The sequence below is a fragment of the Protopterus annectens genome, chromosome 8.part1 (assembly GCF_019279795.1).
Source record: "Protopterus annectens isolate FY-2018-M chromosome 8.part1, PAN1.0, whole genome shotgun sequence".
In the NCBI taxonomy this organism is placed as follows: Eukaryota; Metazoa; Chordata; order Ceratodontiformes; family Protopteridae; genus Protopterus; species Protopterus annectens.
In genome coordinates, this window is record NC_056742.1 from 390,015,486 (window position 1) to 390,087,574 (window position 72,089).

Below are 72,089 nucleotides of genomic sequence, written 5' to 3' on the forward strand. Positions count from 1 at the left end.
ATCCTGTGGAACACCACTGGTTACAGCTCTGCTATTGGAGGTGGATTCCCCACTTTTGACTATATGAGTTATTTCAGTGAGACAGTTAGTGACTCCTCTAATGATATTACTGTTCATGTCTAGTTGGGTGAATTTGTCAATGATGCCTGAGTGGGGGATAGTGTCACATGGCTTGGCTACATCCAGGTGGTTGTATGCATAGAAGTCCCCTCATCCAGGTCCTTGATGAATGCCTCATACATGTCTACTAGGTTTAACAGGCATGGTCTCCCTTTCACAAATCCAAACTGTGTAGGGCCAGGTGCTTGTAGATTACATATATTTTTGCTGATAAGGTCCATGGTGATTTGCCCCATAATCTTACAGATATGGCAACTTGGGCTAATAGGTCTATAGTTCCTGTGGTCGGGGGATGCACCACCTCTGTGCAATGGAATAACAGTGTCCACTTTCCAGTCAGCTGGGATGCAGCCAGTGGTTACACTATGATTGCAAGGAGTTTCCTAAGGTGTTAGTAATCCATGTGGGATCCCATGTAGAATGCAGCCTGGGATTTTATCAGGTCTAACAGATGCTGTGTTTTCCTCCTTAGAGAGGCCATTTGCGATCTGCTCTTTGGATATAGAAGGTATGGGACAGGTTGTAGGGATGTCATGTGGTACATGTGGGGGAAGCAGGGGAGTGAAGTTGTCACAGAACCTGTTGGCTATCAGGTTAGCTATGTCTATAGGCTCATTATATGTGGTATCATTAACTATGAGTTCACCAACAATCTGGGCCTTTCCTTTAAGGTTGCACATATAAGTACACCATGCCTTGTGGTTGTCCTTTGTGGAGGAGGCTAATTTTGTCACATACTTTCTTTTGCTGGACATCACATCAACACTATTTGCTTGTTTAAGCTGAGGAGGGAGTGCTTCCATTTTAGGGAGGGGTGCTCCCTCCCTCCTACTATTACACAGCAATGTCTACCTCTTATTGTAAAGCCTGCTAATGGCAGTTGTCCACCAGGCAGGTGTGCTGTGCCATGAGGAGTTTGTTTTGCTCCTGTCAGATACAGCTAAGTCTATGCAGTTGTACAGGTGCTTGCATAAAGCATTGGTGTAGAGCTCAGCATAGTTGTTTGTTTAATTTGAGAGGGGAGGTGCAGTCAAGCTATTTATACCATCCCATAGCAGATTATGATTTGCTTTGTTGAAGTTTATTACTGTATTTGCTGCAGGGGGAGTGGTGAGGTGTGATACTTTTAATGAGACTGATTTGTGGTCAGATCTCACCAAGGAGGAACTCACAGTGGAGGTGCTACAGTGGTCACCCATATTGCTAAGCACCTGATGCAGTACATTGCCTCCCCTTGTGGGGATGTCATACCGCTGGTCCATGGCATTGTAGTTAAGGAACTTGACTAGCCTTTGACCAAGTGAGTTTGAGCATGAGTAATCAACTCAGTTGGTGGGTAGTTAAAGTCATCCCAAACCATATTGTTTTGAACTATCTTGATAGGCACAAGTAGATTCAAATAAGCACAATGGGTGTCCTGATTCATGAAGTTGCTCCTGTAGCTGGGAATGGCTTGATTAGGTGCCCTACCAGAAGTGAATAGCACCTGCAGCTTCTTTAGGGAATCACATTTTTTAACCAATCTGGATATCTATCTGTCCTTATTGAATATGTATACACCACCTGCATTACCTTGTACACTTTAAGTTTGAAGTTTATACACATGCAAGGAGGTGTAGCCTGGTATGGCTGTGGTACTGTCCACAGCCTTGTACCAGGTGTCTATGACTGTGAATATGTCTGCATCTTCCCATGTGGGGGCACCTTGCAATAAATGGAGTTTCGTGTTGGCATTCCTAGCGTGTAACAGCATAATTGTGATATCGTTTGTAGATGGTGTTTTCTCATTGGAAATTTTTCATTTGAGACACCACCTAAAAGATGCACTATGAGGGTGTCTGCAGCCTTGGCCAGTAGACAAAATCCCAGGGGTGACAGATGAAGACCATCTCTGGCAAAGCATTGAGGTCTGTTCAGCAAGTCATCCAATACTGACACGTAGTGGATCCCCTTACAATGACACCACGCGCTAAAGCAATTATTGAATTCAATCATTTTCTATTTGTAAGAAAAAACAAACCTCAAGGTCCCAACTGCCACTCAATGATACAAAAAAAATGAATGCAGCCAAATATCGAAGCAGCTATGGCAGAATGAACATATGAAATAAATTGATATCACTGAATTCTATGATGTTAGCTCTACTTTATTTTATTTTGATTCTATGTTATTGTATGCTTATTTTATATGCATCTCAGATGTATATTTTATTGTGAGTGCTTTAATTTAATGGTGGGGAAGTGCTTTGAGTATAGAATTGACAGTGATTTGTTCATTTGAAATTTGACTATTTGCATGACTATCAAAAGGGGGGGGGCTGAGTCTGCTTATTTATGGCCTGATGAAACAAGCAGAAGTTTGTGAAAGTGCTTACATGTTGTAACTTACTTGCAATAAAGGGATTTTATCTGGAAATAAGACGTGTGGATTTATAACTTGATCTGGCTTGAGACTGTGAACATTCTGTGAACATTCTGTGGATTTATAACTTGACTTAGCTTGAGACTGTGAACATTCTGATATAGCTGCTTTGATATTTGTCTGCATTCATTTTCTGTTTGTATTGAGCCATCATCCTAGGTGAAGGTCAAATGCAGCTGAAGACCAAGGGCATACCAACCTGAGACACAGACTCTGTAAGCTCAGTCATGTCTCTGCATACAGTCCAGAGAGGTATGTCTCAAGCTGTACACGCCAACAGGAACTATGACTTAGTCATAACAGTACCTAATGTTTAACTTGCATGCATGTGTGATATGGCACATTCTGGCACCTCACAGACAGCTGACTGTGACCTTTCCCTTATGTAGCCTTATGAGAGGAACATCAGTATGTCTCATGGTGTAATCAACTATGAGTAATATGTTTCATTTTGTGTTTTGCCTTAGGTGTTTGACTGGTGATACAGTGTTGCATGAGCTGTTATGTGCACTGTGTTCTGCAAAGGTATGATTATGTGTATTGAGCTTGCATTTGTTTTTCTGAGGTGTCTGGTGTTTGCATATGTCTTTGGTAAGGAGCTCCTCACATACAGGTATGTGTGATGTGGGTTTGGGTGGAGTAGGAGGTGAGCTGTGCATGTTGGCAAGCTGCTCATTGTCATATGTACTGACTGGTGTGTGAGACAGCATGGATTCAAGGTTTATAATACAGTCACATCTCTCACACATTGTGTTTGTGTGGAGTAGAAGGGTGGGGATGCTTTCCACATCTCATCAGTAGTCAGTTATAATGCCATTAGCAATAGAGTCTTGCTTGTGTGTACATCACAACAGGCCATCATTAGGCAGTGGCCTGACAGATATTTAAATGTACATGTTGTCACCTTTATGTTGTTCTCCTAAGGTAAAATAGCATCTGACAGCGTGGCATAACATGCTTGATTGAGTATGATGCTTTGTCAGGCATGTGGCCCTTGCATTAACCATAACCCTGTTATTAGGCAGGGTTGCAATAGCATACCGACAAATGTGACAGCATGCAACTCTAGCAAAGTTAGGGTCATGCTGCTACACCCTTGAGGTTGACAGCCTCAAATACACTGTCTGTAGGCACTACTTGTAGTGAAGATGTGAGTGTCCATGCATGCACAGAAAACGTGTTCAACTCTGCAGTCATTACTTTGGCCTTGCATTCCTACAATGCTTGTCAAGCAACCAGAGAGCCAACTGCATGTTGTGTGAAATGATGTGTGAACACAGAATTGTGTTCCAGTAACATAAATGTACAGTATGGCATACATAGGACATGTGGGAGGGAGAAACGCATTGGCCAAAGGTGGCCACTCCTCTGCTGTAGGCCTCAGATCCATGTCACACAGATATCCACCATTACACTGTTGAAGGGCAGGCTGCATGAATTGCTGTGAAATTGTCATCTAACATGAATCACTGCCACTGCAGAGCTTGTTCAAACAACCATGGACATCTATGTCACTTGACATTGAATATTATATTGCGACGCTGCAGCTATGCTCCTAATTACCATCAGGTCAGTACCCTAGTCAAATCCTACCAACCTTGGAACACAAGGTATAATACATGCAAAACTCAAATTATTGCTCTGGTTGCTAATCAAGGTATATACATGGAAAAGGATAAGTCAAGCCTACAGAGCTTTGCATGATGTGGGACAGGTGTGTGAATGAACAAAGCAGCTGTGGTCTGCTTCTCATCTTGAGCTTGGTACTAACGTTTTGCTTCAGGTGAGAGAAAAAGTATAGGAGCATGATATCCCAGGAGAGAGTGGCTGTGGTGAGACCAGTAGTAGTAGTAGCCAGGCACCAGCAATTCAGGAGGGTGTGTGTATATATTACTTTCTCTTCAGTGTTTGCCTGTGCTGTGTACAGACTAAGACATCTTGGATGACAATTTTCTTGGAATCCCTGATGGAATTAACTGCAATACCAAGTTGCAGACAGGACAACTAGCATGCAGGGACATGCACTGTCCCCAGAAGTCTCAGTAGTCTGATATTTAATGCCATGAAAAGAATTATCATGGAAATGATCAATAAAAATATAATACACCTACAGACACTGGTCCAAACCCAGTTTGTTTTTCTCAAGGGCAGATCATGCCTACCCTACCTGGTGAACCTCATTGAGTGGTAAACAATGCAATGGATAAGGGGAAAATGACTCATTCCACCTACCAAGGCCTGACAAGGCATTTGACACTATTAGGCTATCAGGCATTGTTGACAAACTCTAGAGGTTATTTACAAGATAGTATGTCAGCCAGTGGATAGCCAAGTGGCTGACAGACATCCAGGGTGATAGCATTGGGGGTCCACCACTGCAATGAACCCAGTCACCAGTGGACTTCCCTCACTAATCATTCCTGGGACTACCCCTTCTAGGCATTTCCTTCTCTGCAGTCATGGCCACTATCAGTGGCCTCTGACTGACTACATTTGCAGATGATTGCAAATTAGCAGCTGTCATTAAATCCCACAATGACTCAGGAGTTTTCCAGGATGGGCTGACACACACATTCAGTTGTTGCCAGAGCCATGGATAAATGTCAAGGAATGCACAATGCTAACCTTTGGGAAATCATCCACCCAGTTAATTATTGTATTGTCTGCACACCTCCAACAGCTGACCCAGTAGTCAGGGACTTATGGACACAGAGAGTGCTCTATCATTTGACTGTCACAAGTTGGTAATATGTGGGGATTCATTCATTATTGCACAGACTATAGAGAAAGGTATGGCATGTAAATCCAAGAAAGTCATTGTTCTACTGTATTTGGCATTCATTACAAATATCATTTAGTGCAATGCCACCTTTGGTATGTAACTGCACAGGCATATCTGACAACACAGAGGTTCCACAGTAAACCAATACACAGTGTACATAACATGTCCTATGCTGACTGCGTCAAGGCCATAACTGTGTATTCTGTCTACTACATGCTTTGCAGGGGAGAGGTATGGCTGCCATACAGGAAGGTGTCAGATACCACTGTGTACCTCCTGCATATCCTAGAAAGGACTAGCATGCAAATTACCTGTTCTAGACACCTACACCTTTACTGTGGTATAAACAGGACATGCTGGAGGGACAGGTATGTAACCCAGAGACTACACTCTATATGTAACAGGCTCGCCATCCATGTGAAGCACAGTTCCACTGTAATGCACATTATGTGCAAGTTACACAATAGGATGCAGAACAAGACAATCATAACTGGTTTAGAACAAATGTAACACTTGGAAACGGCACTAACAAAAGAAACTCAAGCTTATAAAAATAAATAACTTTATTACCAAATGGCTTTCTTCCCTCAAAATGGGGACAAATGTCTCTAATGGACACAGGGAAACTGTAGATGGTTCATCTCCCACTCCATGGCTTGTAGATGTGTCATCCCCCAAAACCCCTGTTAACACTTATCAAGGGTATCAGAGCTTGTCTGAGATTAGGGATGCATGACTAAGCTGAAAGAAGCCATAGTTCTTGTTAGCCTATTATACACATATGAACCTATGGAGCCTTGCACCTATACTGTTTTACCTTTCTGAAGACATTTTTCTTCTGTGTTGACATTCCATCCTATGCTCTGACATTGATGGGTTTATTGTAGCTGTATACCCATAGGTGTGTCCTACACAGTCCTGAAAGTGAAACATAAACAGTTCCATGAGACAACTTTCATTGTGTAAGTATATGGCAATTGTAACAGCATCCAGCATAATGTACACAAAATAATGTGGTTTACTCATTACAAATAGCAGCATACAATATCTATAAGTGATCAGTACAAGTAGCATGTCAAAGGCAACAATGGAAGAAACAAATACATATTAATTTAGATAGTCACCCTGTGCATCAGACACATAGCTTCATTTCCCTACATCTATGAGAAAGATGCCAGGGATGTGGCACAGGTATCATCACCTGCACGGAGTGTTGTGTGGGAGTGCAAGAGGCCTATGCTGACCCAATAGGTTGGCAAGAGTGTGTCTGATTTGGGAAGATAAGCAGGCAAGATGGACCATGGAAATGTGCCATGTGGGTTGGTTGTTGAGCTGAATGTGACAGTGGTGTGTGAGTGTTGGCATGGACACAGCCAAGCTCAGTGTTAGCCCTACGTGTCTGTATGTTGCACAACTTTGAGCCGTGCATGGTTGAGCTGACAGTTCATTGTCTCCATCCCCAAACACAAGAATTGGCTCTGCCAGAAGCTGCACTGGCACCTCCATGTCCATGGTCAGATGCTGGGCCACTACCTGAGGGTGACTGCTGTCTGCTGGGACCATGTCCTCCACGGGAATGCCCAGGACCATGAACTCATGGCCTGCCACATCTTGGTGTGGACAGCACACTCCCCTCTGGAGTGCTGGATGTACTGCAGCTATGGGAGCGTGATTGTGCATGGCCATGTGGACTCTCTGCAGATGTAGTTGCTGATCTACATCCATGAGTCTGATGCTCAACTCCAACCAGATGTTCCATCACAGACAATGTGCATTCCAAGACAAATAGTGTGTGATCTGTCTCAGACCAATTTCTTTCCACTTTATTAGTCAACTGATCCAGGGTATCAGCAATGCAGTGGAGGCAATCATGGATGTCAGTCTGTGCTGCATCCATAACCCTGAGCATTTATCTGGAGTTCTTTTTGGAACATCCCTGTGCCTCCTTGATGGCCCTAAACATACACCGAGTGACGTGATGAGACACTTGCAACAGGTGGTGGAGGAATAGCAGACCTCCTATGAGTACCCCTATCAATTTGCCTATGTGAAACCTTACTAACTCTTTGGCTATGGCCATTGTCAACACTCACTGCAGCTATAGTAGCCACACTTCCCTGTTCAGTGCCCTCAACCTCCAACTGTCCAATATCTGTGGCCTTTGGGGACTGGGTATGTGTAGGCATACTGTCTGTGTACAGTGATAATGAGGGAGGGACAAGGGATGTAAACCTATGTGACAGATTCAGTCCCTGCAACTGCCAGCTGTGCCTCACTTTGGCCACTATCATCATCAGAGTTTGAATAGACACTAACATCAGGTTGTGAAGGGGACAAAGACCATTCTCCCAGGTCACCTGTGATACAAAGGGAAAAACATCACATTAATACTTGCACTACTATGGTATGCAGTACTATGTTGCAATCTATGTTAAGCTGTATGCACTGCTGTCACTACTACAGACTTGTATAACCCACAATTTGATATAGTAGGATATGAAGACATTATTTTCTACACAAATCTGTAAGTATTTGAAAATAACGGTTCTTTAAACTAGACTCTCATTAACAAGACAAATTATGCACACTCTTGACATTCTGCAGAACTCTGCACCATTTACAGGTATAGCTGTCTGAAATGTCCTGACAATATTGTGAAATCAATCACTGTGGTCACGCCTACAATGCAGAGGTATGACCCTGAAGTGCACACAGTCAGAACATATCTGTACATTTGTCAGTCATGCAGAAAGTACATCAATCCAGTCAGCTGGCCTAGAATGACACTTTAGCTAATACCTTGAACTAAATCTACATCTCTGACAAAAATGTTTTGTGCTTACCAGCAGCAGGAACATGGTCTCTTCCTATTCCTGATGGTCCTGAAAAACATTTAAGGAAGAGGTAGTGTAAACAGAACCACATGTTGCAGTGTAAAATTGGTACTACATCCAAATATCTCCAATTTACAGTAACTGCTTTGTTAACAGGTATGTGGGTCACAGTCTCTGCATTAGCTTAAAACTGCAGCTAATCTCTTTCCCCCACCCATGAAACAGCTGACACCCACATAAAACTATGTACATCCTGACATGCTAAATGCTACAGTATTCTAATGCTGCTGCAACTAAGCATACCTGGATGCTCCTCTTGAGTGGATACAGTAGCACCCACATCCATAACATATTATATGATGGATGCCTGGGAGTTGTCCTGTGTTGCCAGGTTCACCGGGAATTCCTCTGTGGCTGATAGAGGTTGTTCAGAATGCTCAACTGTACAAATTTTCACAGAATGTCCAGATTTTGACCTCATATTTGTGGTGTGTGCCTTCTAAAATCTGGACCTTTCTAGCAAATAGCTGAGGAATGAAGTCATTAAATAATGAAAAATATTTGCGTTTAAGGCTCCACATCCTTCAGAAAATTCATGCTAATGCAAAACCTATTATTATATCAACTTTCTAAGTTTGTAAGAGCAATATTTAAAATCCGTCCCTATTTGTCCCCCAGTCATTTTAGGCTTTATCCAGATTTTTTGCTCTAAGACGTTGAGAGGTATGGAGTTCAACTTGTTCTACTGCAGGCCCACCACCAGTGACCTGAGGATTCCTAGCATGTCCGCTGCCCATCTGCATGCAGAATGGATCCTGTCCATGGCACGATGTCACACCTGCTCATAAGTGTGGTTCTGGTGCTCCACTGCATTTATGTTGTGCACCAGTTCATCCCACAAAGCTTGTTGCTCTTGCCTATTAGCCCTCCCTCTGGACAGCAGCAGTTGGTACTGTTGTCTTAACACTTCAATTATGAGGTCATTTTCAGCCTTACTGAAAGGTATGCAGCATTTGGTGATTGCATGATATCACCTGAAATAGAAAAACATGAGAACACATGTCAGAATTACATACGTGGGAGTACAGTATGTACAGATACAGCACTAAAGGAAGGCTATCAGTATTCCCTGCTTGATTACACATTTATTTATTTATTTTTTTTTAATTTAACATTTGTTGACCGGGAAAGTCTGACTAGGTTCCACAGATCCTGTTTTCAGCGGAGGCCTCGGGAGAAATGCTCCAGAAGCATGTCTTTAGAATGTGGGAGGAAACCGGAGTACCCAGAGGAAACCCACGTGAATGCAGGGAGAACATGCAAACTCCACACAGAAGGCACCCCAGCCGAGAATCGAACCGGAGAACCTCTTGCTGTGAGGCGACAGCATTAACCGCTGCACCACTGCGCCGCCCACATCTAATATCCAACAGTGTGCCAAACATACAAAGGGTGTGAAACCAACTAGGATGGTAGCAATAGTTACCTACTCATGTTTGTGCCATGATAGATTCTCACATATACTCACACACCCAAGACAGGAGTCAACTTGTAGTGTGGCCCATAGCAGGACCCCCTCCAATAAAATATGTATAAATACAATGCCAAACAAATAGTTGTGTAGTATTACAACTGCTAACAAAGGAAGTATACAGGAGACCTGTGTCCCTAGTTAACAGACAGCATGATACCCTTGCTGTAGTCTACATCCTCTGTAGGTGTTACACAGTTGCAGATCAATGGCATGTCCGCTGTACAGTTCTCAGAAAGGCTTAGAGATGTAATCCTCAATTCCTCCTAAGTATATTAAAAGACATGCATCATGTTGGAAACAAAATAGTTACATACTTGATAGAGTACAATACTCCTCTGTTGAAAGATAGAGATGTATAATTGCTGTGCCAACGAGTTCACCATGGAAAGTAACTCTCATACACAATGGTTCTCCTAGCTAGGAGTTTGCCTTTATAAGATGGTTCTCACTAGCAGGTGATTGACTCTGAACCAATCTGTGGTTCAGGAATGCTAATTGTAGCATACACAGCTGATTTGCGATATAATAAGACAATCCCATGCAACTATTCAACAATATATAAGGCCTCAATGTAGAATCCATTGCCTTTCTCATATGTTGGTTTGGAAATGACTGTGGTAAAGATACTATGTCAGCACAGAGACAATGTTTGTAGCAGCTACTTACTACATACAGATGTGTGTGCTACAGGCTGTAGCTGCTGCTACTCCTGCAGGCAATAAGCATAGTGAGAGAGGCTGCATAATGTGGAGGACACCAACACTTATGAGTAACAGTGTGACCTGTGGTAGACTTGGTCTCCAGCCAGAGCCTGATTGAGGGAGCTCATCCCACAGGAAATTGAGGTATGTGTTTAAAATAAGTATGTTACCCAAAAGTATCATTAACAGAGTAAAAAGCAACATGGTTGTTGTGTCCTAGAGCAAGGTAGAGGGTACATGTAGTAGTATGTCAACCATTTGGACAACTGTCAAGTCATGTGTTATGTCATGGTACTCATCTGGAACATGTGTACTGGCAACTCTTGTTTCTAGCATGACCTCTATATGTGTATATTGTGCAGTTGTGGTTGTCTGTAATATCAGTAACAAATCATTGTGTGCTGCAGTTTGATATTACTGGGCCTCATTGGAATTGAATACTTCAAAATCCTCTGTGAATGCATAATTTGACACTCTATGCAATTTCTAGTGTTGTAATAGGAATATGTTACCTGTGTTCCTATCTGTATGCCTTTGACTTCCATCATTGAAAATCAGACATTCCATCTGTACTGCTTTGGGTGGATAAATAGATGATGCGACAGTCATACATATCAGAATCCATGTTGGTGATGTACTGATACATATTTTTTAAATGTTAGAAACCACTGGATTTGAAGCCAGGACCATGTTGACCAGAACTTCATGTTTTCAAAGTATTTAACAGACTGAGCTACTGCATCACTACTACAGCAGGTGTAGTTTTAAATGTTGTAGATATAATTGCACACTTACTTGCTGTCACATGCCTTGTTTACATCTATTACTATGTGTCAGGTTTATAGGGACGTATTTCTCCTCCACAGTCCCAGTTAAACTCCCATTTTTCCATTAATCTTTTAGCAGGTATATTTTTAAATATTGCAGATATAATTGCAGAGTTACTTGCTGTTAGATACCTCACTTACATCTATTATTATGTGTCAGGCATTATAGTGATGTTTTTCTGTACCAGAGTCCCGATTGCACTCCCATTTTTCCATTACTCTTTTAGCAAATTTGCATGACATGGTGTGATGTGCAGCATTGCTTAAACATGTTTTATGATGGTAAAATGGCAAGTATTATGTTTCACTCAAAACACCTGCTTTATTTAACTGGCTGTGTAGCTTGGTGGGTTAATACACTGCTGTTCAGGAGCAATGGCCCTGGGTTTGAAACATGGTATGGGTGTAATTTTTCATTGTGATTACTATGTTTTCAACTACATACATCAATATAGTGCTATTCAGCATAGCTAAGTGAGACTGTGCGGCTTGCATCACCATGCAAAAAAATCTTTAAAGAAAAGAAAAATGGGGAGATAAACAGTGGTGAAATGGGGTGCAAGCAGGGTGAAAACATACTGAAAGGCAAGTAGGTATGTGCAGGAAGGGTGTAGGAAAGAACTGTAGCTATCCATTTCTTCAACAGCAACAACTGTGCATTTTAATAATTTTTTTTCAGCTTCATTTGGACTGTCACCCCCAGAAAGATAGGTGACAACAACCTATGTGTGCTGTCAAGCCAACTGAACCAAATTAAACACGTGCGAAATGGAGAGCCATGTATAGGATGATATGTTTTGTAGAAGAGGTGCCCATTTTTTTAAGGTGAGAGTGGAATGTTGGGGAAGGGACATAGGTATGTGTGGGAGAGGTAAGTTGGAAGGTGAGGAAGTTTTTGCAGCTAGACAAGACAAACAATACAGCAGACCAGGTTGGTGTGTGACACAAGAGGGGGTGAACACCTTGGTTGGGGAGGGTGTTGTGGAATCCCAGTCCCATGGACATCAGACACAGTAGCAGTGTGGCTCAAGTCCTCACCCATGGGAATCTCAGCACTGCTCCTTCACTGCTCCTGTGGAGGCAGTGGTTGATGCCCGTGCTCAGGGTGAGGGTGCCCCACCAGGATGAACAGCATGCTCTCCATCCGGTGTAGGTGTGCACCAAGAGTTTGGCACAGCAACCCATGCACCATGCCTGGCAGTTCATCAAGGGTGACATAATCACCCCTCCACTTCTACTCCCAGAGGTAGGACCACCCCCTACCCCATGGAACAGGTAGTGCAGAGGCAGCAGAGGGGGCATCACCAGACTGCGGCCCAGAGATGCTGTGCCCGGTGCATTGGCCAGGGGAGCCAAAGTATGTGGATTGCCAGGAACCAGCCTATCTTGTTGTGCTGCGGTAAATTAAATATAAGTATAAGGTAAAATGAACATAACCAAAACAATTTAAGTAATAACATAAGAAAAAGCAGTAATGAGTAATGGAAAGAAATTGAAAATAATATGATGAGGAACACAACAATACATAATGTAAATGAAAGTTTTTAACAGACAAAGCAATATTAAATTATACATAAGGCTAGCATAAGAGATAATTACAAATCATATGATAATATCAAATGATAAAAATAAATATAATTAATAAAAGAAGATAAGGGGTGAGGTGAGAGAAAAAAAAGAACATTAGTAACTTCACAGATAATACAACTACACAGACTACCCCAGGATTCAGCAAGATCTGCACAGTGTGCAGGAATAGTGCAAGAGCTGCTGGAGACAATATGGCCACCGAGAGATCCAGGGACAAGCTCCCGAGACTTGCAAGAGCCCTCCTGCACTATTCCTTGCATGGACACAGCTCCTATATGCTAATTACCCCATTTGCAGGTGAAAGCCATGCAAATGAGGTGAATTAGTGATCCAGGAAGCAGGCAGTTGTCTGTGCAGTATTAGTGTAACCTGCAGAAATGTACACGGTTAGTAACTGAGTACATTTCTGCAAACTACAAAATGGAGCCATGACAGCTCCAAATAAAGGGTGTATATAATGTGGAAGACATGCCAAAGGCCAAATATATGGCCATTGGAATGGAAAATAGTGTTAAAATAACAAAAAATCTTTTTTTTTTTGGCCGATTTCAGCCGTTTAAGCATAGGACAGTGGCGCGCAAATTGGATTGGCCAGAAAATAAGAAAAAACCTTGAAAAAAGCATTCTAGCCAAAATCACAATTTTGCCATTATACTCAATGGCAGGCAGAAGACAACATGGCCACTGAATACTGGTTGCTAAGGGGGAAGGCTCAGTGTTAGACTTGTAAATATGCATTAGCAGTCAGTTCTATGCTAATGAGGGGAATGATACTGAATCACAGATTTCCCCTCATTGCTAGCCAGCACCCAACCATTTAAGTGCAGGAATACCATGGTGCAAACCTAAGAGTAAGTTGACATCATGGGGGGTCAGGTATACTGTAAGCTTATTGGAGCTCTGTGGCTCAGGTTTGCCCTTAGCTTAGCAGAGCTAAGAAAGGGGGTATGTCTGAAACTGCCAAGCAGTATTTACATTGCCTAAATGGGTGTGCATGCCGCACACTGGGTTTTAAACAAAATAAAAAAAAACATGAATTAGCAGCTCTATTCACATCTGAGCACTGGGAATGTGCAGTGTGTCTCAGGGTTTAAACATGAAGGCAATAGAAAGAGAAAACAGTTTGCCCATTTTGACTCCCATATTGTCAACCTATATACAGATACCCTGCAGAAACAGGTTGATAGCTGTAGATGTAGAATACAAAATCCTGCACTGGACTACAACCTACCTGGAATGGATTCACACACTCAATACAGAAGGTCACACTGGGCATGCTCCTACACTTAGAGAAAAAGAAGATCATGTCTGACAACAAAATACAGAAGGTCATACTGGGCATGCTCCAACACTTAGAGAAATGCGCTGATGTCAATCACTGTACACAGTTGTGTTTGGTAGCCCTCAGCCCTACAGTGTCTGTGGTGCTTGTGATAACTGGGTAACATGATAGTACAAATCAGTATTCATCTAGCATTGGTGCACCCAGTCCTGTCAAATGTAAAGTCATGTGTGGCTGAGTGTTGTGTGGGTGCTCCCAGAGGAATGGTATATGGCCCAGTCATACACAATTCACTGCCCGTATCCCATGTTAGCACTCATGCTGATGTCAGTCACCTTGAAATAACCCTCTAGCCAATAATCATCCCCATAATCTCCATGGTGCATGTGATAACTGCATAATGCTATAGTGTAACTTAGTAGTCAGGTAGGAGTTCTAATCCCAGACATGGCAACTTCGAAACTCTGTGTGTGTTGTGTGTGTGTTTGTGTGTAGAGATAAATGATTTTTAGGCTATTGACAGTCACAGCCCCACTTTAGCAAGCCTGCTGATGTCATCCACCTTGAAATACACCTGCAGACATGATGTTGAGGCTATTCACAGTCACAACACCTCCAATAACCCCATTTTAATAAGCATACTGATGTCATCCACCTTGAAATACACCTTTGGATAAGGGCTAGCCATATAATCTGCATTGTGCATGTGATAACTGCATAATGCTGTAGTGTAATGTACTAGTCAGGTAGGAGTTCTAATTTCAGACATGGAAACTGTGTTTGTGTGTAGAGATTAATGATTTTTAGGCTATTCACACACAGTCACAATACCTTCCATAGCCCCACTTTACTAAGCCTGCTTATGTTATCCACCTTGAAATACATCTTTGGAGAAGAGCTAGCCCTTTAATATGCGTGGGACATGCGATAACTGCCTAATGCTATAGTGTAATGTACTAGTCAGGTAGGAGTTCTAATCTCAGACATGGCAACTGTGTGTGTGTAGAGATTAATGATTTTTAGGCTACTCACAGTCACAACACCTCCCATAGTCCCACTTTACCAAGCCTGCTGATGTCATCTGCCTTGAAATACATATGCAGACATGATGATGAGGCTATTCACAGTCACAACACCTCCCATAGCCCCATTTTAGCAAGCCTGCTGATGTCATCCACCTTGAAATACACCTTTGGAGAAGGGCTACTCCTATAATCTGTGTGGCACATACAATAACTGCCTAATGCTATATTGTAATGTACTAATCAGGTAGGAGTTCTAATCCCAGACATGGCAACTGTGAAACTCTGTGTGTATACAGATGAAAGGTTTTGAGGCTATTCACAGTCACAACACCTCCCATACCCCACATTAGCAAGCCTGCTGACATCAGCCACCTTGAAATACACCTTTGGACATGATTTTGAGGCCATTCACAGTACCTCCCAAAGCCCCACATTAGCAAGCCTGCTGATGTCATACACCCTGAAATACACCTTTGGAGAAGGACTAGCCCTGTAAACTGCGTGGCGCATGCAATAACTGCATAATGCTATAGTGTAAAGTACAAGTTAGGTAGGAGTTCTAATCTCAGATATAGCAAATGTGAAACTGTGTGTTTGTGTGTAGAGATGAATGTTTTTTAGGCTATTCACAGTCACAACACCTCCCATAGCCCCACTTTACCAAGCCTGCTGATGTCATCCACCTTTAATACACCTTTGGACAAGGGCTAGCCCTGTAATCTGTGTGGCACATGCAATAACTGCATAATGCTATAGTGTAATGTACTAATCAGGTAGGAGTTATAATGTCAGACATAGCAACTGTGTGTGTAGAGATTAATGATTTTAGGCTATTCATAGTCACACATTCCATGGCCCGACTTTAGCAAGCCTGCTGATGTCATCCACCCTGAAATACACCTTTCTAGAAGAGCTAGTCCTGTAAACTGTGTGGCTCATGCGATAACTGCATAATGCTATAGTGTAATGTACTAGTCAGGTACAAGTTCTAATCTCAGACATGGCAAATGTGAAACTGTGTGTTTGTGTGTAGAGATGAATGATTTTTAGGCTATTCACAGTCACAACACCTACCATAGCCCCACTTTACCAAGCCTGCTGATGTCAATCACCTTGAAATACACCTTTGGATAAGGGCTAGCCCTATAATCTGCATGGCACATGTGATGATTGCATAATGCTATAGTGTAATGTACTAGTCAGGTAGGAGTTCTAATCTCAGACATAGCAACTGTGTGTGTATGTTTTTGTGTGTAGAGATTAATGATTTTTAGGCTATTCACAGTCACGACACCTCCCATAGCCCCTCTTTAACAAGGCTGCTGATGTCATCCACCTTGAAATACACCTTTGGACAAGGGCTAGCCCTGTAACCTGCATGGCGCATGCGATAACTGTATAACACTATAGTGTCATGTACTAGTCAGGTAGGAGTTATAATCTCAGACATGGCAACTATGAAACTGTGTTTGTGTGTAGTGATTAATGATTTTTTAGGCTATTCAGTGTCACAACACCTCCCATAGCCTCACTTTACCAAGCCTGCTGATGTCATCCTCCTTGAAATACACATTTGGACAAGGGCTAGCCCTATAATCTGCATGGCACATGCGATAACTGTATAATGCTGTAGTGTAACATACTAATCAGTTAGGAGTTCCAATGCCAGACATGGAAATTGTGTATTTGAGTGTTTGCACAGTTTAATGATTTTGAGGCTAGTCACAGTCACAACACCTCCCATTGCCCTACTTTACCAAGCCTGCTGATGTCTTTCTCCTTCAAATACACCTTTGGACAAAGGCAAATGCTATAAGGCCCATGGTGTGTGCTGTAAGTGCAGAACAACGTAGTAGCAGTTAATACACAGCTATGGGTTTGACTCTCATCTGTGTCATGTGTTTATCTGGGTACATATGTATGTGTATACCCCAGTGATTTGGGCCCTATTTTCAGCCTGTACACATCTCAGAGCCTCATTTTAGCAGTCCTGCAGATAGCATCCACTTTACAAGTACCTGTTGTAAAACCCAAACTATGTCAGGACAGTGGTGCATGTGGTAAATGTGTAACATAATGACCTGTAAAGGTTGTTAGATAGTGGGTGGAACTCCACCACTGGCAAATGGAAATGTGTGATTAGGGTGAAATAATTTTTGTAAACTCTCACTGACTACATCACCCAATGCTAGTATTTACAAGGGCTGGTGATGTTCCTTACCATAGAATACCTTGGAACAAAATTAAACTAATAAGCTTTGAGGCATGTGCGATAAATGCGATACACTGTAGTAGCAATACATAGCTAGGTAGGGGTTTGAATCCCAGTACTGGCAAGTGTGTGTGTGTGTGTGTGTGTGTGTGTGTGTGTGTGTGTGTGTGTGTGTGTGTGTGTGTGTGTGTGTGTGTGTGTGTGTGTGTGTGTGTCTATCATCAGTATCTTGTGTGGAGATTGCTGTGTTGGTGTAATGATAGGCGGCATTGTGGGGTAGGTTTTGCTAAATTATTATATTGAGGACCTACTATATTTCACAATGTCCACCTTACAAGGACAACAGATGTCAAACAGCAGAGAGGCTGGTGTACACAATCCATAGCCCCACATGTGACATAACGAATTGATGAACAATATGGGTAACCCTTGTAGTGCTCAGAAAACACTCTCCACCCATATGTCCTACACAAACACACTTGGCTCTTGCTGTATTACACCCTTCCTTTCTTACTTCATCTCTATCTCACTGTGTCTCTCGCTCCATCTCTGGTGGATGTGGAAAAGTACAAGTGTTTTGCAAAGGCCGCAGCTTGACTATTGTAAGGAATGCTCATAATCAGCTGATTGCCTATGCATAAATAGCAGTCCCCCACTCGCTAATTGCATGTGGAACAGCTGTGGTATCATTCTATAGCCAATTGCTTGGAAACACAATCCTATAACTAAGCACTTCCTGTGGGTGTGGGCTCTTTTTCTTCACTGTGAACAGTACTACACATGGGTGTTTGACAAACAGCATCACAGGGGGTATTTGGAAATACCTTTACAACATACACTGTGGACACAAGCCAACAAACAGGAGGGGAATTTCCAGACATGGGGACAGAATGTAAGTAATGCTGTTCTACATTTTAAGTAATGTTGGTTTAACAGGGTTTGTGTGGATATGGCTGTTTTACATGATTTGAAGTCTGGCATGACAGCATTATGTGAGTGAGGAAAGTCTCACCTGTAGGGCTATCTGCAGACATTTGGAGTCTTACATGTATTCTGTTACACATTTCCTATCTGTAGATATGCAGTAGCATACTCTTGATGATTGCAGTCAATACATGCTGACATCCTGTGAGTTACTGACTTCATATCCCTCAGAAGACATTTGACAAAACAAATCCTGGTACACTAGGTAATGTTCAGATTATCACAGTAATATGTCAATACTGGTGCTGTGTTTGTGGCTATGTCCCCCAAGACTGTCACCTTTTGTCCATATGTCATGCAGTAAGAGGTGCATATCTACATTACATCATTAATTATTGAAACCATACCCGGTAATGTTATGTATAGTAGACCCCATATTTCAGTACAGAACCTGGACATTCTGTTGTAGTGTGTACAATATTGAGGTCTGTGCACTTATGGTGATTGTTGACAGAGTGTGTATTGTGCATATGTTACCTGGCCTGTGTACAGACTATGGTAGATGTCAATGTCCTTGGTCCTGCTCTATCAGATGCTGCATGCTGCCCCAGGTGATGGTACCCTATCAGTGAACATGTTTGTAGGGCCAGACCAACACATGTCCCATACCACAGTCAGGCATCAGACTGCACTGTGTATTGGCTGACTATATGTAGGGTTACTGTGTGAGTGGTTCATATGAGGGTGGTGTTGTTCACACAGTACATATACTGTAATATTTCTTAGGCTTATCTTAATGTGACTGTGACTGTGTTTGTATTGGTTGTGGTTATGCACTTTCACACTGGTGTCTGTTACTCCATGCTGTTACATGCCTGTAGTGCCTGCTATATTTGCAAGTACATGTGTATACCCCCATAGGACACTTGGGTCAATGTTGTGGCCATCTACCTGTAGTATGCACAGTGCTGTCCGACATGCCTAGCAAATCAGTGTGTTTACCTACTGTGATGTTACGTCCAGATATTTGTTGGATGAACTGTTGCCTGCCCACCATAACTGTTGTGTATGTCCAAAAAAAGTAGTGGGATGGTGGCAAGATGTATGTCACTAAGTAGTGTGTAGTATGTGGCCTTGGGACCTCTGCTCCTCCGGTTACTATGCGTTAGGACAGACAGGAGTGTGTGAATGCATAAACTGTATGAGCTTATCTATTTCAGTATTTTTGTGATATCCCCATTTAAATGGCTGTCAATATCCACTTTGTGAGGTGTGGTACACACATCTTGCACTAAGGAGGTCAGTGTATACCTCTGCACTGACCAGATTGTGTCAGACTGTTCACATTTATTGGTCATGTCTCTGCTGTATTCCACAGGATCAGTACTGTGATTAGTGTGGTACTTCACTATGCTGATCTTATGATGTCCATCGGTCACTGAATGCGACCCTGTCAGTAGCAGAAGTGATGTCTCACACAACATGTCTGTTAACACAACCCCTGTTACTGTAGCAACATTCCACATTTATACATGCAACACTTACATGACATCCCCTTGCAGTAAGAGGTTGTGATCATTGCTGCTGCAGATATATATATATATATATATATATATATATATATATATATATATATATATATATATATATATATATATATATATATCCATATCCCTCTTATGTGTAGAACTGACTGTTGTATATACCTTCCCAGATCTAGCACACCATAGTTATCTGTTATGTGTATAGTCAGATAGCACAACATACTTGATTAAATAGTAATATCACTTACAAGTACTACACAATTGTAGAAGTCAAAGCAGTTGTTCAATACTATTCAGTATGTGTACTGACAGAGATATGTGAAAAAGCACCAGCCATCTTCATGGCTGTGATGGCTTAGTGGTTAATGCTGTGAATATAGTGTACAGGGTCCTGGGTTCAAGACCTGCAAGGGCTGTTTATTTTAAGGGCTGTTGGATACAGAGTGGTTAAGGCAGTTTTGAGCACCTTTAAGCATGTTTGTGTAGGTTTGTGTGATGGTAAGCGCCACTAACGTACGGTTAAACAAATAGGTGCTTACACTGGTAAGCGTCGCTTACCAGTGCACAAATCAGCTTAGCATTTACATTTAAGCAATGGTTACACCTGCTACGTATAGCTTAGCCTTGGTAAGCACTGATCACATTCTAGTCTGATAAAAAAAGCAGGGCAATGACAGTATTAATAAGTGTATTTCATGTAATGTACATAACATGCTTCTATGTGCTGTCACTAGAGTAGCAATGGGTGCGAGTATACTGTCTAGGACACCTGAGTATATATGGCTAGGACATCAGTCTCTTCCTGTAGTATGTGTTTCATACATGGGGAGTATCCCAGGCTATATGCAGTCACAGCATTAAATTACCACTGTCAACAGCGCTTTCCCAAGTAAGAGTGGATTGCAGATTGTAGTACTGGAACCATACACCCTTGCATGCAAAGCTGGAGTCTGACTACTGACTTCTGTGTTGTCAGTGTGTGAGCTGTGTGTTATCAAGTACTTGCTACTGGATACTGATCTGATATGTGGATATTAACTGTAGACTACTATGTGTATAGGACATGCCATTGAGGGTTGCTGTCATGTAGTACTGGCATACCTATCATTGTCAGATGTCTATCTGTCAAATCAGTAATTGTAATGCATAACCAGTTGGCTAGCTGATGTCTGTCTGTCCACTGTACAGATGTGCAGATGTCAGGTATCTATCTGAGCTGTTCACAGGCAGTCTATGCAGGACTGACTCTGACATGTCTGCCCAGCTGTGTTATGAATGTCACAAGTATGACACCACACCCTGTATACACCACATGCCATGGATTCCCCAACTACACTAGCACAGTCACCAGAACATGCTTGGTTACAGGTCTCTGACCCAGACACTGGCCATGTTATGTAATATAGTTTGCATACAGGTCAGTTGTTGCACCTCACTGGGCCTCTGCAAGAGACAACCAGATGATTGGATGTTGCATATAACTGTTACCCTGAGGAATCAGTCATGTGTCATCAGTTGATATATGGCCTGCTGACAAATGTCAGGTGGCATGATAACACTGTACCCAGATCCCCACTCTTCTCATCTATCCATGGACAATATCCTGGTACACACCTAGGAACACCTGTACCTATGGGCCCCAGTACCAACATATATGTTACTATGCATTGCTGATAATAACAGTGTTTGTGTTTGTAAACCTGCAGTTGATAATACCCCAGGACCTCCTCACACACTGCACCCCCCATTGCCATAGTTATAAATGGCTGCTGCTATACTGCACCTTACATGTACCTTGTCACACTCTTCAACCTATGGGCTACCTGAAACTTGCAGTACCAGCACTACACTATTGTACAAATGGCTAGATAGCCATGGGTTACCCTCTGAGTCCTGGAAAGTGTGTTTATGTGCAAGTGTGTATCTTTGTAGGATACATCATTCTGAGGCCACATTGTCCAAATACAATGCAACTGCCCATATACCGTAAGGCACAGTGATGCTGCTGACATTCAGAGAACCATGACAAACAATTACCCTACTATCCTAGTGGCATGTGCAAAAAATGCATATCCCTGTACTGTTGAGATAGGCATGGGTTTGTATTGCAGTCCTGGTCAATATGTGATTGTGGGTACATCAGAGTATTATCATGGGTGTCAGTGAGCAACATACCCAATGTGTGTTGTGGGTGTTAGATATACTGTTGTGACACCATGGCACCCCCAATACATGTTCCAAGGTCCACTGTATGAGGACAACTGTCACCATCAACCATGCATGTAACTGAGTACATTATACAGGCCAATGATGCCTGTGCTGTGTGCAAGGTATCTGTAACAGAATGGACTTACTAACATGGTATTTTGCTCTGGTAAACCTAGGTCTGTCAGATGTGTCTATGACTGTAATGTGTTTGTCAATGTGTCTATGACAGTATGACATGCTATGTGTTGTTTAATAACACCCAGTATATCCCCCATTACCATACTGTACAAGGCCTGGTGATGTTCCTCACCTAAGAAGAGACTCAGGACACACCTCATCCTACAGGTGTGTGTTGTATGCAATTACATCAAAAACATTATTATCAATACCTACCTAGGTAGGGGTTCTACTGTCAGTGTTGTCAAGTACATGTGTGTGTATTTGAAGGGATCTACTTCAGTTCACTGAATATACATGTCACAGGAGGTCAACTGTCCATGAACTGACTGGCATATGATGACATTTCAAAGGACTCCTGTGATGGGAATTATTTCCATCAAAACTGGTGGTTTATGTGTACATGCCCTCTTTCCCACTGTAGAGCTGAACATTGATACTGGAGATGGTATATATAGTTGGCTGTTAATGTTGTGAACACAGCCACCCTCATTGGGGTTATTGTGTGTATCTCGACGCTTAGTCTACTATAATACTGTACAGTGTATGTTAACAGGTTAGGTAGTCATCAATCACACAATGTGCAGCTGTACATCACGCCACAACCTCCAAAGTGTAGGGCTGTGCCACACACACCAGCACACCTATGTTTACCAATGCCAGGATTGCCGTAAATATGGGAAGGAGGCACATACCCTGCCAGTACCATCGTTGATGACATTAAAGTAGCAGACTGATTATGTACTGCTATGATGTTTTGCCTATTATGTCTTGCTGGAATTAAATAGGCTAAAATGTGTTCATTGACAAATACAATACATCCATGTGTACAGTAATGTGTGTGCATAGCATCAACACCAAAGCCTCTGTGTGCGTCTGTTATACAAAAACATGTGGTGTGTGCCACTCAGTACACTGTACATTGTCCACTGTAGATGGGCTGCTGACATCAGCCACCATGCACTCACGTATATACACCCCTCAGACCTATCAGCCATGTGGCACATGCCATAATTATTATACAGACCTATTACCTGTGTGCAACTGTACCCAGGATATGACACAGTCAAATGTGTCACTGCAGTGCCAAACCCCTTGTAGGACACAACAGCAGACCAAACTCCAGATGACACATACACACCTCCAACAGAAACAGAATACATTATGGAGACCACTGTCAGTGGTAATACCAGCTATATTGCATCATGCCTACACAGCTACACATCCTGACATGTAAGCATTAACCTTGCCTGCTGAAAACATATTACACAGCATTACATTGATGCACCTTCATACATTCACCTTGTGCATCAGAACCATAGTAGCCTGCCCCTGCATCGATGGTATGGATGACAGGGATGTGGCACAGGTATCATCATATGCACAGGGTGTGGTGTGGGTTTGCCAAAGACATAAGCTGAGCCGTTTGGTTGACATCATGTTTGTGTTAGGGGGCTTTGCTATTAATTGGGCTGTGAAGATGTGGTGTGTGTAGGTATGGAGGTGCCATAGCTGCCTTGGTGATGTGTGTGTGTGTGTGTGTGTGTGTGTGTGTGTGTGTGTGTGTGTGTGTGTGTGTGTGTGTGTGTGTGTGTGTGTGTGTATGTATGCACAGGTCTATATCATAACTTCAAAGATTGAAATCTTCGAAAGTTAAAAAATTGAACCCAAAACATCGAATGGTGAAAATAGCGAAGCCCCGGACCATCGAAATCTTACCTAGGGCAAGATTTTGGTGGGCCGTTCTGTGGCTTCGCTATTTCCTCCACTGTGGTGTGAGAGTTACGGACCTTAGTGTTAGGGTGCATTTTAAGGTAAGTGGATAGTTAGTAATGTAGTTATGGTGTAGTGCAGGGTTGTGTTTTAACTGTATGTGTGTGTATTAATTAGTTTGTTTGTGTATAGATTCGTAGGGTATGTGTGTGATAGTTACGGACCTTAGGGTTAGGGTGCGGGTTAAGGTAAGTGGATAGTTAGTAATGTATCTATGGTTTAGTGTGGGGTTGGGTTTTGTTAACTGTATGTGTGTGGTTTATTTGTTTTGGTGTGCTTGTGTTGTGTTTATGTTTCTCGGAACAGCAGATTTTTTCCCTGAAAAAAAATTTGCTATTCTGAGCATTCGATGTTATCAATATTCAAAATTCCAAGTTCAAACTTATGGTGTTCGATATTTTGGAATTTCGAATATATGATATAGACCCGTATGCACACAGTTTGGCCATTTGCTCCCTATACTTGGGTTTGTTGGTCAGTAGCAGACTGTACATGGCAGGGTGTGCAGTTCACTGTCTCTGGCCAGGTATACAAGAACTGTGCCTGCCAGGTGTTCCACGGGCACTACCAGGTACAAGGCTAGATATGTTACTCTCCCCTGAGGATGATACCTGTCCACTGGATCCGGGTCCCTGTTGGGACCAGCCAGGGCAACGTGCATGTGACCTGCTGTGGTGTGGTGTGGACAGTGCCCCCCTGCAGTGCTGGTGCTGGTACTGCCACTATGGGAGCGGCTATGACTTCTTGCACATCCACGTAGACCTCCACCTGTTGGTATTGCTGACCTATGTCCATGTGGCTGTCACAGTATTCCCACCATATGCACTAACACGGACAGTGCATAGTCAACCAGTCCCACCAGCTCACCAAACCATCTATCCATGTCATCTGCAAAATAACAGTGGGCACCTGGGAGATCATGGATGGTGTCAATAACAGCTAAATGAGTAGCGCTCTGTAGCCTCAGACCCTGTCTGGTATACTGTTCCATACGTGCCTGTGCCTCCATGACAGCCCAAAACATGCATCTGGTGACACCAGCTGTGGCACTGCTGCCATGGGCATGATGTACAGTAGCCCTCCTATGAGCACTCCTGTACATCTGCCTGTGTGGTGACCTGTCGGACATCTGGCTATGGCTGCTGTGTACAGACACACTTGCCGTAGTCCCCACACTGCTCTATTCCATGCCACCACCCACCAACTGCCCCTGATCTATGGCCACTGGTGATGGGGTATGTATAGGCAATGTGACTGTGTGCGGGGTTGGGGTGGATAACAGTGGTATGTCAACCAATGGCACAGCTTCAGCCACTGACAACCCTGCCTGTGCCTCACCACACAATTCATCATTGTCAGAGTCTGTATGGACACTAACCTCAGATTCCCTGCAGGAGGGACCCTGACCCACCTCACCACTTGTGAGGGGAAAACAGAAACCTTACTTTCAGACCTGTATTGTCATTGCTTACCTCTACACCCACCCCCCACCCCTACACACACACACACAAACACACACACATTTACAGGGGAGGTAGTATATAGATATTACAGACACCTCTGATTACCCACATGTCAGCATGCATGACATATAGCAATCAACAGCATGTAGTGCAGCTATCTCAATCCCTGTTACCAACATTATACATCTCGGTGATGCATGAGTTGTGTTAGTAGGTGATGGCCCTTCCCCTGGAACACACTGCATCCATGTACACAGTATTGCTGTGCACCTGTTCAGCACCCTGCCATGTACTGTGCACCATACCTCATAAGTGTGCACACAATTGCTGACTGTGTATATGTGTGGTGGTTATGTTTGCTCTGTTGCCACAGCCCCTATGTGTTTGATAGATATTTACCTGGGCAGATATGAGGAAAGATGGCAATAGTGAGTGCCTGATGTTTGATTTGCAGATCTCATGATCAGCAGTGCATGACTCAGCAATGAAATTCAATTATACTGACAACCTCCCAAGCTCACTGTGGCTATGGGGAGTGTACACACCCTTATTGACATGCCACCATCTTCCCTGATATGCCATGGGGCCACAATACTGCATATGTTACCATTACACATACTTGATATGTGACATATGACCTGTCCAATCACATGCAGAATCAAAAAAATGTGTTAGTTGTGCAGATCTTGATAGGGATGCATACAATATGTGGGTTGCATAAGTGTGCACACCCTTAACAAAATGTTTTGTTGCAGCATCTGTATGTGAGCAACAGCAGTAACTTTTCATGGAAGGTATATACTAGCATGGCCCATCCTCACTTGCCATTATGTGGCTACCCCTCCCTACAAATGTCCCCCAACTCTGCCAGATAGCAAGCATTGCTCATGTGCACAGCCCTTGGAGGTCACACAGTCCCTACACTATTGCTGTTGAGTCACGGTTATGTCTTGCACAATGCATGACCTTGACTGTTTTCAGATACAGCCATTCTATGTGACCTTCAGACATATGCTTTAGTTCACTGTTGTGTTTTTAGGGTGACACACCACCCCATCCTCAGCCATTTTGCAGATGCATGACAACTATGGGCCACACATGAGTGTGACTTGGTGGTGTCCCACATGGAGAACAACATGTCTACTGCCATAGTTTCTGCTAATTAACAACAAACCTACAGGTGTACACTGGCACCAGCAGTGTACAGATAGGGATGGTGGGCATGAGGTGGACTGAGGTGATCCTTGTGCAGCTCATGTATCTTTATTAATAATGTCTGTAGGTTTCAGCCTTGGTCTCGGAACACCATAACACATTGCAACACATGCCTGTGAGAGACTTGATGTCATGCATATGGTACCTGGAGAGAGCCCTGGATGATGTTCCCTGTGGAATAAATCTTCAAGCTGAGTACCCTAATCCATAGGCCACAATTATGCAGAGTCCAGGTAATTGTCGATACAGGTACTGTACAGGCAGTACCTGCTAGACATTCTTGCAAGTCCCCAGTGTGGCTGCATGTGTCTGGGCAACCTCCGTGACTGATTTGCAAAATGTGCTGTCATCTGTCTTGGATGGGATCTGTTTATTTCTGACATGAATGTTGTCTCATAATTCATGCACACATATATGACTGCACTATTTGCCATGGTATATGCAATGTTGATGTAAGGCTACTTTTTCCACTCCTAAGTGGTACCTTTCAGATATGGTATGTATTTCATGGTTTGTAACAGGTGTGCAAGCCAGGGCTGCCTCTGTTGCAGGTGAGTGGGTAGATGTCATGGACAGATGTCATGGACAGCAGAACATTACTTGGTGTGACATTTAGGCCCTGTACATGATGGAAGGCGTGTATTCCAGAAGAGTGAATGCTGTCAGTACCTCACAAGCTGCTTCCACAATATGTTATTTGGAGTGTGTGCACACATATGTGTCCAGTGATGGTTAAGGTATGTATTCCCCATAAATGTTGTCCTAACATAGGGTTCCATATTACACATGCATTGCTCATTTTAGGATCACATTACAGGTTGTAAACAGTGTGTAATGTGGTACTGTTATTTGCCAGTGTGTAGATCTGGAATAACATGGCCAGTGTATTTGCAAATGTGAAATAGAAAAAACTCCATCCTCACCAGTCGTAAGCTGCTGCTCTAGTTGGATACCAGAGGGATCTACATAGTTGTGTGAGAAATGTAATGTCAGTAGCCACACCTGTGCCATTGGAACAGGGTGGGAGCAGCATTTCAGAACATCATCTATACAAACCCACAATACTAGAGATATGCACATTTGCTCCTTAATACATTGCAGCAACAGACCATATTATCTGACATATGCATATATATATATATATATATATATATATATATATATATATATATATATATATATATATACTTTACAGATGAGGATAGATAAGCAGCACTGGTCTACTAATGTGCCCTGGGGTTTTACCTGGACACTCCTGCTCCATTGTGTAGGTGGCATCCACCTCCACAATACTTTATTTGGCTGCTGGAATTTGCCAGTGTGTGGGTGCCCCAAGGTGGCGAGGAGCTCCTCCACATGAGTCAGTGGGGGCTGGATGGTATGACCCCTGCCTGTGGCTTGCTGGTCCCTTCTAGCAGCAGCAGCACATTGACGGGCATGGCGGATGAGGTCAGTACAACAATGTCGTACCTGTTCATAACTTTGGTTATGCAGGCCGACATCATTTACCATGCAGACAAGCTCATCCCACAGGGCAGTCCTCTCCTGCATATCATGTGATGTCTGTGAAAACAGAGTTCCATGATGCTGCACGAGGTACTGCACAATGATGTCTGTTTCGTCTGCAGTATATGCAGGCAACCTTTCCTGGGACATAGTACCTGATAGACATAAACAGTTGACGAGGTCTGAGGACATCATACTGCAAGGTTATCGTACTTGATACTTAACATCTCCCTCACCCACCATCATATATGCATACCTAATTTGAACACACACATCACTCGGTATGTTTACACCAAATCTTCTGTTGGGACATATATCCTATTGTGCAGCACATACTGAACTTTGTTGTTATTCATGTTCCATGTTTAAACAGTATCATTGGTGGCCTGTTGTTAACAATGTCACCTGCATACCATTGTAAAGTCCACTGTGGTTTCATATATGCATCTGTTCTGTTTGCTATGCAATCATTCCAAATCTGATGTTTTGGGTTACTGGGACTATGTATGCATGCTGTTATAGCTAATCCTGGATTATGTTGACTATTACTGACAACATATGTTGCAACACTGCAACTCAATATAACATTTGGGAAGGCTGTTTCCAGCAGATCAACCTCTTCCACCTAATCTGGCCATGGTTGTAGGCTGCATCACATCTGGGACCCAACACGGGACCACTTCATCTATTGGTCCTGCACTACCTTCAGGTGAACCCACATCAAGGGATGGGGGCCTGTGCCCCCCCTTGGGAGTGCACACAGACAGGATCCTGTAACCTGACATCAGATTCAGGGTCTGGTGCATGGGGAGCTCTGCAGATAATTGTGTGATCAGCAACACAAACGTGATGTCCTCATGTCACATGCAGAGGTTCAGCCTGCCCCTACTGCTCAGCTCCCAGCACAGCTACCTTCAGGGCCATGAAGGTGCAGTGGTGACTGCCTATGTGTGGGGAGCTCAGCCCCACTATTTCCATTTGGCCTGTATAGGGCTTCCTATTTTCAAACACCCTTCCCTGTCCAAGGTGTTTACCCACCACATGTGTCATACACCAACCTTGTATGCTGTTTTGTCCATCATGTATGCCTTCCATAATACCTTACCTCCCTATATATATACCTACTATCCTTCCCTAACATTCCACTCTCACCTTAACACACACAGGGCAATGTGTTACCAACACAAATGTCACACCATACATGAGTGTCCATTTTGCACCCACTAATGTGCTTACAGGTGCCTTAATCACTATATATCTAACAGCCCTTGTTCTGGTGAGCACATACATTATCAGTCCTTGCAAGTGTGTAACCCAGGAGCCTGCACACTATAGCCACATATATTTACCAGTAAGCCATCTGGGCTGCAGGTATGTGTGAGGTGGTACCAAACATACCAGACAGCACAGTCATTCAATAGTAGGGACATTTTTTAATATATATATATATATATATATATATATATATATATATATATATATACACACACACACACACACACACACACACACACACACACACACACACACACACACACACACACAGATTCATATCACTTCACTGAAAGACCATTTCAATGACACCCATTTCACCGAGACAAATTCGCCTAAGGTTAATGTCACCTAACAGTCATTGCACCTAATAATCATTTCACCAAGTAGTACTGTAAGGCAAGTCAAAGGTATATGTCCTTTTCCCCACTGTATTGCAATCCTGGTGTTAGTATATTTAGTTAGGGGTGGTGTGGGGGGGGCGTAGCCCCACACAAAGTTGGGTTTTACCACATAATGTAAAACAACACAAGACAACAGAAAACCAACTTATATAGGAGTCTACACCCCCCACACCTTCCATTGTGGGAGGGTGCCCCCCACAACCCCCTAACTATATCTACTAACACCAATATCGCACTACAGTGGGGAACAGGACATATACCATTCACGTGCCTAAGACCACTACTTGTCAGTGAAATGGGCTTTGGATGAAATGAACTTTCAATGAAATGAACTGTAGGTGATTTGGTCTTAGGGAAATGGGTGTCAGTGAAATGGGCATTCAGTGAAGTGATACGAATATATATATATATATATATATATATATATATATATATATATATATATAGTGACCTCAGACATGAGGTCCACACTCTGACACTCCTTTCTGAACTGCTGCACTGTTCTGCCTTGCACCACCACAGAGCATCACATGTGGACACAGCCTCAAATTAGGGGGAATATACAGAGACAGATTGTAGGCAGGCTTATTACACACCTATGACATTTGTGCATGATACATTTCACATTGGCATGACTGTTCTGCAGGTGGTGGGGTCTGACACTCGTTTGTATAATGACTTCATTTCTCCCACCTTCAGCTATTTGCTAGACTCATATACATGTTTGGAGAAACAACACAGACATTATGATGGGTTACATCTTGTCATTCTGTGCAGGTCCACACAGTTGATAGGTATGGCCCACTACCCACAGGATAAGATGCTATGTCCATAGCAGTTGTTCAGCAGGACATCATTACAGCAAGTCTTGATGGCTCATATCAAGCCTTCAAAATCATCTGTCCAATTATTACAGACCAAATACTATATTCGCATACAATGGTGTCATGGTTCACATACTTGTTGTAGTAGTATGCTCTTTTCTGAGTTGCATCTCAGGAATGACTGGCTTGATTGCTGTTGTTCCTGTTTGTATAACTTTTGTTTTTAACTTTTAGGTCTGTTTTGGCTGTTTTTTTTTTTTGGGTGGGATCTCAATCTCCCTCTCTCTCTCAATCTCTCTTTGTGTCTCACTCTCCACTACAGGGATCAAGCTAGTTTGGATAGGTTGCAGCATGCCTTTTGTAGATGTTGCTCAGGAGCAGGTGATGGCCTCTGCACCAATTGTTGTTACCAACTTGCTAATTGAATGAAACCAGCTGTGTAGTACTTCCAATAGCCAATCTCATAGCAACCCACTACTATAAATGACTGCAAAATTGTGTGGGTTGTCCTTTTATCTTTCCTGTATGGAAGACATCCTGTGTGTAGGCAGCATTGTTACAGACATCAGGTGGCAATACCTTCCACAACAGGACTTGCGGACACAAGACACATACAAGTTTGTGTAAGGTTCAAGAACTACAGACAGAGTATAAGTATTGCTGTTGTCTGCATTGCATACTGCTGGTTTTACAGAGTTTGTGTTTACATGCTAGCTTTGCATAAAATGCAGTCTGTATGCATAGCTCTCAACTGTGCGCCTATCCACATGATGGCCAGAGGGTTGGCTGTTATGTTTTGTCTGCTCACCACACAGATCATGTGTCTGACAGATCAGTGGCATAACTCTGTTGATTGCTATCAGTACATGGCAAAATTCTGCTGTTTCTGACTTCATGTTCCTGAGTAAGGGTATGTTGCAACCAATCCTGTAACACCAGCAACTTCCACAGTGTGTAACAGCAATATTGGAAATATGGCCCTGTGTTCCAGCCTCTGTCCTCCACATATATGCCAGGCTTTGTCCTGATGTAATACAGAAAGAGGTTGTTAGGTAATGGCCTATCATTATTTACTGCTAACATTCCTGCTATCATTCCAGTCGTGTTGTGGACTCCCACACAAGTTGTGGGGTAGGGTCCATATATATGAGGGCAACAGCGGGACAAAACATGTGTGACCTTGTACATTCCGGAGCTCAGTGTGTGGTACACACTGTTATTTGCCCTTGTACAACTTTTTATGGGGAGGGGTATTCAATGCTTTTTACCTAGTCTGTTACAACATGTGAGGGAGATCTGTGTTAAGACACATTGAGGTGTATGGCTGCATGTTTCCATACTTTTCTCCATGGGAACAGTGGTGGCCTACAGCTTGCAGTGGTACACACAGTTCTGTTTGTCAGTGTGATAGTGACTTTTTAAATTAAGCATTGTTATGTAACAGATACATTGACATTTTCACAACTACTATGTTTCCGCCTAGGGGTTGAGTACAGAGTGTAAATGGAGACTGCTGAACTACATCTGTAATTAAGTGTTGATTGTTTCTTATCTTCAAGGCAAGTGCTTTTTTAAAGTTGTACTACTTGAAGGCCTTAGCCTAGACAGCATAGTATTTTATATTTTTCACATTACTTGCATCAACTGTTTTGTGTGAGACTTGCATTAATCAGTGATTATGTATTTCAAACACCTATGTGCTGTAACAAATGGCATGAACAATTCAATAGTACACAAATAATTTTTTCTGGGTATGCATACTTGTGTGTGGAGTCATTTCCTTTGCATTGTGTGTGGGTATATGTTTCATGCAAATATTATCATTTGTGGGAATGAGTGCCACACTGGACATTTTAACAGGTGTCAAATACAGGACTTATGGCTGTTGGATATAGTGTGCACCCTCTACATCTACTCTTCTTCTACATATCTATAGGTACTAATATCTTTTGCAGTGAGAGGTTCAGGATGTGGTTCCGATGTGCGATTGCACTACACATTTATATATATATATATATATATATATATATATATATATATATATATATATATATGTCAAACAAACAGCAGAGAACCAAACCAGGAAGTAAATGCACACACAGCCAGGAAATGGAACAGCTTGTTGTAAGTTCACCAAGGCAGATTCAGTAAATCCAGGTAGGCACCTTTATTCAGAACCACAGAATAATAACGACACCATGCTGTTGAATCAGGTGTCTTATATACCTTGAAAATCCTAGGTTAATTAGAAAGCACTACCAATTAACATTTTAAAGAGACTGTGCACTATTCCACATGCTTAAAAATTCCTTTAAAACAAAATATATAAAAATATAATAAAAATAATGCATTAATGCATCTGTCACTACTAAAATGCTGATAGCTTAAAAATAAACAAAACATTGTGCACTGTTACCATAGTGTTTAACTTTGTAATAAAATTTGCTTTGTGCGGATGAGATGGTTTTCTTGGTCTTGTTGACAACCCTGCTGGAAAAAGAACACTATATCTTAACCAAGTTAAACTATGCTGTACAATAGGTCTTTCCTTAACATAGACCAAAGTGCAGAACAGAGTTGGGCTTAGATTGAAAACTGTTCTCCAAGTAATTTTTGTATATGGTGACATCCAAATAATGCAATTGGTCTAAGATGCAGATGTCATCAAGGTAAGCCTGAATGCTGGTGGGTTTTTAGGGATGCCAAACAAAACCTTTCTACATGTAAATAATTGTAGAGCTTCTCATTGATGGAAGGACTGTTGAATATTGCCCATCATTTTGAAGCATGTTATGAATGTAAGCCTCATAGTCTGCAGCAAACATCAACACTATTAACTGTTTAATAAAGTTGAACCCTTCTTTAGAGAAGTTGCCAGCTAATGAAGTCTTTCTGTCCATAGATATTTTCCTAAAATCCTTTTCCACCAAATTCTCAAAAAGATATGAGTGGGTGTAGTGGGGGTTAAATACACTTGACCTGTCTCCATAAATTGCTGTTTAACTCAACCAGGGACTGTGAAAGATTCATAGGTCTAGAAGGGACAAACAGTCATCCAGTTCTAAGTCCGTGTAATTATAAATGGCAAAGTTATCCTTTCTTAAAATAGTACACATGTCATTAAGGCCCCCTATACCATTGCCTTTAATACTGTTAATGTGGTCCACAGCAAATTCTGTGTTTGAAGTGTTTAGTGTTACTTCAAAAACTTTCCTCATTCACTACCTGGGTCCATGCCCTGGGTGCCTGTTTAAATCCTGGTTGACACCCTTCCTACCTGTATTCTGCCAAGTCTCTTTCCAGCTTTCTCAATTTTCTGTTTAAAACCTTGTCACAAAACATATCAACTTTGTTAAACATTAGATCATAGTCACTTTTAAAAAGCAGAAAGTCTGCATCAGTTGTTATTTTAGTATTCAATATTTCCAAATCCTCTAATAATGAACAAGCTTTACATTCATATTCAGAAATCATTAGGTTCAACATTTCCACACCTGCTCTATCAAAAATATCACATAACTTTTCATAGTAAGGAGTACCTGCTTGCACATTATTCCTAGAACATTCTCTAAGGTAATCAATCTCTTGAGCAAGTATAGCTTGTCTTTAAATTCATCAAAGTCTTGTTCAAATTTGGAAAAATTGTGATTGTTTACAGTACCTTTAGAAAAGCCAAACTGTTGTCCAGCCCATCTAGAAAAATTAAAGTCTCTAGGTCTATTCCCAGTTCTGTTGTTCCTTGTATTCTCATTCTCCTCGATTAATTCTTGCATCAAAGGTAGGTAAACCTTTGAAAAGTTCGCACCAGCTGCATGCTGTTGATTACAAGCAAATGCTGGTGAAACTGTACCATTAGATTTTAACAAAGAAGTAAGCTCAAAGTGTCCAATCCAGTAGCCATGGTGAGAAAAGCAGCAAAGAAGTCAAACAAACAGCAGAGAACCAAACCAGGAAGTAAATGCACACACACCTTTATTCAGAACCACAGAATAATAGACACCATGCTGTTGAATCAGGTGTCTTATATACCTTGAAAATCCTAGGTTAATTAGAAAGCACTACCAATTAACATTTTAAAGAGAAAAATTCCTTTAAAACAAAATATATAAAAAATATAATAGATTGCTTAAAAATAATGCATTAATGCATCTGTCACTACTAAAAATGCTGATAGCTTAAAAATAAACAAAACATTGTGCACTGTTACCATAGTGTTTAACTTTGTAATAAAATTTGCTTTGTGCAAAAGTTGCACTTCTTTTGAAAATTGGGATGAGATGGAGTGACTTGTATAATTTAAGGCTAATGCCTAGTATGGGTATGACAATATTTTTCTTTTCTTGGTCTTGTTGACAACCCTGCTGGAAAAAGAACACTATATCTTAACCAAGTTAAACTATGCTGTACAATAGGTCTTTCCTTAACATAGACTTTGTATAGTGTAGCATTAAGTGAAAATCATGCCCATGTGTATGAGTACTTGCCATAAGTAATTGTGTGGGGAATGTCAAACTAAAGTCTTGCCCTTCTTAGTTTCAATAGCGGCTTGATACTGATCGGGTCTCCCAGCATCTAACTTTAATTGCCAGAGGAGTTCTCGATATTCTAAAGTTGATTCCCAATCACCCCCCCTGGCATCAGGCTTAACTTGCTCCAGTACCATAAATTTCAGTTTTATGTTTGGACAGGTCAGGGAGTGCTTATAAAAGCGTTGGTTTCCTTCTTTTTGTTTATATCATAAAATGCTGAAACTGCTGCATGTGGTGCAGAAGCCTAAATAGACCACCTTGCTACCACATGTGAAATGGCCTGTGGGGTAGATTTTAAACCTTCTGGATGGAATGGTGATACTTTTTCTTCCAAGATGGCATGGCATTGGCTACATGCCCCACATTTAAATGTTCCCTTTCTTGCTGGGTTAGTTTTCCTTGCAATGTTCTGCTTTTCTCAAACATTTCCTTGAGATTGGTACCCCTTCTCCTTACAAATGAAGGTTGGTCAGGCAATAGCCCCTTAAACTCTTCAAAGAGGGCAAGTACAGGCCAGTACTTTCTTACAGATTCCTCCATTTCCCTTGAGTGCAAAGAGTAGGTGTAGATAAAACTGTTCTTAAATTCATTGTTGATAACGGGAACAGAGCTAGCTGGTATTTACCCAGAAGGTGGATAGACAGTTCCTCTTTTGGAATTTACCTCCTCGGCCAGGCTTTTGAAGAGGTCCAGAGGATAGCCCTTTCTAAGAACAGACTTTCCAAAAACCTGACCTCTGCCATGTAGTCGTCATGTCCACTGCAAATCCTGCTTGCCCTGATGAGTTGTCCTTTGACAATGCCTTTTTTCTGAAAAAGGATGTGCACTCTCAAAGTGCAGAACAGAGTTGGTAACAGTAGGTTTTCGATACAGCTTAGAATAATAACTGTTCTCCAAGTAATTTATGAATATGGTGACAACCAAATTATGCAATTGGTCTGGAACGGTGGAGTGAGTGAACTGCAGAAAATTGGTACTTGCATTGATGTGAGCAAAAACCTCAAAAGCTCATCCTCAGACCCAAGATGCAGATGTCATCAAGGTAACGTCTGTAGAGTAGTAGATGTTGCTCCCAAGGGGATCAATACAAACTTGTGCTCCCATTAAGGTGGCACAGGATGCCCCCATTGCTACTCCTTTACTTTGCTTGAAGATTTCTCCATTGAAAAGATGAAGTTGTTTTTCCATGAATTCAATGACCAAGTTGCTTAGTCTGTTGTTCAAATCGGTTTCATTGGTGAGAAACTCACCAAACCAGTCCAGACCCTCATCATGTGGAATGCTAGAAAAGAGATCCTTGATGTCAATGGTCACCAGCAACAGGTCAGGAGAAAACTTGGTAGTGGGAAAATCACACAGAAAGTGCCAGGAGTCCTTGCATACATGCGTAAGCAGGGGGGTGAATCTCTTAGTCAAACAATCAATAAATTTACTGATGGGCTCCGTGATTCCTCCTGTCCCTGCCACTATTGGCCTGAATGCTGGTGGGTTAGTTCCCTTATGAATTTTAGGGATGCCAAACAAAACCGGTATCCTTGGTTTTTCTACATGTAAATAATTGTAGAGCTTCTCATTGATGGAATTTTGCAGCAATAAATCGTACAAATGGTAGTTGATTTGCGCTAGAGCAATATTGACTTCATTTCGTGAGACTGTTGAATATTGCCCATCATTTTGAAGCATGTTATGAATGTAAGCCTCATAGTCTGCAGCAAACATCAACACTACCCTCCGCCTTTGTCCGCTTCATTATCCTTACATTTTCGTCCTTTAACTGTTTAATAAAGTTGAACCCTTCTTTAGAGAAGTTGCCAGCTAATGAAGTCTTTCTGTCCATAGATATTTTCCTAAAATCCTTTTCCACCAAATTCTCAAAAAAAGATATGAGTGGGTGTAGTGGGGGGTTAAATACACTTCTGCGGCTTGGACCTGTCTCCATAAATTGCTGCCTTAAAATAGTGTGTTAAATTCAAACCCCTGGTAAAGAGTTTTAACTCAACCAGGGACTGTGAAAGATTCATAGGTCTAGAAGGCACAAATTGCAAGCCACGCGTGAACACGTCAAACACCCAGTCATCCAGTTCTAAGTCCGTGTAATTATAAATGGCAAAGTTATCCTTTCTTAAAATAGTACACATGTCATTAAGGCCCCCTATACCATTGCCTTTAATACTGTTAATGTGGTCCACAGCAAATTCTGTGTTTGAAGTGTTTAGTGTTACTTCAAAAAAACTTTTTTTCCAACTCTGTTCTGCACTTTGAGAGTGCACATCCTTTTTTCCAGAAAAAAGGCATTGTCAAAGGACAACTCATCAGGGCAAGCAGGATTTGCAGTGGACATGACGACTACATGGCAGAGGTCAGGTTTTTGGAAAGTCTGTTCTTAGAAAGGGGCTATCCTCTGGACCTCTTCAAAAGCCTGGCCGAGGTAAATTCCAAAAGAGGAACTGTCTATCCACCCCTTCTGGGTAAGCATACCAGCTAGCTCTGTTCCCGTTATCAACAATGAATTTAAGAACAGTTTTATCTACACCTACTCTTTGCACTCAAGGGAAATGGAGGAATCTGTAAGAAAGTACTGGCCTGTACTTGCCCTCTTTGAAGAGTTTAAGGGGCTATTGCCTGACCAACCTTCATTTGTAAGGAGAAGGGGTACCAATCTCAAGGAAATGTTTGAGAAAAAGCAGAACATTGCAAGGAAAACTAACCCAGCAAGAAAGGGAACATTTAAATGTGGGGCATGTAGCCAATGCCATGCCATCTTGGAAGAAAAAAGTATCACCATTCCATCCAGAAGGTTTAAAATCTACCCACAGGCCATTTCACATGTGGTAGCAAGGGGTGGTCTATTTAGGCTTCTGCACCACATGCAGCAGTTTCTTTTATGATATAAACAAAACCTGACCTGTCCAAACATAAAACTGAAATTTATGGTACTGGAGCAAGTTAAGCCTGATGCCAGGGGGTGATTTTAGTTTGACATTCCCCACACAATTACTTATGGCAAGTACTCATACACATGGGCATGATTTTCACTTAATGCTACACTATACAAAGTCTATGTTAAGGAAAGACCTATTGTACAGCATAGTTTAACTTGGTTAAGATATAGTGTTCTTTTCCAGCAGGGTTGTCAACAAGACCAAGTTATTACAAAGTTAAACACTATGGTAACAGTGCACAATGTTTTGTTTATTTTAAGCTATCAGCATTTTTAGTAGTGACAGATGCATTAATGCATTATTTTTAAGCAATCTATTATATTTTTTATATATTTTGTTTTAAAGGAATTTTTAAGCATGTGGAATAGTATATAAGACACCTGATTCAACAGCATGGTGTCTGTTATTATTCTGTGGTTCTGAATATATATATATATATATATATATATATATATATATATATATATATATATATATATATATATATATATATATATATATATATATATATATATATATATATATATATATATACACACATATATCTATATATATAATATATATATATATATATATATTTTATATATATATATATATATATATATATATATATATATATATATATATATATGTATAATATGCCTGTCTGTCTAGATATATATGTCTGTATATATATATATATATATATATATATATATATATATATATATATATATATATATATATATATATATATATATATATATATATATATATATATATATATATATATATATATATATATATATATATATATATATATATATGTATATACACATTATATACATATATACATACATACATACATCTACCTATAAAAAACATTTTCTCTAATGTTGAATGACTGTGCTGCATGATGTTTGACAGTACCTTTATTGCCTTTTATTTAAATACAACTTCTATGAGGGACTTCTTGCCATATTGACTGGTTTATTTAGTACATCCCATACACAACACAGGTTTTATACTGGCAATTAACTTTCTACTACTTTTATATTTATTTCTTATGACAGTACATGGAAGATTATTACTAACCTGCCTTGCGACACAGCATTTGCAGCCTACACGCATGGGCTTTCTGATTCACAGCCTGCTTCGCTGCAGCTGTCGAAGACATAGAGGAATATTTACCCATACCTATCCATAATATACACAAGCTAGGCAATTATTAAACAGTTAGTAGAATGAGTACTTACACATAGCTGGGGCATCACCCCTCTGCCTAGCTTTTTGGATCCACTGATCCAAGAGCTCCTTCTTCCTCTGTTTCAAATCAGCATAGTGATGCCTGACCTGCTCACCAGTTTGAGGGATACCAGTGGCACTGGTGAAGTCACGGGCGAGACGGTCCCAGGCTTCCACTTTATACTGGGAGCCCTAGTACTGTCCCTGCAGCAGTCTCTGTTCATGGTTTTTTACCAGGAGTCCTGCCATGACTTTAGACTCCTGGATGCCCCAGCTCTGCGCTCAGAAGCGTGATCCTTCCCCATCACCAGCCATTGTGCCTACAGAAGGAAGCTACAACCAGTTATGAGATGTATTCCGACATATGGGGTTTAAATAGGGCCGATTTCCCACACTTTGCTGTGATTGGACAGTTTTGAAAATGCTAAGCTACGAGCAAACCTGCTTACCTAAGGTTGGCATTGCTTAAAGGGGCATACCAATGGGCAAATCTATTTAGCTGAGCTACTCGTTGCTTACACCTGGTAAGCAGAGGTGTGCAATGCTTAGCATTGCTAATTTTTACTTTTACACACTATTTGCTGTTTGGCATTGATTTATCATTCATTGCATGTTATAAATTTGTTTAGTATCCGTGCTTCATGTGTACGTATACTGTATGGGGCACTTGTTTTTATTGGGGGATTTCACCACTTTATTACAATGACACCTCACAGCTGAACTTAATGCAGTACTCCAGTTCACAAATATGTTATTTAGTAGGTTATACAACAAAAAAAAAAAATTATAAATTCCTTTCACATGTAAAATGTGAGTTTACTAGAGTAAGGATTGAACCCAGAACGACTGCTCACAAAGCAAATGCTCTATCCACTACACTATTGCAGTACTGCTTCTATTGAGAGAATCTTGCTATTTAACTTTTTGTGCAGTTTAAGCTGGAGTATGTTATCACTTTTATAAAAAAATAAAATTGTGATTGTTTTCATAGCTGTCATACACTCAGGGGACAACTCTCAACAGAATCAGGGACAAAGCCAGACAAAATTGGGGACAATCAGGGACACTTTTAACATATTAGTTGTATTAACTTGAGACATTTACGCCATTACAGAATGTGAATTAATGTATATTTCCTGCAGTGAAATAAGTGATCAGCTCTTAAGTATTGTCATTATTTATTCAATATAATTCCAATGGCAAAAGTGTTAAGAGGGATTCAGAGGGACAATGCTAACATTTGCGTGTACATCAGGGACGTCACTGAAAATCAGGGACGGTTGTGAGGTATGTATTTGTTGTACTATGAGCATTCTCACTCATTGTAATTGCCAAATGGCTGTGCTCTCAGACACACCTCCTGCACTTGTCCACGCTCCGTGTTCGTTTAGGTGCTGAGGCAGCGTGCCTTCATAAATATGCATGACGCACTGCCATGCTGCACTTAAATGGTCATTTCCATGCAGGAATAACTTACTCCTGCATGGAACATTGCTGAATCCTGGGGTACTACTAAATACTTCAAGATATATTAGATTTAACTTGTGAGAACAGTGCCTATTTATATCATATATATGCTGTTGTATGTACATAGTTCTCAACTGTTTAGTATGGTACATTATGGGCCGAGCTATACAAAATGGTGGTGCAAAGACACATCAACAGGAAACATTTTTACATTGTGTGCTCATGCGTTAGTAGCAAGGTGGTGTTATAACAGATTTTCCATAAAATCCCATTCCCAGTATTGTCATATATCTTCATCAAAGGACCACATATACCGTGCAGGAGGCATTACATTCTACAAAAATCATGACAGGTGAGAGGTATGTTTGTGTACACTAACTACACTAGATAGCTAGACATTTCTCACTTGGCTGCTGTGCTGCGGTAGAAGTAGAACCCACAGGCAGTGAGTACAGGAAGACTGACCATTTTATTTTACAAAATAATATTTCAGACAACCGTCTCCTTTAGAATAGTTATTGATTCCTGTTTTTGCAAATCCTGATATTACACACATGCATAGCTGTGTCTGGTGTCAGATTAGAACCCACAAGCAGTGATTACAGGAAGACTGAGCACTGTCCTTTAAACACGTAATTATCAAAGCACCATCTCCTTTTAACCATTATTGCTTACCATTGCATGAAATCTGGCATTTACACACATGGATGTCTGTCTAGGTATTCTGTTAACTTAACCCTATACCCTGTTCATTCACTGTTTGCACTATACATGAGCAAAACACGTTTGAACCTTCATCTGGGTATTGCACTGCATTTATTTCTAACATATATCCATACATTATATATTGTCTTAAGTTTTTGCAGTTGACTGGTGTCCGATTAGAACACACAAGCAGTGAGTACAGGAATACTGCACACTTTACTCAACATAAATGAATTATCAAAACATCATCTCCTTTTAACTTTTATTGATTAATGTTGCATAAAATCTGGCATTTACATGCATGGATAGCTATGTAGTGGTCTGTTAACTTACCCGTATACCCTGTTCATGGATTGAGTGCAACCTACAGCATATTTCAGACAATGAGCACACTAGAACAGTGACTGTTAATCTGGATAGACCACAACATTAACTGATGGCTGGAAGCTAAGCTACATGGTATTGCATGCCTACTTGCTTTAACTTGCTTGCCTATTTCAGGTAGGCAGTGACACATTAATAAAGATGTAAGATGTCCCAGGTATGTCATAACTGACTGTAAAGTCTGCAAAATCTGTAGTTAATTTATTGTATTATTAAGTTATGCATTAAGTTATTAATTTGATGATTTCCCTACTTATCATACAATTGTATCATCCTGGCCAACCACCCTGCATGGGACAGGATATTGTGAGCCCTTTTTTCTGCAGCCATGGTAAGAGAAGCAAACTGTTATGCATACCAGGTTTGCACAGATTTAGCTTGTATATTTATAAATTACTGGGAAACATACTTACATATCTGTGGGGTGTGCCCTGCCTTAGCTTCTTGAACCCATGTGTCCAAGGTTCCCCTCTTCCTATGTCTCAGGTGATCATAGTGGTGATGACACTGCTCACCTGTGTGGGGATATCAGTAGCACTGGTAACGTCCCTGGCCAAATGATCCCAGGCCTTAGACTTATACTCTGAGCCCTGGTAGTCAACCTGCAGCAGCCGGGGTCTATAATGCTCCACCGGGAGTCCAATAAAAACTCTGGACTCCTGTACTCCCCACTTTTGTGCATGAACACACACTCCCTCACCTATAGCAGCAGCCATATCCACAACCAAGGTAAGACTACAAAGAATGGTTTACAATTCCCACCTATTGGCCTTTATGTAGGTTGCATTCCTGCCCTTACACATCATACTCTAACTTTCAAAAAAGCGCTGCCTCTTTTAGTATCTCGCAGACTCACGCAAACCATTTAAGCAGAATTTAGCATTGCGAAAATTCACAGAAACCATGTTTAAGCAGAGCTTAGCATCACACAAACTTGAAAAGACCATTGATCATGTTTAAGTGCTGCTTAGCATCACACAGCGCTTCTAAATGTAACATTTTTTTAATTTAAAATAAACTAATGTTTCAGTCACCTGACACATTTGTACAGCAATATATTTAAAAAGTTGACTGCTAAGGACTTAAACTTGGGACCTACGACACTATAGGTCATGACTCAACCTACCTAGCCACTGCAATAGTGAAGGGAACTCATATATCTTCACATATACTGCCAAGGTGCCTGTAAGACTAGCGCAGCTTTGCTGCACGGGTTTGCTAAGCACAACAGAACTACAACAATTGAATACACCCGGTTTCTATATTTAGATATGTAACAGATGTGTACTGTATATGTAAGCACAGCTAAACATTGATAAGCAACGCGCCATGCCACACAAACAAGCACATGAAAAAAAAAAATAAAATAAGATAATTAAAACTGAAGATATCTAGTTTCTATTTTTAGATGTCTATCGGATGTCTGCAGTATATGCAAAGCAAAGCTAGGCATTGCTAAACAATGCGCCGCACCCTGCAAACATGCATATAAATGTAAAAAAAATAAATAAATAAATTACAATTTAATGCAGTACAATGTGCTGTACACCTTTCGGTCCAGGCTAATGGGCCAAAAAGTAATGTGCTGTGCTTGCCAACTGTCTAGACATTTTCTGGACAGTCCACAATCAAGGCACAGCCTGTAAAATGTTGCTTAACAGATTCAATATCCTTGTTACTGTGATCTCCCTTGGCAGTGCACCATCATTAATATGTATGGCGCACTGTCGAGGTGGATCTGTGCCCATGTACATGGATGCATTCTATGTAGACTCTACACAGAGCCTACACAGATTTCATTGAATTCTAGGGAAAGTGTTTTAATATGTATCACTCAAAGCAGAGATACTGTTAGTGTGTATTAAGCAAAGGTTATTATAGACTAATAGTACATTCGTTACAATATGTGTTGTACAAAACAAAAACAGTGCTATTTTCAGTGTAATAATAAAGGACACTGCAAAACTTGCAATGAGAAAGATATATATATATATATATATATATATATATATATATATATATATATATATATATATATATATATATATATATATATATATATATATACATATATATATATATATATATATATATATATATATATATATATATATATATATATATATATATATATATATATATATATATATATCTGACCTGCATTCATTTTAATGCACAAAATTGTGTATGGAGCAAGCTGGTGCCTCTATTACTATGTTGTGGGCAAATGTGTATCATAGACTAGCAGAAGGAAAAATACATTTACCCATCTGATATGAACTAATTTTTAATGCACAGATGTATGCATTGTGCAAGCTATTGCTACTGTTACTGTGTTATGGGCAAATGGATGTCAGGAAGTAGTAGTGCATTCTTTTCTGCATGATCTGTGCTAAGCAATGCTGTTGTCTACATAATGTCAAATTTACTGCAGGAAAACTTTCTTATTTGTTCATTATATATATTTACCTCTGCATTGTTCATAGCACTGTTTCTGTATATTGAGCAAATGGTACAAGTGAGGTCTATGATCTTCTGAAGTCAAGAAATTCAGCATTCAGGGTAAATGGCAGGGAGACCTTAAGCATGGTAAGGACAGGGGGAATATGGGAGGAAGGTACTAAAACACTTGGGATACCAGACAGTGTGGCAAGGTATACAACAAATTATGGACTATAAAACGAGAGCTGCACAATGTGATGATAACACTGACTTCCTAGACAGGCTGAATACCTTTTCTGGAAGATTTGAGGAGAGGAATACCACAAGTGTGCACAGGTTATGCACAGAGCAGTATGATGCAGTGCTCAGCCTTAGCCTGATGGAAGCAATAAAGGGTGCTACAGAAAGTCATTCCCAAAAAGGCTGACAGTTCAGATAATATCTTGGGTAAGATGTTAAAGAGCTGTGCAGGCCAACTATGTACAGTATTCATGGATATATTTAACACATTACTTGAGCTAGCGAAGGTCCTCTTATGTTACAATGTAACGAATATCATCCCTGTACAAAAAAAAGACTCACCCTCCAGCTTGAACGACTTCAGGCCTGTTGCATTAACATCCACAGTTATGAAATGTTTTGAGAGGTTAGTCAAGAAACACCTGTCTGTGGTACTACCATCAATGTTTCATCCACTGCAGTTTGCCTACAGAGTAAACAGATCCATGGTTGATGCAATAGTGGTCACATTGCATCTTACCTTTGAGCATCTGGACAGCAAGGACGGCTATGTAAGAATGCTATTCATCCACTTTAGCTCAGCATTTAACACAGTTGTCCCCATGCAACTGATCAATAAGCTAATATATCTGGGCATAGGCAAATACCTCTGCAATTGGATCCTGGACATTTTGATTAACAGGCCACAGAAAGCTTGTGTGGGCAAAAATATCTCTAAGAGTATAACACTCAACACAGGAAGACATAATTTAAAACAACATATAATAATAATAATGCCACACAGGTGTGCCTCAGGGTTGTGTTCTCAGCCCCATATTATTTATGATCCTAACCCATGACCGCACAGCACACTTCAGTACAAATCATATCATCAAGTTTGCTGATGACACCATAGTCATGGCTCTCATCAGGAGAGAGGATGAGAGTGCATACAGAAAAGAGGTTAACACACTGATTGCCTGGTGTGCAAGAAACAACTTTGACCTGAATGTGAGTAAAAATAAACAGATTATCATAGAGTACAGGAAGAGGCAAACACCCTATACACTGCTCCTGATCAATGGCAAGATGATGGAAAGGGTAAGCAGTACCAAATTCCTCGGAGTTCATATGTCTGATGATCTCTCTTGGTCCAGGAACACCAACCACATAGTGAAAAAAGCACACCAATGTCTCCACTTTTTGAGAAGACTCAAAAAGGCAAAACTACCATTGTCAGCACTTTCCACCTTCTACAGAGCAGCAATTGAAAGCATCTTAACATCTCGTTTTTCAGTATGGCATGGGAACTGTTTGGTCGCAGATAAGAAATCCCTGCAGAGAGTGGTGAGAGTTGCCGAGAGGATAACTGGCACTAATCTCCCCACAATCCAGGATCTTTATACATTGAGGAGCCTAAAGAGAGCCACCAAAATACTAAATGATGCAACTCATCCTGCAAACAGTCTGTTTATGAGCCTGTCATCAGGTAAAACATACTGCAGTATTCGATGCAGGACAACTAGATTCAACGACAGTTTTTATCCGAAGGTGATCAGACCTCTCTCTCCAACATTAAGCCTGATCATTGACAGGTCAGGATGTTGGGACTTCCCATTCACTGTGCAATAGTATTTTATCTATTATTATTATGCCCAGCCAAACATTATAATTTATACTACTAAACCGGGTCTGATATTTTTTCTTCAGCTGCTACAGCTATGTGCTTGTTCACCCATAATACGGTACATGGTTCATGTGCAATGCTATTACTGAACTTTGCTGTTAGATGTGTGTTTTTAGTATCTTAACAACTGTATGTTTCTAGGACTATATGTACCTGCATACTTAGTCCAGAGTTGATTTATAAGATGTCATTATTATTATTATTATATGTTGTTTAAATTATGTCTTTCTATGTATGTGGTTTCTTTTTGTCTGTCCCATGATCTTGTGTAGATCTAAATGACAATAACATTACTTTTGACTTTGATCTGTGCTGTGTAAAGCAATGCTAATATCAGAATATTATTAAAACGTTCTGTTAAACCTGTTCTTGTAAAGCTGTATTTCTCTAGTTGTATATTTATGTTTACTATACATTGTGCAAAGCAGTACTATTCTTATTATGTGATAAATAAGTATAAAGGTATAACAGTGTATTTGTTACAATATGTACTTTGCAAAGCAGCAACCTATACTATTTTCACTGGAAATTGTATGGATGGAAATGAGACAGTAACCCTACATTACTTTAATTAATCTACAGCATGCATTGTATAATGATTCTATCAAAGACCTTCACTGTTGAGAAATACTAAAACAAACCAGTAAAGTTAAATAAATTCATCATCCTGTTTCTTAGTCTGGTAACTTTAAGGACTACAAAGAAATGATATGTAAAGATGCTTTGTGAGTCAGCTAAAAGGGCTTGTGTGCTATTAGCTTGGGACAGGCTTGCTGCCAGTCGCTTGAAAAGGCAAGTGAAGTGCTCTAACTTCCACTAATTCAAGTATGCTTAACTCCCAGCACCAATAAGATGCTGTCCGGTTCGATTCTCAGCTAGAGCATCTTCTGCGTGGAGATATGCATGAATGGGCGTACCTTCGTTGAAGTTTGTGCATCAGGGCTGGTAACTCAGCATGTAAAAATCAACTACCAATCATTAGCGGACCGGAGTTCTGCTGTGGCGACCCCTAACCGGGAAAAGCCGAAAGACCCAAGCCTTTTCAAAGCCTTAAATGTAACCTAAAACTCCCACCCAGTTCCTAACCCAATTTTTCACTCTCTAGCTGTAAAACTCCAGCTACCCTTCCTAAACCTAAATCTATTTCTCTCTCCCTAACTCTAAACTCTCTTTCCATTTGCTGATAAACTTGAGCATGCTGCTTACTGACGACATAACAAATACACTTTACAGCACTTGAGCGCAGTTACTAATAAAATAACTTATCTATATAACAGATGACATGCTATAAGTTACAGCTTACAGCTTTTAATGTACACAATTTGCTTCTAGATACAGATACAGATACAGATAATGCTTCTCCATTTACCTCACAACAAATGTGTTCCTATAAAATACCAGACCTTGCAAAATATCAGATCAAACAGCAGTCAGTTTTACTGTCCTTTTATACACGTTTTTTGTACTATTTAGATCCTGTTCATGAAAGCAATCTTTTGAAGTTAATATTTTGGTATTTGCTTGATGTCACACAGTCTGCTGATAAGCTGATTTGTGTTCTGTTTCAAGGTACATTATGTAACAACCTTTATACTTGGGGAGTCGTTACTGTCTCTGGCCGTCCTTGCACCTGTGTTAGACAGGAATTAGGGAGTCATACTTATTTGCAGTTTTCCTTGCAGCTTACTAGTCACAGAACAATGATCACATACAGTATAAATGCCAAACATATACAGTAATTAACTGCTCTTTTTTCCATAATTTCCTACTTATTTTGAACTACAAAAGTTTTAACCCTTTATATATATATTTTCCTACTTATTTTGAACTACAAAAGTTTTAACCCTTTATATATATATATATATATATATATATATATATATATATATATAATGACAAACAGAAATCTACATGTACTATTGTGTTTAAATGTAGATATTTTAACATTTGCTATGCCTGAAACATTTCTCCATCTCTCTAACCATAACATTCCATTTCCACTCCATAACTCTAAACCTCTCTCCAGCACCCTAATCCATAAATTTCCCTTCTATTCCCTTCCTACAGCTGCCACACTTATGTCCCTCAAGCTCAAATCTGGGTAAACTGTGGCATCTGCTTGGCTGAACTAATATATGCTGTAACTTTAAGTACAGGTGATAACCTGTATGAGGGGGTCTATATCACATGAGCAAATAGCACAAATTGCGAACACTCATAATATCGAACGTACCGGACCTCAAAGTGCTTTTTCTGAGATCGTCCTCACTGTAGTGCGATCTCGGAGTTGGAATATATATTTAGTGGGGGGTGTGGGGGCACAGCCCCCCACAATAGGAAGTTCGAGGTCTGGTACGTTCGATATTATGAGCATTCACGATTTGTGTGATTTGCTCATATGATATAGACCCATATGAGGTACAAGATCTTAGAACCAGTTTTTTCGACTCAGTTGTCTTTAGGTGCTTGGGACTCGAGTACCTGACACTAGAATCATACTCCATCCAATTATGCATTAACTAGTGCAGCATTAACATAAACAGGACAACATAGACTGCAATTAAGATATATTCTGTACTGCAATAACCCATATATGCACACACACACACACACACACACACACACACACGCACACACGAGCACACACGCGCATGCATGCGCGTGCGCGCACACACACACACACACACACACACACACACACACACACACACACACACACACACACACACACACACACACACACACACACACACACACACACACACACACACACACACACACGCATGCATGCGCGCACACACACACACACACACACACACACACACACACACACACACACACACACACACACACAACTATAACAGTTCCATAGTAGTACCAAAGTCTAATTCTAGAATGCTATTCTAGTACATTCAGTTTGTTTTGTTAAGGACATCTCACAATGACCTTATGATGATTGTGAATTGCAACAGATTGGTCATCACTACAGAGATAAAAGCAACCTGATTTAAAATGATTGTGGGTAATAACATTTAGATTGTGATTATATATCACTTTTACTAATAAAATGATTGGGCTAGTGTTAGGGATAGCAGCATCCTCTCTCATACAGCTGAAGTGAGTCTTCCTACTGTAAGCAGCTTACAGCTACTTTTAATATTGTATTGTATTACTTTCATATTATGTAACAAACATTGTTTGGCCATGCTCTCATATGTAGATTTTTTTCCAAGAATACAATAACATTTATTTCATGATTACTGTGTCACTCATTTCTAATGGATTTGTTTTCCTTACTTCTTCACCTTCCATTGTAACTGAGTGTTAAAAAGTAAAATATACACTCTTTAAAATGCACAGTCCTTAAAATGTTACAAAGGTGTTACTATTTGTTAAAAACTATTCTGAAAATAAATCTTTCACTGGTGCAGTACAAATCCATCCATTCATCCACAAGCCCTTCTTCCCATTCTTGCACATGGGATTGGGGTGTCACTTCACTAGTGTTGTATAAATATTGCAAGTTAAGTGAAATGTTTTTCTAAAGACACAAAAGTCACATTTTAAAATGAATCACCCATGCTGTAATGCTTCTCATTATACATGTTTAAATACTCTATGATATCTGCTTGTTAGACAGAGCAAACCTAACCAATCAGACTTGAAAAGTTAATCAACTCTGAAAAAACACTGCCACTGGTCACGTTAATAGCATGGTCATACCAGCAAACAAACAAACAAATAAATATATGAATAATGGTACTGCAGCAACATTGGACAGTGGAAAGCTACCATCAAGTCATTGTTGTTATCAACATTTCAAATAATGCACTATCTTGCAGTATTTTTTGGATTATTCCAATGTGCACATCCTAGGATCATAGAATGATATGAGTTACAAGGTAACTGATCCAAAAGGCCATTTTCTCTTTGCAAGTGATCACCTTTAAGTCTTCCCTCTCATTTCAAGGAAGGCCAGACCAATCATATCAGGGGTGAATTTATGAATACCCATCTGTATGCCCAACTCCATTTAAAGGCAGACAGTGCGTCACACTGCTTAACTTGGAGAGGGAGTTTGTCCTAGAGAAGGAGCATATGCACTGCATAACAAATCCAGCCCTCCATCATATCCTGTTTATTTATCAGAGCTGACTTAGACCTCTGGCCCTTGTGTTAGCCAAACTGATTGATTAAAGGATGTATAGGAGTTCTTGGACAACTGGATACCTTATAGCCCTACAGGGAAGGCACAGAAAGTCCCTAAGGAGTCTTTATGAAACTGACTGTGGAGATAAACTGAAATTGAGATACCATCCCCTGGTAAACTTAAAAAGCTGAATCTGAGCTTGAGTGGAGTGATACTGCTACACGGAAAATGTCCAACCTAACCAAGTAGTACACCAGGGAAAAAAAAAAAATGCCCACACTGAGGAAGGATAACTTTCTGTTTTTTTTTTAATAGGAAATCTCTCTCACTGTTCGCATCAGAATCCCTCGTTCTTTGTTTATGACTTCTTCAAACTGATTGTCTGACTTTAGATCATTCAGTATAATTGTATTATGGTCTCTTTTTTCACTTTGCAATTTTCAGAATGTCATCTCACATTAAATAAATTTTACCCAAGTCGTTTGTCTTATACTTATTTGCAAAGGCTCTAACATGGAAACTCTGTAATATCCTTTCTTATCCTTTCAACCCCTCCCCATTAAATATTCTACAGATATTTGTGACAATTACAAATTGACTTACTGTGTAAGACTGATGCTAAAATGGAAGCCTGTGGTACACAACTTCTAACTGCCTTTTTTACCATGGATTCCATTTACTATTGGTTTCCTTACCTCGTTGACCAACCTGTTATTAAACAATCATATCATCAAGAGACATGCTCAACATTCTGATAACTTGTATATTCAGCTTTTTTAAGGGGCTGTTTCAGAACTTGCCTCTACAAGATATGTTTACTTTCTTAGAGCTGTCTGACAAGATATGCTAGCTGAGAAAACATGTTGTCTTCAATGCTGTATCTCACTGGTCTCAAATCTCTTGATAGTTTTTCTATACTTATTTATTCCTGTAATTGCTGTTTACTTATTTGTTTAGATTTTGATTACAGGGTAAGTGACCTAATTCTTCTGCTGGCTTTCTATTGAAATCATCTTTCCAATTAGATTTATGGAGTAATTGTTTCGTAACCATCCAGTATGATGTTAATCTTCTCTGCATTGATTTAGATTTCAGTTTGGTAGAATTACCAGACCGTAGTTTATCTTTTATAACCCCATGACCACTGCACATCAAAGGTGGTAAAACCTGACATGAAGTAACAATCATCTCTTTAGGAACACAGACAATGTCCAGTATCTTCTGTGTTAAATTCTGCTCCAGACTACATAAAATATGCCTATCCACTGCAAGTTGTTTACTCCCCATGCATCACCAAAATGCTGGACCACATGATTCGGAATCAGGAAACAGTATACAGGAAATGCATACAAAATGGATTAACTTACTAAATATAGTTCTAGTGAAGAAACTAAAGTAAAAAATACATATTTTATAATCAGCAAACCTGATCTATATGATGAGAGCATAATTGCACCAAAAATAAACAGTAAGGAAAACACGTTGCAAGTGATCTTTACATGATTACTAATGCGATTCTAATGCTGCCAATTTGCAAACTGGTTTGTGCCATACTGTTGTAGGTTTGCACCCCTTCAGGTGGGTCCTTGATCCAATTTAAGACAAAAACTTGAGTTTAGTACAAGTAAAGAAGTGAGTAGTGACAGATCTTACTCGGTCAATCTTTCCCACCCCAACAGAATGCCTATGAGGAGGAAGAAATATGGCAAGTAGAAAACTGATGAATAATTAGGTGAAACATTATCCTTGCTTGGTGATTATAATCTATGTCCCATAAACATCTATTGTTGATATTAGTTGATATTTTAGCAACAATGATATGCCTTGTCTACAGTATGTTCATTATTTTGGTACGTTTGCCAGTACATTCAGGTATTCCACTGTATACGGAACTATCTAGGAATTAATTATTGTATGATTTTGGCTCTTAGCTTGATATTGATTTTAATAGATGCTAATGTATATTTTTGTGTAATTTAAAATGTTTGTGTATTTTTATATAACTATTTTAGTTTTTCTTAATTCAGTCGTTTTGACTGAAATATAGTTTTTTAGTTTTCTTAAATTGTTTGCCATCCCCTTTCTGATCATAATTATTTACTATAGGTGTGCTTACTTGACATTAATGATATTTAAGCACTTTATATATAGTATTATATTTTATAATATTGAATTCTTACATATAAATTGATATTTATTTGATTATTTATTTACAATATACATTTTTATTTTTATAGTAGATGTCTGCTTTGATCTATTAAATACATGTAAGTGAATTTTGAATCATTATTATCGTATTATTATAGATTTTCTTTTCTTTAATGATAGGGTCCATATGAGATGAAGCAGAACCTACAGGTTTCTCATATGTCTTAGTTTTAGTTTTAGTTTAGTTGTTTTACATTTGTTGTTTTCATTTTTATTTTACGTGGTTGATGCAAAGAATATTTAATGTAATCATGACCATTATGTCATATTTCATGCATCTATGCCTTTATGACATATAGCATTATCACTAGGCGCTTGTTAGTATAAAAACTAGAAAACATTTATTTTATTTTATTTTGCCTCATTTTGCTTTCTGTTGACTTGAAAGCGCGTTTCACAACAATGAAATGCTCTGAATCAGCTGTTTTCCATATACGGGCAAGACTTCCTTAAGAATGATTCACGAATTACATTCACATCAATTATGGATGTTGCTTATATTTCTTTTACGATAATTTGACTATGATTATTATACTCTATTTTGTGCTATAAAGCTATGACAACACATGGCATTATAACTATGCATTTATTAGCACAAATAGTAAGAAATATCTACTCTGTCTTCGTTTTGCTGACATGAAAATGTAACTCAAAATAATGTTATACTCTGAATGAGCTTTTTCCAAATATGGGCATGGCTTCCTCAAGAATGATTAATGAAATACATTGATACTAATTATGGATGTTATGCGTACTTTTTGATGATAGCTTGCCCATGAGGTCTTAGTTTATGAAAAGCCACTAGGAATATAAATGTTTTGAATGATATACCCAGGTTTTTGGTTGAAATTTAGCCTGGTTAATGTTGAACTTTGATGAATCTTTCTTAATTATGTACTGATTTATTTCTAACTTAATTGAATAATTGAAATTAATGCTTTACTATATAAGATAGTCATAATCTTGTGTAATTTGTAACCTGAAGAAGCGCAATTTTATTGCGTGAAAGCGCTCGTTCCTGTTTTATTAATAAATGATTTTTGATCTATTTCGTGGTGGTTTCAAGCAATTTTTCAGCTTTGTTCAGACCGTAGTTTATCTTTTATAACCCCATGACCACTGCACATCAAAGGTGGTAAAACCTGACATGAAGTAATAATCATCTCTTTAGGAACACAGACAATGTCCAGTATCTTCTGTGTTAAACTCTGTTCCAGACTACATAAAATATGCCTATCCACTGCAAGTCGTTTACTCCCCATGCATCACCAAAATGCTGGACCACATGATTCAGAATCAGGAAACAGTATACAGGAAATGCATACAAAATGGATTAACTTACTAAATATAGTTCTAGTGAAGAAACTAAAGTAAAAAATACATATTTTATAATCAGCAAACCTGATCTATATGATGAGAGCATAATTGCACCAAAAATAAACAGTAAGGAACACACGTTGCAAGTGATCTTTACATGATTACTAATGCGATTTTAATGCTGCCAATTTGCAAACTGGTTTGTGCCATACTGGTGTAGGTTTGCACCCCTTCAGGTGGGTCCTTGATCCAATTTAAGACAAAAACTTGAGTTTAGTACAAGTAAAGAAGTGAGTAGTGACAGATCTTACTCTGTCAATCTTTCCCACCCCAACAGAATGCCTATGAGGAGGAAGAAATATGGCAAGTAGAAAACTGATGAATAATTAGGTGAAACATTATCCATGATATCAAAGAACATTTTTCATTTAACCACACTGCTGCAATGCAGGCTAGGCCATCTGAACTCAAAAACTGAGATATCATCTAGGCAATCATCATTCAACGCGTTGACTTTCCTAAAGATATAAACAAAAGTCAGTAATCATGAATCAACACATCAGTTGACAGGCAAGGTGTCTTTAGGAAAGAGAGAGTCTGCTTTCCTTCTGGGGATATGTATGTGACCTTGGAGACGCAGAGAGACAAAGAGATAGCGAGCGAGAGAGCGAGAGAGAATAATTAGGTAATAATAATGATGATTAAGTTGTGGGATGTTATGTTACAGGGAGATATTCCCAAATCACATTTTTTCTTCTTTTTATTTAATTATTTTTGATAGTTTACTTTTTTTTACCAAGAATATATTAATAAATAGTGTTTTTATTGCCTAGTTTCCTAATGAGAATCTCTCAAACCAGCTGCTATAATATCAGTCTTATATTTATTTGACTCGGGCTGGAGAACACTATCCTGAGCAATCTGGTACCTCTAGAGACTAATATATTTCTCATTGTAAGGGTCATAGTGATTTGTAATGAAGCTGTATACCTTCCGCTTACCTGATGTTCCTCTGGTCATTCATAGTTCACTGCAGTGCATACAGGTAGCTTTCACACATATTACTTCCATCACTACCATGTCTGCCTTTTATGTCTCCCATATTCTTTGCAAACCACAATATGTAAAGACATTAATAATCACACCAGGCAGTGGTAGCACAATGCTGGTCACTTTAGCTGATGTAGGTGTGTCTGTGGATAGTCACTGAGATTTCAGTAATAGAGATCCAGTTTAGTATAGTAAAGATGAGGTACATTTGAGTGAGGTAGGTTTAGATTTGTTTAATGTACAGTTGGCTTTGACTTTACAGGATTTTGGTTAAGCGGTTATGAAAGGGAAAAGGGGAAACAGTCTGTACTCAGGTTGGTAGACTGAGAAAGAGGGGTCCAGGTTGAACCTCTCTTCTGTTCTCCCTTCCACTTTAAATTGCTTGAGGTAAGGGAAGATATGCTTGATCATGACTTGGGTGTTTAAAGTGAGTGGAAGGGAATAACACTGTTTGTGTTCATTGAGAGCAAGAGTTCAACGTTGCCTGTAACATTAAAGTTTTCATTTGTTGTAGCAAATATAATATCATGTAGCGGCAGTGGTCAGAAAAACCTTTTACTTGGTTCATCTCGTAAGTAAAGGGACTGCATTGAGAAAAAAAGGAGGTTATTACCTCTCTATACACCTCCCTCATTAGACCAATAATTGAGTATAACGCCCCTTTTGCTATGTACCTCTCCAAACATCTGCACCAACTGGAAAGCCCACAGAAATACCTCACAAAGAGAATCCATGGCCTCTAACACCTGTCCTATGTGGACAGGCTCATATCACTATCACTCTGCTCGGTATCATACAGATTGCTCAGAGGTGCTCTGTGTCTTTCCTACAAGGCAATCTCGGACCCTGCCCTACTAGAAATGCTCCATATCCGTAAGTCTAACTCCTCGCATGCTACCCACTCGAAAAGCATGAATCTAATATGCAGCATCAACGAAACATGCTGGAGAGACAGGTTTGTCTCCCAGAGGCTGCAACATCTCTGGAATAGACTTCCAATACATGTCAAACAGAGGACCTTGCTGACCCATTTCAAGTGCAACCTTGATAGGTGGATGGGAAACTCACAGGTTTGTCCCAGGGGTTCCAACTGTGTCCCTCATAGACAGGGGTGACAGGTGCTGACTGAGGTTTCTGTTTTGGGATAAACTCTTGGCTAGGCTTGTAAGGGCCCCAGTGCCATTAGCCTAGTAACCTGCTATGATCCTATGGATTGCTAAGTGTTATTATGGTTATGTGCAGATTTTGGTCAATAAACTGGTTGTGATAGCATAATTTGGTGTGGTTCTTGTGGCACGGTGGTTTTGGGCAAGTAGCTCTGTTACCTTGCTGTAATACATGACACACCAAGCAATCAGTTATCAATATCAAAAATTTAAGCCTTGCACACAAGAGTGTATGAAACAGTTACATATGTCCTAGAAGTAAAAATCAAAACAAGCTTCTTTCTTTTAGGTGGTTATCTTCACCTTCATCGTCATGATATAAACTATACTCTCTACACATCACAAAGCCTGAGGAAATAGGCCTGACAGCAATAAATTAATAAATGAGGAAGATTCGCTTTAGGTAAAAATCTCTTGAAACACAAAACAATTATTCATGTTGCTTATCCAAGTGAATTTTATCTAAATTTGTTCATAGTATTCAGTAGAATTATGAAATGCACTCATGAATTATGTGGTGTCCAAACAACAGTTACACGGCAACTAAAAGTATGATGTCAATGACCCAATCAGAGTTTGTGTTTTAATTATTAGTTTAGCTTTTAGAATCATACATGCTGTAGTATTTGTTCCTTGGTCAAACAATGGTTTCACAGTGGTCTTATGTATTATGTTTTAGTTATGCACTAGTTCTCAAATGAAAATGCATACAGATAAAACAACTGTAATTAGAATATAATTAAATGGGCTTGGCATGCTGCTAAAGGGGAAATAAAAAATAGGAAAAGAAGGTTTATTACAGTAAAATGGGTGACTACTGCAAACGTGACCCAGTAAACAAATAAGTAAATAAACACAGAGAATGATTTAAAGTACTGGGATGTTAATTACAGGAAAAGCAATGTTACAGATGGAGAATCTCGTACACATCTCTATATTAATCATTGGGCATTGTTTGTTTAGTTGGGTATTTGAAAACTGATTGAATAGCTTGTTGATTTCAAATGGTCAAGGCTTATAAGCTTACAATTAATACATGCTAGCTTGTGGTACAACTTTAAAAAGAGGGCATTCTATTTTCTTGCAGGATGAACAACCTTAGAACAAAAATACATAAGTAGCAGAAATGTATATTATTTATCAGCTGGGTCGAGGACCACTCCTTGGACCTTTTCACTCATGGCCCCGATGCATAAGGCCAAGGCAGTGCATTTGGTTCATAGATTAGTACTAGGCTAACTGCCTTTGTAAGCCTAGCCAGTTATCCCTTGCAAGGCTCAAACTTTGTACCTTGTGTTCATAAGGCAAACACCTTAACCATTAGGCCACCCTCCCAATCAATGCATCATGTAACACATTGATACAGTCTCAGTTTTAAGTAAAATATTTAATGACAAAACAAAATTAAACAATGTTAAACATAAACAGTGAGACTTAAGCATGTTGCATAAGTCAGCAGTTAGTCTGACAACTTTAAGAAGTGTGAATTCCATCCTATGTTACCTTATCTCAGAGTTATTTTTCTGCCTATAATCTCACGAGGGCATTGTTTATTGACAAAAAAAATACTTCAATAAATTTCAGTTTTCTAATTCCCACATGTTCCTCCTGCATATATCAGGAGTGTCATGTATTTTCTTCTTATTCAGATCTCATCTTTTAGAAAGGAAATCAATGCATCTTAACCTGCGTGGCTTGGGCTAGGTGAAAGATATTCTGTAGTTCTTACTACGCATCACCAGCTTCATTTACATCATAAGATGACTGTCTTGCTGAGATCAATAAAGTGCTACAAACAGCTAAATTTTAATTATTTAAAATATTTTTCATAGAGTCATTTGTTGAAATCTTTATATGAAGAAGAGGGATGTCTTAATGCAATGTTACATAAATGAACTACTAAATACTCTTTGTCTAGTAAAATGGTGTTTTTATCTAATTAACTACAAAATTAAGCAAAGTGGTGGGCCTATAGCTAGATCTTTGCCTTTGTAGGTCTTCAAAATGGTGACTTTATCTCACCCATGACAGAGCAAAGCAGACGATTTTCATGACCTGCATTGGTGTTTGTGGGAAGAATAGATCTGGATATGTTTTGATGACTACATCACTGCATACTTAATAAATCCCTTGCATTTTTTCAACTCTCTTGTATTGGAGGTTATTTAAATGGATCAAAAACAGGAACACAGATCCTGCTTTCACAGACCATCTGAAAAGTCAATGACTTAACTAAATGGAGGAAAAAGAAAAGGCTAATTAGTAATGTTTTGGGCCATGACATGTTATAGGGACCCAAACACCATTCTAAGAAGATGACAAAGAGACTTGAAAACAAAATTACACTAGTACGGCAGTCCTCATGATGGCCATTTTGGGGTATACGAAATTAAAATATAATCAGAAGCATTTCAAATGATTATGTACATTAGTGTTGTGTGCATTACACACAGAAAGACAGATAAGCTAATAATTTTAATTTCTGAATCTGTCCTTTTAAATTCAGTTTAATAAGTCTGTATCTGCCATAGCTAAAGTCTTTAAGCTCATATTAGTAATTCCAGGAGATAGTTGCACTTCCTTTTTGCTGTTTAAGTGGACTAACTGTTGATATAAATCCTACATTCATTCTTAAGTACCGGGTGTATGTTACGCTAGTTCAAGACTAGTGTTTCCATTAAGGCAGTTCTAGGTGAGTCAGCTCAGAGCTAAGGGTTTAATTGTTTTCCCTGCCACCTACCCTGTTGTGGTGTTAAACCCAGCATATCTGTTTTTGTCTGTCCTTTATGATAATTTGACAATGTAAGTCCTTCTCTCTCTTTCTGTTTATTGTCTGTTAACAATAACCACTTAATTACTACTTTGCAAAGTCTCTTCCATTAAACTATTCTCCAGACTAATAGACTTTTGATACAATTGCTTAATATTGAGTGTACTGATACTGTTTGCTCTGATTTTAGTGTTAATTTAGTGTGTTTTTACTATAATTACTTTATTGGCTCCTTGACCCGCGGTAGTGGTGCTGCGGTAGCGTTGTCGCCTCACAGCAAGACGTTGTTCCGTTCGATTCTCAGTTAGAGCGTCTTCTGTGTGGAGGCATGCGTGAATGGGCATGCCTTCGTTGAAGGTTGTGCATCAGGGCTGGTAACTCGGCATGTAAAAATCCACTACCAAACATTAGCGGACCGGAGTTCCACTGTGGCAACCCCTAACCGGGATAAGCCGAAAGAAACAACAACTTTATTGGCTCCTTCTGGTGGCAGGTTTCTAGGCTTGTTGTTTTCTATTTAACTTTAAATACTCAGTAGCAAGTCCACCCAAACATTATTCTAAACTAATCGAACTTCAAGCAATTACAGTCACCCCTGTCCCCAAAGTCATTCCCGTTGGTATCATGGAACACCACATCCCACAACTTCTGTAGTCAGCCTGATTGAGATGTTTATCTTCAGGCAGTGTAAAAATTGTCTCAAGCTGTCTGACAATCAGCTATTACTCAAACAGCATAATGCAATGTGTGAGAGCTGTATGTATATAATGTCCTTGGAGGTAAAAATCTCACACACACAGTAAACTCACACACCAAAATTGCCAGCAGTAGACCACATATCACACCTTCCCAAGGCCATCACAATGCACATAATCCATCATATGCTGAGGTTGTAAATATTAACTTGCTTAAACCTGAAAGACGTCCATAGAGCGGTAAAGGCATAAAGTACACTCAGCAAGTTAAGCCTAACACCTCACATAGCACAAGGAATCCCAAATTCATGGGTGCTGAGCCCATAATGCAGGCATCAAGCCAACCAAACATGCTTATTATAGGTAAGTCCATTGTAAGACATACAGGTGTCCTGCTTACCAGTTTGATCAAGCAAAGAGTGACGATTAGTTGCTTGTCTGATTCCAGATTCATCAGATCACACATGCACTCATGTCCTTGAACAGCAAATACCAATATGACTATGTCATAGTTCATGCCAGTGTCAATGACTTGAGGTGTACCTCCCTAGACTTTATGAAGAGAGAGACACGATGGAGCTCTCAGACTACATGTCCAAGTGGGTATGAGCCTAGAAGTCTACCATCTCTAAGGATGATCCCACATTATGAGCAAAAACTTCAATAATTGGCTTAGGTTTTGGTGTCATTTGAAGGGGTCCAATATTTTTCAGCTTGGGAGGATATGATTCACAGACCATGCTGTTTCACCAGGGGTGGCTTCCATCTGATCCCTCTGAAATTTTGATTACTGGAAAAGACATTATTCACCCCCATAATGCCTTTTTAGGCAATGCCAACCTGATAAGCATACCAACGCAGAGAAACAAGCAAAGGAAAATGTAAAGGAGTTACTGATCAATGCTAGGAACCTTATCAAGAAACCCCACTCCCTACAAGCCTGTCACCCCCTGAAGAGCATTGACATCTGTATAGTTATTGAGACATGGTTTAACCTTCCAAATGTTTAGCCCTGGGAAAAAAGATGAAGGTGTCTCAGTCTTCATCCTGATGATACTCACATCTAGGCTGGAAAACCAGCATGATGCAGTAGAGCTTCTTCATGTCCAAATACCTATCAGAAGGGTCCAGGGCCATATATTAGCTAAGCATAGAACTCCTTTTATGACCCGTGAAAGCCATAACACCTGTCTACAGGAACTAGAATAACTCAGTATTAAATCAATACGATTTTCCTAGGAGATCTAAGCTATCCAACTATAGACTGGGAAACCTACATCATGACTAGTGCACAAGCACAGTGATTCCTGGACTTTGTCAGTACAATGCTAACTTTACCCCTCTCTCCCCCCAAAAGGACCAATCACAATACCAGTAGATTGCCAGACATCCAGTATTACTGCTGCACAGGCTAAAACAGCACTGTCCAAGGCCAAGAATACAGCTTCTATGGGACCTGACAATATCCCTACTGTGTTCTACATGAACTATGGAGTGAACTGGCACCACACCTGTGTGGTCTGTTCTATCACAGCCTCACCTCAGGCTTTGTCCCTACCAAATAGTGCACTGCTACAGTCATCCCTCTCCACAAAGGAGGAGTGACTACAGACCCTGGGAACTATCGCACTAATTAGCCTGCCAAGTCTGATATGCAAAGCTATGGAACGCATCATCATGGATGTAATAAACAAGGATATATGGAATTTCCAAACTCTGGATCCCACACAGTTTGGTTTTGTGAAGGGTAGGTCATGCCCGCTCAACCTGGTCAATTTCTTTGAGTCAGCCACCTAGGCTGTGGATTAGGGCAAGGTGGTTCATACAGCCTACCTTGATCTGGCCAAGGCCTTTGATACCATTCCCCACTCAGGAATCATAGAAAAACTCATTAAGCTAGGCATCAACCCCTATAGAACTAGGTGGGTTGCAAACTGGCTCAAAGTTAGAACCCACAGTGTAAAAGCAGCTGACTCCAAGTCAGATTGCTGACCAGTCATGAGTGGAGTCCCACAGGGTTCGGTCCTGGGTCCTCTCCCGTTTGGTATCTACTTCTCTGAAGTCCAGGCTAACATGAAGGGACTCTGGCTGACAAAGTTTGCAGACGATTGCAAGTTGGGAGCTATTATTAACTCCTCAAGTGATGTTGACATCCTGAGGAAAGGCCTCACTGAGACCAACGACTGGTGTCAGAACCATGGCCTTAAGCTCAATGCCAAAAAATGTGTTGTCATCACCTTTGGGAAAAACTCGGTTCCCATGAATTACCACATTGATGGTAGTCATCCACTGAACACAGAAGGCATTATAAGAGATCTGGGAACAAAGGTTGACAGCAACCTCTCTTCTGACCACCACATTGCCACTGTGGTCAGAAAGTCCTTCTATGTAGCATATCTCATTACTAAGGGTTTTGCATCCAGGAAGAAAGAGGTAATTGTCTCCCTCTACTCTTCCCTCATTAGGCCAATAATCGAGTGCAATGCCCCATTTGGCATGTACCTCACTAGACACCTGCAACAACTGGAGATGCCACAAAAGTACCTCACAAAGATGATCCTAGGCCTTAAACAGTTGTCCTATATGGACAGACTCAAAAAACTCCAACTATTCTCTGTCTCATATCACCTACTTAGAGGTGATCTCTGCTTGACTTACAAAGCCATGTCTGACCCAGCTCTGTTAGAAATCCTACATCTAAAGAAATCCAAATCCCTCCGCACCACACACTCCAGAGACCTCAACCTCATTACCACAATGAATTAGAACATGCTGGAGGGACAGGTTCATAACCCAGCGACTGCCCATGCTATGGAATATGCTTACCATATATGTCAAACAGAGCACTTCACTGGCCCTCTTCAAGAGAAATCTTGATAAGTGGATGGGAAATAGAAAATTCACCCTGGGGATCACTCCAGTGGCTCTACTCAACAGAAGCACTGGGAATTAATGTTGGGTGGCATGATGCCAGGGTAATCCTATGGGCTAGGCTTTTAAAGGCTCCAGGGCCATTAGTCTAGTACACACCTATGAACCTATGAACCTATAAATGTCCTGGAACAATTAGTTGGAGTACCCACAAGGGGGAAAAACATCTTGGGTCTTGTCCTTACTAATATGGGGGTGTCTTGTGCCACTTCTTGCATATCTTTGTCATTTGACAGGTCTTACCATAAAGCCATCATCTTTGAAATAAAACTGAAACCAGAGATCCTTTCCACTCAAAGTACCTTTAGGAATTTCTCCAAGACAAAATACATACTCCTAAGTGAGACATTTGCAAGTTTCAAATCTCCACCAAACAAAAATCACTCCATTGAGTAAAGATGAACATACATCACAGCACTATTCCAGCATAAAAACAGACATAAATGCATTTGTACCATTCAGGAACAGGTACAGAGAAAACCTCAGAAACAAAACCTCATGGAGGAACCATAATAGCAACAAGCCTTACAATAAAAGGAAGAGGATATTGAACAAAAGTAAGAAGGGTTAATCCCAGAGTGATACAGCCTCATCACTGAATTAAGCAAACAATTCAGGAGCTTAATAAAATCCACCAAAGCCAAGTATGAGGTTACATTAGCTAACCAAACCAAACCAAAGACAATTACAAGACTTTATTTTGTTATGTTCGTAATCTCAAAAGCACAATGCAGCAATGCACTGAGCTGATTGTGAATGATATTACTCATAATGAAGGTGAAGAACCTACTATCTGATAAATTCAGCTTTAACTTTACCCCTCTCTCCCATCCATGTGTTCCTCATGATACACCTGAAACTGGCTTCCCTTCAGCTATCACACAAAACCAAGTCCTTAATGAAAGCCTAAACATACTGCATCTTTGGGTCCTGACTATATCCCTGGATGCATCTTAAATACCATAAAGCATAATTTAGCCACCACCTCTAGCAACACTGCTCAACCTCTGCCTCCATACAGGCTTTGTACTAAGTGGATGGAGAACAGCTAGTCATTCCCCTGGATAAGGTTATGACTTTCAGCAGACCCTGGCAATTACAGATCCATAAGTCTGACCAGCCCCATATGCAAAGGTTTGAAAAGCCTTATTATAGACTAATTGCTAAAGACATAGGTAAATAGAGCACTTGTCTCAGTTTGGATTCATCAAAGGCAAGGACATGCTTATTCAATCTGGTGGACTTTTTTCAAATGGCCACCAAGGCAATAGATGAAGGTAAAATGGTACACACCACATACTTCAATCTGGCTAAAGCTTTTGATACAGTTCCCCACTCAGGTATAGTAGAAAAGCTTAACAAACTGGGAATAAACCCCTATGTCACCTATTGGGTTGCCAACTACCTCACAGGTAAGATGCAGGAAATGAAAATCGGGAAAGTTACCTTCACAAAGAGACCAGCCACCAGTGTAATCTACCAGTGTTCTGTGCTGGGACCTCTCCTGTTTGGCATCTTTTTCTCTGAAGGAAAAGCCAATACTAAAGGACTCTGATTGACTCAGTTTGCAGATGACTGCAAGCTAGGAGCAGTCATCGAATCCCCAAATAACTTAGGCATCCTTCAGGATGGAGTGTTCCAAATAAATAACTGGTGCCAAAATCATGGACTACACCTAAATGCCAAAAAATGCATTATCATATATTTTGGTAAGTCATCTACCCAGGGAACTATCACATTAACAATATTCCCCTAGGAGTTGAACCAGTTGTTTGAGATTAGGTAACTTATATGGACTGTGACCTAGCTTTCCACCAGCATATGTTCATTGTCATAAGAAAGTTCTTCTATATTGCACTACTTATAAATAAAGGGATTGTGTCTAGATCAATGAACGTCATTATCTCCCTTTACTCAGGCTTCATTAGGCCAGCCATTGAGTATAATGCCCTTCTGTCATGTATCTGTCCAGACAAATGCAACAACTGGAATGCCCACAGAAATACCTTACCAAAGGGACACGAGGCCTAAACAATATGACTTGCATGCACTGACTAAAAGCCCTGTCACTGCACTTTGTATCCTACACACCAATAAGAGGTGACCTGTGTCTGACATAGAAGGCATCTTCTGACCCAATACTGATAGGTTTTCCTGCACACCAACAAGTCAATTGGCATCAGAAATACTCAGTATAGGGATCTAAACCTCTTCTGTAACATCATCAGCACAGTTTGGAGGTACAGATATATCTTGCAGAGGATAATGCTGTTCTGGAATAAACTCACCATTCATGTAAAGCAAAACTCATCCTTATCCGCATTCAAACACAACTTGGTCTATGGATGGGAAACAGAAAATGTACTCCAGGATAGCCCCAAGTATTACTAATAGACAGAGGTACCTTGTAAGTGCTTTAACTCATGAATGTGCCCCTCAAATTGTATGTGGTATGATTCCAGTTATGGTCACTAGAGGTAATATATAATTATCAATCACAGGATCAGTAAGGCCAATGTAACAACAAAAGGGATAGATTAATTCAAGCACTAAAAGGGAAACTGGCTAGGCTTAAAAATGGCCCACAAGGTATTTTTTCATCTTGAGGGTGCAGTTTTCCTTTAAGTACAGGAAAGAGTTGGGGTTCTACTGTGCAGGAATGCTTTCTTCCTATTGGTCAGCTTTCTGGCATAAACCAATTACTTTTGACAATCTCATTCTGTAGCAGCTTTAATAATGAGCTTTTTTCTAGTGAGCTGAGGAAGTTATCTCAGGTGCACAGAATGTAAAAGAAAAAAAACAGAAACTCAACAGCTTCAGAATTTCCATGCGATAAATTATATGAAGCTGTGGAGTTAAAAGGTTGTTCAATAAAGCGAAAGCATGCCCTTAGTTTATTGGTTAATTCACGATTGCCCAACAAATGATCTGTGAGATGCATGTAATGCAGTGTGTATTTCACTGTGACTATTGAAAAGTTTGAGAGACAAATGTCACATATATGTCAGGGTCTGTTAAATTAGAGAAAACCCAAGAGATGCTGATAATGTGTTTTCAGTGTTAGGCAATAAGTTACATCTGTTAGAAAAAATGTATTCCAGATTTGCCATAAATAGTTATTTAAAGGTCTATTGGTCCATTGTTAAGGGTTAGATGCTGGTATGGCTAATGCCTTTTGAAAAAAAAATATATCCATGATTCATACCTCATTCTGGGCTTGGGAATGGACTAACAGTCATGAAATGTGCAATACTGGAGACTAATGTCTGTGAAGCTGTAATGAGAAATGGTGGTGTTACAGTAGAACAATGGAGATTCTGAGTCTGTAGAGACAAGCAATAATCTACAGTATAACCATAGGTCAGACGTCATTGCGAGGCTGTAATGAAACAATGTGACAACAGTATAATACAAGTTCACTCTGTTTGTGGATCAGAAAGGAAGGAGTGGACACTTCTGTTTAATTCCAGTGCCATCATCATAAGGATGGTGACATGACAGACCTAAAATGAGCCTGAATCACATTTAACCAAGGAAACAGTTTTACTGAATGGTATCAATCTAAGGAGAGCATTCAAGAATTTCAGCTGGCTCCCTAGTGAAATGCCAGCACTCAAAATGCTAAGTGCCGGCAAAATTAAAAAAAAAACACAAAAGACGAGTGAATATCAAAAACTGATCTTTTCCTAGGAACTTCTTTTTACTTGGAGGGGGGCTGCATCAGCTACTCCCAAACTGATATATATATATATATATATATATATATATATATATATATATATATATATATATATATATATATATATATATATATATATATATATATATATATATGGGATCCCTACAGATCCCCGAATGACAGCACCACCGAACCACATTCGGCTGGGCATACTTGCATGAAAGGGTTCTTCACCGAAGAAGCACTTTTGCGTAAGTATGCCAGTTGCAGAGGTCGTACTATGGTGCCGATAAGGGAAAATTCCCTTTTCTCCACTGTAGTGCAACTTTGGAGTGAGAATATTAAAGTAGGGGTGTGGGGGGCAAAACGTAAATTTAATGTTTTTTTGTTTTTTTTTAACACACCTTTTCGGTGAAAGCGCTTTTGTTAAAGTGTGTTTGCTGATTGTGGATTTGGACTATTGAACTTTCATTCAATAGTCCTAGATCCATATATATATATATATATATATATATATATATATATATATATATATATATATATATATATATATACACACACACACACACACACACACACACACACACACACACACACACACACACACACACACACACACACACCAACTCCAAGTTGCCATACCTCAGAGAAAAGGGAATATTCTCAGAAATGGCATATGAAATTTAATATATGTAAATCTGTTCTTTCAGCCAGTTTCTGTATTTCAGGACTCACTCTATTCCATACTAGACACACGCAAGCTAATATTGATAGTAATTTAAATAATAAAGATTTTAAAATTAATGTAAGCAAATTACATGTAATAGTTATGTATTGTTTAACACAATGGTAATTATGTTGGTCTATCACAGACTTTTGTTTAGCCATAGACAAAGCACAATATGTTCAGTGACAGTGGTTAATCAGCAATTAATATTTTAGTAAATATATAACTGATAATTAATTTTAAGAGTTAGCAAGCAGTAATAACAATAATAATAAGAAAAACTGCAAGCTACAGTCTACTTGTACAAGTCTGTCGTAAGAAAAAATGATGGGAAATTTCATGTGAAAACCTACCTTCAAAATGGGCAACATTCGAATGTTAACAAATATTCAGATGTGGGTTGGCGAAGAGTGATTCCTGTACCCCAAAGGTTTCTGTTTATTTATGGTAATCCTAAGGTTTCAGTATATCCAGTCTCAGGCTCAAACCTGAAAAGGTGCATGGTAATTTGTGTTCTATCCCATTCACTAAATAGCCAAATAAACAAATGAATAAATAAATTAACTCATTAATAAATATCAGCTCTGCTTGCAATAGTCTGTCACCTGTGAGTAATACAGTGTGAAGTCCCCAATCCCAAACCAAATGCATGTCTCTCATATTCTTTGCTGAGGACCCCAAAAGGCAGATTATGATGAATGCCACCTTTTACTCAGATTATCACTTTTCTAGGACCTGTGAAGGAATAAGTCTGCATGATTTCAGAATTTGTGTCAGATTCACTCAACTCAAAGGTGAATATCTTCATATCTGAATATTTGGTTAAAAACATGACTCAGTTTTGTCTGTCAGAGATCAGTCACATTGTCAATAAACAAATTTATTACACCCAAGAAATTTTACTGAATCATCCTCAAAGTTCAAGAGTACGTTGTATGTAGAATGCAATCGTATGAGTTTATGAACTTATACTGCATTTACTGCCACTCGAATGACATATTTGAAGATACTGATTATGATGAATTACTTCAGAATTATCACGAAATACAAAAATACATAGACATATATACACTAATACAGATAGATAGATAGACAGACAGACAGACAGATAGATAGATAGAAAGATAGATAGATAGATAGATAGATAGATAGATAGATAGATAGATAGATAGATAGATAGATAGATAGATAGATATGGGTTGTCAATAATTTCTCAAAAATACAATTTATCTAAGGGAAAAAAAGCTAGTACAGATGACCAAAAATCAGTTGCTCGCATATAATATTTTTTAAAGTGAAAGACGATGGTACAGAGCTGATCAGGAAATGTACCCTTACCCCATTGTATCGCAAGCTCAGATTTGGGGCATTTATTTAACAGGGGACATGGGGAGGCAGGAGTGCTTGTCCCCTGCAAAAATAAAAAAAAATTAAAGTCTTCTCTTTGTTTTACAATTAGCTTTGTTGTGTTTGATCACGTTTCAGTCAATAACATGAGCATATGATGTATGGTCCTACTCATGCATATATCTATATCAATATATATATATATATATATATATATATATATATATATATATATATATATATTTACATAGTGGCAGATATATATAGATTGAAAGATATCGATATATATACATGCATTCACATAAACAAAAAAAAACACACACATACATATAAAATATATATATGTATGCATGCATGTATGTACATATATATATATATATATATATATATATATATATATATATATATATATATATTTATGTATGTATAAAACTATAGCATAAAAAAGATTGAGAATCACAAATAGTAGAACAGAAACAAAGAGGGAATCACAAAACACTGAATGCAAATAAGAACAAATCACAAAACACTGTATACTCCTCTCCCATAAAACAAGCCCTGTATCAATAAATCCCAACTACAAGACCTAGCTCAAGTGTTGTCTCAGTGGTGGAAGGGGTTTTAGTTATGTAATGTCTGGGGCTAAAGGCAGGGGTATGGTTTGACCGTTAACCCTATCCCAGCCCCTAACTCTAATAGTACACTTTATATTACTAAAAACTCTTTTGCTAACAGTACTACAACAAAAGGCAAAAGAACACAGAACACACAGAACACAAAATATGCACAACACTGAATCTATCTACTTAAATAATCCTTACTTTAACATTAATCTGTAATCACTTGCACATGCACATCAGCTGCTATGACACAGTTTTGCACATCTTCATAAGCAACACTTTATCAATGGAACATTAATTTTGTTGCACACTCTTAATTTCTCACACTATATGAAAGTAAACTGAAACATTTGTGATTCACGCATTTGTATATTCTGTCTAACATCCACAGAGTTTTTCAACCAAATGAGTATTCAACCTTTTAAATTTAATTTAATTTGTTTATTTATATATTTATGTATTTATTTTGTTTAATTAAATTTTACTTTATTTACAAAATCTTATGGGAAACTTCTTTAATTATTGCAGAGAGTACTTGCTTGTCTTCCATAAAGGAACAGTGTTGTTTACATGAAGGCAGGTTTTAAAGAACATGGTGGATTATAGCAATAACCCACGCCAGGGTGTGGGTAATGCAGGATTTACCCACGGTTGGCATGGTTTGGTACCAAACAAAGACAACCGTGGGTAAATCCCGCATTACCCACACCCAGAAGTGGGTTATTGCTATTATACTATGACATTATTTAAGAAAAGAAAAAATTACTTTTCTTAAATAATGGCATTGTATAATGCCTCTTTGCTGCCCTTCCGCAGCTGTCTGGTATCCGCGGCAGTTCTGATGTACTGCGCATGCCTACGCAGTACATCAGAGCTGTGGCCAAAAGCAACGGAGAAAGCAAGATCTCCGTTGCTTTTTACTGTTTCGCTATGTTAAATGGGTTTAACATAGCGAGACAGCTTTAAAATAAACAACGGACATCTCCGCTGCTTATTTTAAAGCTGTCTCGCTATGTTAAACCCATTTAACATAGCGAGACAGGTTTAAAAAAAAAGCAACGGAGAAAGCAAGATCTCCATTGCTTTTTAAACACTGTGTCGCTATGTTAAAGGAGTTTAACATAGCGAGACAGCTTTAAAAAAAGCAATGGAGATCTCCGTTGCTTTTTTTAAACCTGTGTCGCTATGTTAAACTCTTTTAACATAGCGAGACAGTGTTTTAAAAAGACTTATACTAATGGAAAAGTCCGGCGACGGACCTTTTCCATTAGTATAAGTCGATTTACAACGTGCACGCTGGCCAATCAGCATGCACGTTTTGGAATATTAATGGGGGGTCATGGTATAATTACAATGTTTACAGAATTTACTATATTTACAGTGCCATCTCTATTTACAACAACTTCATTACAGCAGTTCAAGTCAGTTGTCTATCTCTGTGAAATAACATTTAGTGTAAACTGTCACAGTATACTACTAACTATATATACATACATATATACACATACCACACACACACACACACACACACACACACACACACACACACACACACACACACACACACACACACACACACACACACACACACACACACACATATATATATATATATATATATATATATATATATATGTATAATTATACATTCATAATTAATTACTAGGCCAGCTGCCCTTAATGACCATTTTAAGCCTATTCAATTTCCCTTTTGTTGTTCAAAAATACATTATAGAGTTATAGAATGTAAAATAAGTACAGATAGTATTATAGCACATTTAAATGAAAAACCAAAGCATCAGTCAGTCTTAAGTTTAATCCCAACACATCAACATTAAAATAATAGAAAAAAAGAAAAAATAAATCTGTATTTTGTAAGGTAGATGCCCCCCCCACACTCTGGCATCCCCTTTTACTTACATGTACCAACTCTGAGATCACACCACAGCAGATAAATGGCAAAGTCCCTCTTCCCACTCCACCATGACCTCTCACAAACTAATGCCAGTATTTGAGGTAATTTGACCATTCAAACATTTATGACAGCATCTGAATTGTTCATCATTCTGAATCTTTGAGTAAGTTACTGTCATCCATAGACACACACACACACACACACACACACACACACACACACACACACACACACACACACACACACACACTTACAAAATCAACTTCTGTAATAGTAAGCTAACATGTGGCAGATGAACTGGACCTCTACACATCCCCTTATCTCTTCACTGTTGTCATTTTAGTTCAAGTCACTGTTTATTATCCATTTCATAGCAAACTGACAATAACAGTGTTTGTTTAAATTGCCTGTGATCAAAGCTCTATGAACTTTCTACAAGTCCTTTTAAATAGGTCGTCTTATTCCTTTTTTCCTCCACTTTTTAAGGTGTCAGGTTAATTATTAGTATTATATTTATAATGCAATGAAGGTTACATGAATATTTATTAGTTTTATAGTTTAGTTATGTGTTTTGAAGATTTTATTATATTTAGTTTAGTTATGCAGGAATTGACCCATTTTGTTAGTAATGCTTGTTTTCTTAGTGGCTTGTTGCAATTCTCTTTTAATTATTTAGTTGTTTTCTCTTTTCACATACTTTTAAAATGTAATATCAGATTCATTATATTGTGTTTAATCTAGGTGTATATAACTTTGTTTATATTTAGCATATGCAATGCGTGATTTCATTTTTTAGCTTATCCTTGGCTAAGATAGAATCAATCAGATTCTGTGAAAAAATATGTAAGTAATGCTAACTATAAAAAATTCAAAAAACTTGGATATGGAAAAGGCAGAATTATTTTTTCATTATCATGCTACTCAGTGGAAAAAAAAACTTTGCAAACTGGAAGTGTTTTCTTTCTAGAGCCATAACTAGTTAGGGCAAGGTAAAAAGGGGGTCTGTTGCCTAGGATACAAGTTATTAGGGGGGACAGTCTGCACCTACCAAAGGGATGTGAGTGCATTATTATCTTTCATTTAAGAAGCCATGGCAGACATTGCAGCTTCTTAAATGAATGCATACTGCAGCTTATTGTGTTAGTAGCTCCTAAGAATACTCATAGCAGCGTGGAGAGAAAGGCGTATCCCAGATGACTGGACAATAAGCAATCTAGTACCAGTGTACAATAAAAAAGGAGCCATTCACAACTGCAGGTAGTATAAAGGTAACAGAC

The 72,089-nt window shown here is 39.5% G+C and overlaps 1 long non-coding RNA gene across 1 annotated transcript; it reads left to right on the plus strand.

Moving 5' to 3' along the window:
• The first annotated feature begins 33,102 nt into the window (after positions 1-33,102).
• LOC122810087 lies at positions 33,103-35,196 on the plus strand. The gene is made up of 2 exons (XR_006366054.1): positions 33,103-33,179; positions 35,051-35,196. It is a non-coding gene; the product is annotated as an uncharacterized LOC122810087 (long non-coding RNA).
• Positions 35,197-72,089: the final 36,893 nt, after the last annotated feature.